Genomic DNA, 72,089 nt, shown 5'->3' on the forward strand with positions numbered 1-72,089 from the left:
GGTAAATGAATAACATGAAAATCTTTTAGAAATTATCTATAATTATTATTACTTTAACTCAATTGCAAACACATAAGAGAAATAACATGAACACATTTGACACCAAGATTTAATGTGGAAACCCACTTTGGTAAAAACCACCAATTGCAACTAGTAAATGATTTTCACTCTTCTGAAGTGAGCCCTATTAGGAGTCAACCTTGTTAAAAGTTACAAAACATACTATTAGGTGTGACCTTGTTAGAGGATTTAATCACCCTGTTAGGAGTGGCCTTGTTAGAGGTGTTTGGACAATTCAATAGAAATGCCATCTTGTTAGAGGATTTACAAATAGCTATTAAGACAACTCTATTAAGAGATTTAGATCACTACTACAATGGTTAGAGAGTAATAATGAGATGACCTGATTCCTGATGCAACTGAATTGCTAATGACAGATCTCAATTTTGGCTTGTATACTTGATCCTTCTTGATCAAATGTATCTTTGCATCTCAACAAGAATATTTTGCTTATCCTTCCAATTTTCTTCCTCTTAGCATCATTAAATCTTCAATTACCTTCCATGCATTCATCTATCTAATTCTCAACTTGACCTTATATTTATATCTTTCATATTGTCAAGTCAACTAGAATATAACTTAGAATAATTAATATTCATCTTCTCAGTTGGCTAGAACCAATAGATAAATCAATTGAACTCAATATGCCAAGACAAGAAAATCCTTCATTAGCCGACCCTGCTCAGTAGACACTAACTCAAAAATGACTTTCTTGTGTAACTAAGTGAACTTGGTCAACACTACATATTCACAAAGTTCCTATGGTAACTAAGTGAGCTTGGTTAACACTGGTTCCATCCAAAATTTCCTTCATTAACTAAGTGAGCTCAGTTAACATTCAACTTTCACAAACTTTCCTTTGACACTCAGGTGAACTCAGTAAATACTATCTTCTAAACTAGACAAACTCTGGAATGCTTGGTAGACACATAAAATTGTCTTCAATGCCCGAGTGATCTCGGTATATACTGATTGGAAATGATATGGCATTTTATGTAACATCAAAGACAATACACAATTAATCAGTTGTATTCAACAACCATATCTTGTGTCAAAGTGTTATGAATGTTTTATTGCTTTCATTCTTTCATGCATGCAATTAGATCATAATATTATATGAAGGATTAATTGGTGAAGTAAGATAAAAGTTTTATTAGTTCCCTATTCACCCCTTCCCTCTCAGTAACCTTGCCTACCTTATATTTCCAACATAAATTACAAGTTTTATGTGGTGAAGTTGCCAGAAATCAACTCAATACATTGTTACAAGTTAAAATTTCCAATTTCATCATTAATTAGTGTGGCTAGAACACTTAGGTTTTTGTAGATCTGTGATTACAATGAATGTATCATAAAATTATAAATGAAATACTAGATATATCAAAAGGGGATTTTTAAAATATGACATTAATACTTTATTTATGAGTTTACAATAAAGGTATTTAAGTGGAAGGATAAGAGTCTACTTATTGTATTCATAATATATATTTTGGATTAATAATATTTCACTTTTGACTAGAGCTACAAGCCAGTGATGCCACAAAGCTAGGGGACCTCATCCACAAATTCAACACCCAAGAATTGCAAGCATAAAATCCCAGTAGGGACACCAAGCCTAAGGGGTACAACCAACACAGCTAATGTGGGTTTGATATAGGGTCTGCAAGCACTCCTAGCCTAGTGATGATCTTGAGAGTTGACCACTATCATCTCTATATCCATTGGTGATTGGCCTAAAGAAAATAATCTCCATCACCATTACTTCACCATACACATGCACCTAACCACCACTATGCACAATAAACTAAGGTGGGCCCAACCAACATTCACACTATTTAGGCCAAGCTGGGATTTGAACCTTGGTTGCACCATTAACAGTGCAACCACAACCACTATATCTCAAGGTTATCCTGTAATGCCCTGCCAAGGGATCCAAAAGAACTAACCTAAAGTTTTACTCAGTTTGCCAAACATTTATTTTTAAGAACATCATATACAACAATTATAAAATAGCAGAAGCAATAACATACAATCATACATAAGCAACACATAATAGATTACATTCTGTAAGGATCCCAAGACGTTGAATCACATTCAAACTTAAATAATACTAAGTCCAATAAATAACACATCCACATAAAAGAATATCTACAAGTTCAAATCTTTATAAATAATATATATGTGTTTTGAATGCCACTTGGCATTAATTTAGAATGCACAATCATCCACTGTACATCTCACAGGGTATGAAAGGCTAAAAGAATACACATTTACAAAATAGATTACATCATCCCTTTCAGATCCATAAAATAAATACAATACAATAAGTAAAATCATCCATCATATAGATATAACCATCTATCATAATAAACAAAGATAGAATGAAAGGAAATGTAGAACAAGGAACTCTAGCCATGACATCAATGGACGGATCTCAATGGTAAAAGTAAAAAAGCACTACCACCTGACCTTGTGGTAACCCAAAAAGGTCCACTCCCATCATGCTAAGGAGATAGTCTCAAGTCCCAAACAGGATAACAATTCCCAAAATCAAAAGTGATATCTAGGTCAAGGAAAAACCTAAAAGTAATCTAACTCAAAGGTTCCAAGATGAAATGACATCTAATTAAACCTAGAGGCTACAAGTCACGTAGGGAATCTATAATGCTAGTGGGCAAGTGTCATTGCACTAGCCAACTCTAGGGTTACCCAACTAGTCTTTTAATCCATCGCCCCACTAATGACTCTATGTGGCACTAGTATCCTTTCGTACTGACAAGGCATACTAATGATGCATGGTTGCAACCAAGTGTCTTCTCTACTCTCATCCTAGTTTGTACTAGCTCTCGAGGCATGGGTGAGGAAAGAAAAAGATTCTTATTAGGTTCATTTTACTCTCATTTAGTGTACTATTTTCACTTATTAAATACTTACAATGGGTTACCCATCAGCCTCTTTAGGGCCTCAGCCTCCATTGTAAGCCACTTCCCAAATTAACATACATATAACCTACCCTAGGCTCAACAAAGCAAAAATATCTCAAAAGACCAAAACCCATACATTAGTTCTCTAAACAAGCAACTAACAAGTATAGAAATCACTTAGTCAAAGTACAACATCACAAATACGATCATCCTAATAGGACTGATCCAAGAAGGTACACATAAGTCAAAAAATAACATCATATATAATCACCAACATAAAATTTCTCAGCCTTTGGTAAACATCCTAGGACTGGTTAACACTCTAGTCAACCCAAACCCAAAACATAAGACAACATACAGTTAACAATGTAGTTTCATAGTTTTGTTTGATTTTGAAGACACACTGTAATTTCCCCATCTCTTTAGCCTCTCAATAGATTTCTTAGCCTTTCATCCTTCAAAGGCTAAGTGGAAATAATTAAATTGATTTCTTATAAAGTCATTAAATAATTTAAAAATTAAAAAGATGACTTTATATTTAATTAATTTAATATTAGGGAATCGTCGAGAAGCACAACTCATCTATTTTTGGAAAGGAGGAAGCTTCCAGAATAGTGCGATAAGATAACTCTTATGATTCTTCTAGAAGGGGGGGGGGTAGGAATAATATAAATAGAGGAGAGAGCCTCATGGGAAGGCATTTAGATTTGTTATTAACATTTGCATGTGTATTTGTGGAGCCAAGGGTCTGAAGATAATCAATTTGTCTTTGGGAACAAAAACTCCCAATGATAGAAATTTTGAGGGTGTGAAACATCACCTAAATTATTGCCAATTGGAGGTGGTATTGCAATCACTTTATTGTGCCAAATTTGTGGCCAAGGCCTAGGTGTGAAGAGGAAGAATAAGTAGGGCATTTGCGACAGGAGCTTGTTGTAGGAACACTGTATTACCTTTTCATTAGGGCATAATACTTGGAGATATTGATTGCATTGTCAGTGGAGACTCAAAACAACTTCAAGAACCAGGTTTCTCTTGTTTATTCATGCATATTATATGCTACTATTTTAGGTGTTGGTCTTTATCAGAATAAAGCATTTATTTATATATATGATACCAGAGTTTTGGCTTTTATATTAGTTTGTATTCAGATCTTGTAAAGATGTCTTGGTTGTGGATGCATCATATTCTTTTAGTGCATTAATAGATGAAAGAAAGAATTACATTCATTGTGGATCTTGCAACCATTTATTACAAGTAGAAAATTAGGGTAATTTGTGACCAGTTTGAGCAAGGCTCATTACACACATAGTCTAAGTTATTAGTAAGGTTTAAGTTTTTTGTTTCAATGTAAGTTTTCAAGTAGATAAGATTTACATTTTACCCTTACAACTTAACCCACTTCTTGTGTTAGAACAAATTGCACAATTACTCTTAACTTATGAAATTTCAAGGATCACAATTAAATATCATAAGATGACTTTAATTTTTTTATATCTCTAATAAATTATTAAAATAATAATTATTGATCATTAAATAAAATTACTATGATTTTATTAACAATCAAAATTATTAAATAATAATATCAATAAGTAACTTACACATTATTAAATAATATTTATTGTTAATTAAAAACTTAGTTGAACTAAATTGATTAAATTAATTAATAAATACTAAACTATAACAGTAATTATTAATTATTAATATTTAATAATTAATAATTAATAATTAATAAAACTATTATTAAAATGATTAATAAAATTTTAGTTTAATAAAAATCATTAAATTTTTTTTTATTTATAAAACATAAAAATAGAACCTATGATTTAAGGCTCGTCGACTAGCCGTCAAAGGCTGCTGCCATAGTAGCCTGCAACAAAATTACTACTATTGTTGCCGCAGTACCTACTGCGAGTAGCTGCGACTAATATTGCCATCGGGTGGGGAGGTGGGGTGTGGAACTCACCTCCCTCCCAATTTTTAAATTTATTTTAATATAAATTATTTTTAAAACAAGATCCCCCTGTATATATCTTTTTTAAAATGAATATTGCCAATTTAATCTAATAGGGAAACCCAAATAAACCAATCGAATTTTCATTCTAAATTTTGATTTCATTTCAAAACTATTCTTGATTATAATAACAACTATTCAATTTATAGAATGAGGGTTTCCTAATTTTCAATCCTCATATACAGATAGAATTCGATACGAATCTCAATTAAATCCACAATGGAAAAATCATCTTAAAAGAAAATTTGAAAATAGATTTAACACCCACAAAGTAGATAAGAATTTTGAAGAACATAATTCATTATGCGAATAAACACAAGATTCTACCTAAATTTGATGCTAATATGCAACCGCACAAAGAATGTGAGAAACTTCTCTTTCCTCTGAAACCCTTCTTTCTAAAAATCCTTCTCTGAAAATTCTGGTCCCTGCAAAATGAACTTTCAATCTCTTATAAGGAGTTCTCCCCTAAATTTAGGGCACTGATTGTGTGATCATGCAAGAGAACTCATTGATCACAATCTTTTAACTCTTTAATTACTTTTTAGAATATTCATGCTCACTTTTTGCAATTTAAAATATCTTTATTAAATTAATTTCTCTTTCTCTCTTTAATTAATTTTCGAAGAGTCTTTTTTTGATAAAATATTTATTAACTTAAGTAATAATAATATTTAGCATTTATTTAAAAATGATCTCCTAAATATATTATTATTAAATTAAATTATTATTATTATTTTATCGATAAGAGGCCAAAACCAAGATTCATCATTATTATGTGACGTGATTAATTATTATTATTTATTAAGCTTGTGTAGAGTTGAACCCAAGACCTCTCTAGTAAGAGGCTCACAATTTATCATTGTGTTGTAGGCTATTGCCTAAATTAAATAAATATTATTATGCTCTAAAATTAGAACTATAAATTTCTCTTTAAATTCAATTCTTTTATTTAATTAATTTCTCAATTAATTAAACATAATTAAATATTGAAATTATCTTAATGATTTTCTGTTAAATTAAACCATTAAATATTCTTTCAATTTGACTCAATTAAAGAAAAATCACCAAAGACCTACAAGACGAAATATGAAAACCCATCATAAAATACCACATACAAGATCAAACTCAAGGGTTATAATCATGAATTTACGTCATAAGACAAATTCAGAAGGGTAATCATCTTAGATACTTGTCCTATTTTTTTGGACATTTGGTTTTAAGGTTAGGATTTGGGCTCAAGAATTTATCTCCCCTCTCTTACCATTAAGATATTGTGATAGGGTACACTCATCCTGGCAATTTAGGGAAGTCGATACCCGATACCTATAATTTTCATAAAATTTGTGCATGTACAAAACATATATTCTAAACTAAACAGGTAATGGTAGGAAGTGGTGCATCGTGTAGATCTCGACTAGTAGGTTACTACGACTCCCTTTCTTAACCACATCAGAAATGCCACACATAAAGAAAACATACACACACACACCATACACATGCAGTATGGGGTAAGAATCCATAGAAAACATGTATAAATAATCTATTTAACTAACATCATTAAATAACTAAAATCACTGTAAATAATCATCATCAAGGTATAATCATGTATACATGAAGTCACTCGTACCAAGGTAGTCTCATCATATAATCAACTGAGTATGAAAACAATATCCAATAATCTGAAAAATAATGTTACTAATCATCAAGCATAAACATAAAGTGGCCTAAAAGAGTTTGACAATAATAACTAAAAAGTAAATGATCTTGAGAGTTGACCACTATTATCTCTATCTCCATTGGTGATTGGCATAAACACCATAATCTCCATCACCATTACTTCACCATACATGTGCACCTAACCACCACCATGCATGATAAACTAAGGTGGGCCCAACCAACATTCACACTACTTGGGCCAAGCTGGGATTTGAACCTTGGTTGCACCATTAACAATGCAACCACAACACCACTGTATCTCAAGGTTATCCCCTATTGTATTCATAATTTTTATAGTGAACTATGATCTCATAATTTAAATTCCATCTCAGGCTTGATGTAGGGGGATTATATCACACCAACCCACTACGTTTGATTCCTCAAACAAATAAATTAAAATTAAAATTTAATTTCATAGTTTCCTTCAAATCATCTAGCCAACATGCCTTCATTGTATTACTTCATATCTATAACAAGTATGCAGGTTTGGTGGTTATAAAACTTATCTAGAGGTTATTCCTTATGATTAAGGGCATCTACTTTGGCACTCAAATGGAGATTTATCATAATACTTGAATTGAAACCTTGGATATTTTATCCTGGATAACTTTGATGCTTAAAACCAAGGCTTAGCTCACATTTTAAGAAAAGAAGGATAGGAAAAATATGAGTAAGGCATGTGAATAGTATAAGAAAAGGGGAAAAATAAAGAGAGGACAAGATGGAGTTGCACAATAGAGAAATAATAATCAAGGCATATAAGGGTGTTAAGGGAGAAGCATTAGAAATGAAAAGAATGGGACACACCATTTATTTTGACTTCACACTTCAATTATATAGGAAAGCATTGGAGGAGTAATGATGGTCTTTTTTTTGGGATGTGCAAACATGTGAAGTATAGGATAATATTCGTAGCGTTACATGAGGTTGTAAAAGTCTTGAAATCCATCATAAATTGTAATAAGAATAATGAATCAAACATTAATTAGGGAAGGATGAAAATGTATGCATACACATGTTTATTGAGTGTATAATGAATCTACAAACAACGTTGTTAGTTAATGAAGGAAAAAAAGCTTCATTTATGTTGATTGCTCTCATTCCTAATGTGCATGTGATTTTGTTTCAACCCTTGCATGGATTTCTCCAAAAAAAAAAAAAAGTTTCCCTATGAGATATGATATGCATTATATGCTTCTATAGGTATGTGTACACTTTTTAAAGCCCTCGCTGTAATACTACAAGACATATTATTTTTTAGTTTCACCTATAACAAGTGGTATTTGATATTTCATAAGCTTCTATGACTTGCTTTCAACAACATAACTTCTCATATTTTGAAGTTGCAGGTGGTTTTGTGGGTTGGGAGCTTATGAATAGGGCATAAAAGATGGGACATCATCAATTTGAAAGCACAACTTTAAAATTGTAAAAATGAGTCAAATTTCATCTCGATTCATAAATCTAATTCAAATTGATAAAACCCAAATCTATGAAATCTTAAGCAAATACTAAAATAATAAATAAATAATAATATCACGAATTATATTCATTCAAGAATATCCTTCTTGAACTACTCTTTACAATAAAAATACTGAAATTAAAAAAATAAAATTCCCCTACTAGAAAAGCCTCCACTTTTAGAATTCTTATAATAATTCTCATATTAAAGCCATATAAATCGATGTAGTACCATATATGGAGCCCTCACTTGAATATAGTATATATCTACCATGATGTAGCATGATTGATATGGACTTGTTTCCACAATAAATTAATAGTTTGACCTATTATTGTATTCAGTTCTTGGTGTGAGGATGACTAAATGTTCTAACGAAAAGAGCCTCATCATGTTCCATTCATTAATCCACAATTCCTACTTCTTTCCCAAGCATGTCTCGGCATACACATACATTTAAATAAAAGAGAAACTTAATCATATATCTTGAACTCTGATAAATAGAGAGATTTATGGAGTGCACGTAATAGTAAAGCTTCTTTACCCTAAATGGGCATGCAACATACCTTTTAGCTCTCACTTGAGCACTCTAAACATTTATGACTTCAAACTTTAAAAAAAAAATGGACACTACATTTTGTCAACCATATACAAGTTAAATTGTTGGTATCCATGGAATAGAATACAACTTTGTTAAATTGTAGTTTATAATTTTTCAATTGAAAGATTCCACATAGAATAAATAAATAAATAAATGTAGTTTATAAATAAATAAATTGTTGGTATCCATAGAATAGAATACAACCTTGTTAAATTGTAGTTTATAATTTGTCAATTGAAAGATTCCACATTGAATAAATAAATAAATAAATGGGCTTTTCAATGTTAGTGCTTCTCTTGTTGTAGAAAAGGGCAAACCTGGTAGGAAAATGTGCCTTACGAGGAGGATAGTCCATCCATTGGTGATTAAATAATTGTCACCACAAATTACAAGGATTCCCTCAAGCATATAAAACCAAACTTTAGAGAATCCAATAAATGATGAAGTATTATTTTTTATTTTTTATTTTTTAATTAAAAGGAGGGCCAGTCGGCGGCTACGCATTGGCCCCCGCAATCTCCTTTACGCTACTAGAAAATGTTACAAATAATTCCAAGGCAATAGATTAATTTTATTGGGAATACAGAGATGTAAGCATAAAATTTGTCTGCTTGATGTATGCACATGTCTCTCTACACGTTATAAAGATCCTTAAAAATCTTTGATTTTATTGGATTCCCTCAAATTGTGTTTAATTAGTGGTGGCAGATATAAATTTCATAAGGATGATGAATTTGCATTGTAAGTTGCCTCTAACGATATTTTATCATGTTACAAGCATTGTGTATTATGCAAAATGATCAAATTAAAATGGAAAATTTATCTTCTTTACTTAGTGGTCAATTTTGTTTCATTATTTTATTCTAGTTTTTATTCAAAATAACCAAACAATTCTAATTATAAGTATCATTAAAAAAAAAACTAATATATAAATTTGTCAAAATAAATTAATCATTGGTAACATTAACTAAATTTGTTCTGTTATTTTCCTTTAGTTTTTATTCAAAATAACCAAACTTTTCTAATTATAAGTATCATTAGAAAAAAACTAATATACAAATTTGTCAAAATAAATTAATCATTGGTAAGATTTACCAAATTTTAAATTACAACAAAAGTGATTAAGATTGTCTATTTTGAAATAAAACTTTTATTTAGTTAAAAACTATAATTAATGGTAGACAAAAAATGAAAACTATATAAGTGATTATGTTAAGACAAGTAAAATCTAAACAATAATCTTTTTTTCATGTTTTTAGGTGGAATCTAGAAGTGTTTGTATTCTAATTTAGCATGGGAGATGTTATACAAGTTGTTAAATCAAATTATTTTTTTCTTCAAATTGAAAACACATTGATTTTTTTACATTTTTTTTTGCTCTTTTCTAACCTATAGATCATGAAGAACAAATGTTGAAAATTTCAACAAAATTTGTCGTGTTTGTCAAATGTACATTTTGCCTAGAAGATAGCCTCTTGTTTTTTGGGACAACATTTTTATTTGATTTCATGTACTAATTGTAATTTTTATTCCTCTTTCATAAAATTGCTTCTTTATGTAATTTTTGTTTTCTTGTTTTAGAGGTTGTTGTCTTAGGTGAAATTCACTCAATAATACTTCCAATATGTTAATGTTTTGGGAAAAAGTATAATGTTTATAAAAAAGCGAGATTTGCTATCCAAAGATTGAATAATTTTATACCTTACTCAATTTTAACACTACATCAATACTAAAATTAAGAATAACTATGAATATAGTTGTCAATAATCATATATAAAAAAAAGTTGTTTTATCAAACATTTGAATTTGTTAAGATAAATTTTACCTTAGTTTTTTTTATATAAAATGATTTTAAGACAACTTATTCAAATGAGCATCAAATTTGAATGTTTTAGATAATCATATCTCTAAAAATATTTACTATAAATATAATTTGAAATTTGAGAAATAAAGATAAGTTTATATTTTTAATCTTATTTAAAAACTAAAGTTATTACTATTTAATTTAAAATATAAATTAATGAAAAATATATTAAAATAGTTCCAAACAAAATATAAAACTAATAAAATATGCATTGTTTTCCTCTCTAATCCTAAATTTGAATACAATGCGATCCGTTAGTGCCCATATTTTCCAAATAAAGTACCTTTCTTTTTTAATTTGTATGTTTTTAAAATAAAAACTTAAGTTCATCAGAAAACAAGTTAACCATTCTGACAACATTTTTCCGTCACGCGAGAAATACCGAGCAATGTGGGTAGAAGTACCGAGACTTTTTCAATACCGAAGTGTCGGCACGAGCTGCCAACTAGCAAAATGTGAAACACTGTGTGCAGTTGTCAAACACATCTTCTTTACCCGACGGATAAATTTCTGTCAACGATAGATGTTGAGTGGGAGAGAAGGAATGAATTTGACAGCAGAAAAGTGTGAAACAGTAGTTTTTGTCAGTTTCGACTCATGCATTCCTGGTGGGGATGCGCCTCCCTTTTTTTTAATTACTCTCAAATCAATCCAGTTGGCAATGACACTCCCCAAATACTCATTCAATCATTAGATTGTAATCCCAAGATGGCTACTTGACATAGCAATCAAGCTCACCTCTAGGTCAAGCTCTCAATCTTCCAGTTTATATGCTTCCTGTTTTTCTTTGAGGTTGTATCGAGGTTGAGGTGAAGATCCTTGTGGATGTGTGTTTCTCAAGTTGAAATCCAGGAGGCTCAACAATGAAAGACACCGCGCTTCTGGATTCTGCTGTGTTTCAGCTCACTCCTACAAGAACAAGGTAAGCATCCATCATCACATTGTACCCAGATTGTGAATCAAACAGAAATGCGTGAGACCAGATTAGAGTAACAGTAATTTCTGATCTGTGTGAGCTCATTGTCGCCATCGTCAATTACACTAATTGCTTTACAAACTGTAGCTCCTTACAGAATACTGATGCATTCAATTAAGTGGGTTCTGAGTTGCGTAGAGAAGATGGACATAAGAATGACAACGATTGTAGAGAAACTGTGAATTGCTGGCCTAGGAGACTGGCGGGGATAATGGGTGCCTTGCAGAGGATGCCTATATGGTTGTGCTTAAGGATTCATTAATATAAGGGGATCTAATTGTGCAGAGCAAAGATGGGGCACTTAGTTATTTAAAATCAGTTGCAGTGCTAAGTGGACTAGATTGAAACAACATTTACTTCTAGTTTGCCTCTACAATGCTCAGTGAGTTGCCGCAAGGACGGAGCTGTAGATCTAATGCTCTGTATCCAAACCCAAAAAGCCTTGCTGTATAATAGGGAATTGCAAATATTCTGGAGTCTAAACTCAGGCAGGAATGGATGATTAAGCTCACGTAGAGCTGGAAACCAACAGTACCTTCAAACACCTCTTTACTAGAAATACTTATGACTTTATGCACAAGAGGAGAAAAGCCACCGACTGGTGCAGTGCATTTTCCCATCCCTAATTCTAAAGCATAAAGTCCCCTCTATAAATTTAAATGGCAACTATCGTAGTTCCATTCTATTTATGCATGATATCATGGGTGGAAAGTATGCCATAATTTTTCTACTAATTAGCAGTTCTGCTGTTTTTCCTCAAATTCTGAAAATAAAGCTCTAAGATCTCGTGGTCTTGGGCCTTCCATGAGTTCCTTGATTCATCTTTCTACATCATGATTCAAGTAATGGGCTGAGTTAAGGATATAGTAGTAATGGTGGTCACTTGAATGAGATGTTAGTTTGATTTTTAGGATTAAGAATCCATATACATGTAGAGATCTGTTATGGAATAGAGTATAGAAAGTTAAATTATTGAGGATTGCAAAGTTAATCGTTTTAGTAAATTTGTCTTGAATTAGCTGTGTTGTATAATGCGTCTGTATTTAGAGGATTTTTGCAGTGCATGATGTTGGGGCTGATTTTGATAGGTGTGAACTCCTTATATTGAGTGGTGGGGTTACTGAGAAGTTGGCATCTGGACTTCTAAAGCCATTTCTGTTGCATCTCAAGACGGCTGAGGAGCAAATTGAAAAGGGTGGCTATTCCATTGTGTTGGAAGTTGCTAGTGGAGATAAAAAATCATGGTTTACTAAGGGCACACTTCAAAGGTATGTGAGCCTTCCTGTAGTTTCCAGAAACCAATTCTTAATGCTGATTGAAGTGAAGAAAAGAAAGATGCTACTTTAATTATGTTGGTTTGGTGAAGAAATTACAATTATTGCGGATCTGTGCATTTGAGTAATACACAGCTTTCGATGCAACTGAACCAATCAATTTATTGACAATGCCTTCAATTGTAAATTGTAATCTGTAATAGGTTTGTTAGGTTTGTGAGCACCCCAGAGATTCTTGAGAGAATTACAACAATCGAAGTTGAAATTATACAGATTGATGAATCTATTAGTGTCCAATGTAATGAAGCTTTTTTTGGGGTGAGCATTTCAAGTACTTCTATTACTCTCTCTGGTGCACTTCGTCTTTCATGTACAAAAAATAATGCAGCTAATACTAATCTTTCTGCAGGTTGTTGATAAACCACCTAAATCCAATGCAAACAGTTCCACAGAAGGTATGCATGTACTGATAGGTCCAAATGGCAAGTGTGTACATTAGCATAATAAGTGACTTGTAGACCATATTTCTGCAGTTTCCTTTCTGCATTGCCTCTTTGCTGTTGTTTCTTTTCATCTTTGGCCATTTGCTCATTTGAGTTTCCCATTCATTCTGTCTTCAATTCGGAGTTTTGAGGCGATGATGGTTCCATCATAAACTGTTTCCATTTTTTACTAGCCATTTCATTTTTCCGTCCACATTTGGCTGGTCACTAGGATCATTTTAGTAATGCTATGAAATTTAACAGAGGCTTACCTTGATTGATTTGTTCACTTTGCCCTTAACAGAGGCAGTAGACTGTTGTTGTAATTTGTTATGAGTTGTAATTTAATATAAAATCCAGGGTCTGTTTTCCATTTGAAAGATTAATTGTGTCAGAAGGAATTGATGTTATGAACATTGTGTGGTAGACATACCATGCCCTTGTGATGAATTTCTATCACAGATTACTTAGAGATCATTATCTAAAACCACTTACTATTGGGTTACTTTCTAAAGTTATTTCTAATAGTCAGTTATGGATACCGTGTCATTGTCACTTACCAAACTGAGAACTTGTATAAGAATTCACTTTTTATTCCCTGATGTGTTATACCGGCTTTTGTTTGCATTCGACCCTTTTAATTTGGAAGCCAAGAAAATCATGCTTTTCATTTTGTGGGGCTAGGAAATGTAGGCTTTTTGATATTTTATTTTCATAATTCAGGTCTAGACATTTAATGAGGGAGTCACATATTACTTCTTTAAACAGTAATTAAGAAGTCACCGAAGAGCTCAATTGTCAGTCCATTAGCCTAAAGCTTCTGGCAGCTTTAACTCCTCAGCAGCATAAAAATTATGTAAGAGCTTGTGTGCTTTTTGGAATAAAACTTAGGTAGTCAATATTATAGAAACGGAGAATGAACATGAATAAATGCATAAATATCAATTCCTTGATGTAAGATTGATGAACCTTGTAGATGTCATGTAGCTCAGATATCTAACTTTAGGATGGTTTGGAAAGTAGCCTTCACAATCATAGGTCACTTGAATTTGATATGCATTAGAGTGTAGAGATGTTTATTCTCGAGTCAAAGCTTCATGAAGTTGTCAGGATGTATAGTTCAATCACTTCTGGTTTCAAATGCAAGTGACTGAACTCCAATCCATAGTAATTGGTGATAAACTTCAAACTTTTTTATTTACAAGAGAAACATATAATAAGGTGTACATAGAAGGATTTTGATGGCTTATGCTACTAAGTTTGTTCTACATTGTTGAATATGAATATGTTGACAATGTCAAGATGTGCTAGCACTCTGTCCGCACTTTTGTCAACATGAACAGGAAAGTCATGGCTAAAGAGTATGTATGAAACAAATAGCAGTCCAGGATGAATAACCCAAACAAATTAAAAAATAACTAATCCATTTCCTTGCAAGCAATAGCTAAACTTAAGCTACCACTTGCAAGATATAATATAGACTTTTTCAGACAGTTGGCATATGAATGACTCATTTTTATTTGGATAACAATTAAAAATTCTCAACAATTCACTTCTTTGCTTTTACCTACCAACATGGAAAAATCTCTCCTGAGCACCAGTTTTTCATGCCATCTAGTTGTCAGCTTCTTTATCAATAATTTTGTATTTTTTTACTGAACTTGTCTTTCTGGATGCAATCAGCATATTCCTCTAATGCTACTACTTTTTATTGATGATGGAATCGGCATCTTGTTCTTCATTCTGTTCAAGTCTAATAAATCATATATTAATCTTTTCAGGTATTGCTATCTCCAGGTGTTTAGTCTAGGTTTTAAACTAGTTATCTGTGAATTGGAGATTGTAATAGGTTCTTCCATGCCTTTGGTCTACTAAAATGTGACTCTTATAATTTTTTGTTTCTGGATTGACAAACTTAAAAATTTCACAATCACAATATTTGATTCATAACAACATATTATACAATTAATGTACATTGTCAAATACAGGGATTTTTTCAGAGTATATCTGCTTGCCACTATTGTATGCTCTGAAAAACAATCGTTCTCTCTAATTGTAAATGTTGTTGTGCAGATCAAGTTCCAAGTTGATAAGATTGGCTTGATGACTGTGCATTTGTTCATTGCCCATGAAAGTGCCTTAGCACAGCTTTCCAGGTCCTAACTGATAGCACTAGTTCACAGCACCATTAGTGATAGCTTGGTTGACCCAACTTGCTTGCATTGCTGTGAATGAGTAGCATTTTCAGCATTAGGTAATGACTAGTTTAAAAATAGAACTGCTGTAATCTCCAAGGAGTGATTCCAATCTCACATTAGAGATAATGAGCATCAGCAATGCTGGCACAATCTACTTTGGGAGACATGCATAATAATGAAATGACCTGCCAGCCCCCAGCAGTTTAATCCCTACATCTGAATGCGACTCCATGTGAATTCCAACTTTTGATTTTGCCTAGCTATCTTGATAACCCCTTTTGGCGGAATTATTTTGATGGTTATGCTTCTAGTGGTCTTTTGGGAGTTTGAGCATATTCTTGATTATGGCTATGTTATGATAGTGTCTTCATTGGAAGGGAATTGTTTCTAGGTTTCTTGATATCTATTTCTTGATGTGACAATTATTCGTAAGCATGAACTTTGTTCATTTCTTTCTCATAGTTACTACTTATGTCTCATTATGTTGTTATAAATTCTTCCTTTTCACTACATCTAATAAGCGATGCTCTGCCAAGTTTCTGGAATAGAAACGAGGGGACAGTGGGATGCATTTTAGTTGTGGATTTTTTGAGGCCATTTTTGGGTGCGGCAGGGAACACTGAAAGGGGTTGGCTGTACAAAAATAGGAGAATATTCTATCAACCTTGAACATCCAAATAACTTGTGTAAGCAATGAGCTTATGTCACTTCTCTCAAAATTGTTGTAGTTGACACAAGCAACAAGTTCTTGACTTTGTATTGAGTTTGGAAAGGAGGCTGCCTCAACAATGCTGAAATGCTTACCGTTATATGCTGCAAACCTGCACTTCTGTGACTGAAAAATCAACATAAAATTGTTGTTTTCAGTGAAAGTAAATCAGGGATAGGTTCAAATGGAGTTTGAAATCCTAGGCATGATTTTGCCTATTTTTTGTCTCCTGTTATTCTACCAATTGGAATGGCTGACAACTTCTTTCAAATCATGCAAAGTTAACCTTAACAATATGCGACTGTCATAAACCATTAGAGAGCTTGAAAATCTGTTGTTTTGCTAATTAGGATCTCTTATTTGGTGCCGAGGGTGGTGTAGTGACCCACAAAAGAACAGAAAAATATTTTTAAATATATTTTTTGGTCCCCTTTGTATCAAAAAAATTGAATGCAGTTGGAAGGGGATGACTAGTTGTCCCTGGGACAGTCAGGGGACATCATTGACATTTCCAACTGTCTTCGGGATGGTTCCAAGAAGTCCATATACTCACAGGATGTTAAGGCCAAAACATTTTGTTTGGGGATGGTGGGGAAAAGTTTCCAAGGCATTCCTAAGTACCCCAAACATCCCTGCCACAGGGAAGTGTCTAAAGTTGCCAGGGATGAATCCCTTGTGAACATAGCTAATAGGTTGTAATCTTGCTTGTACTGTACCAACAGCGCTGTATGTGATAATATTTGATGTATCTAGATATAAGTGTAGAAGGTATTTGTACTTCTTGCTGTTAGTTTCTTGGTTATCCATCATATGTCTTGTTCCATCATTAGCATTTAGTAATTTTAGTAAAGATACTAAAGAGCTTCATAAGGGTTTAATATTGGGAGTTGTTACTACCATCTTCAGAGCCATGTTATTGAATTGGAGATGTTGCATTCACCTCAATCTTATTGAATTGGAGATTTTATCCTATATTCTACATTTATCAATCATATTTCAGTGATTTCAGCAAGTATGTCAATATTGCTGTCATTGATTTGTCAAGTTCTTTACGTCTATATGTAGGCAATGTGTGTGATAATTATTGTCGAAACATGTCACTAATTTATGAGCTGTTGTAATAAATTGATATAAACTTTCAACCAGTTACAGAAATACCTCTCTTTGAAACTTTTCTGTTAATCTCTTATTTGATATGATGGTTTGTGTGAACTTGGACAGGCAAAAATATTACGGTTGATCTAAACCTCGAGAGATCAATTGTTCCTTTTAAGGTATGTTCAATGTACATGATGATTTTATAATTTGCATGAAAGTCTGTATCTACATGTTCTATTACCAATGCATAAGTAGCCAATCCAGTATAACACATACGTGGTTAAGGATTATACACAAGTTTGAGATATGATCAGCTTGTAGCCAATCCAGTTTAACACATGTGGTTAAGGATTATACGCAAGTTTGAGATATGATCAGCTTATAATGTGGGTGTAATCTTATGTCAGCCAAGAAGAGAATTGGCTAATGATACCCAACCTGTTTCAGGAGAAAATTCAAAGTAAGAACTTCAATTCTTTTGCAGATACTATGTAATTTAATGCAAATGCACTTCCCTGCTGATTTTGCTATGATACAATTTTGGGATATGTAACTAATACCATATACACACTTCTTTTTGTCAGAATTCAGCTTTTAAAGATACTGGAGAATCGCAAAATAGTTTTACAGAAGGAACAAGGAATGGCCTATGCACAAGCAACAGCTGCTGGCTTTGATAATGAACACATGGCTGATCTAGTGTCATTTGCAGAGTACTTTGGAGCTCTTCGTTTGAGGTACTGTTAAATGAATATCGATGAATTCTATTGCAAAGATAGGAAAATTTTTTAAAACTACGAGGGGTAAAAATTTGTTCAATCAGAGAAAGAGAAACAAAGCTAGAAGGGCCACACTCCCAACATAGAAATGAACATAACACAACCCCATCAATTTCCACTAATTGATCCAACAAATGGGACATCTTTGGAGATAACTGCCCCCTATCTACTATATTCCAACCGTGCACATGATGAGAAGCTCATTTGGCCAAGCAATCTACAACTTGATTCCACTCTCTAGGAATGTGACTAAAAGTAAAAATTCCAAGGAGCCACACAACCCAATAATCTGTCTGACTACAACTGCTAAGTGCCAACTAACACCATCCAACTTCCACTCGTTCAGCAAAGTCATCACCATGTGAAAGTCTGACTCACAAATAATCCTTGTCCAACCAAGAACGCAACTATGCATTAAGTCAAGAGAAAAGTGTACCATGCACCATTTGTGCGATTTTTTTTTGACTAAAAGAGGGGTAAAAACTTATTAAAACAAAATGAGATACAAGGGGGAGAGCTCAGCTGTGAGCTCTATCCCTACTAACAAGATCATTGAATTCAGTAGTTAATTGATGGGGTAATTGCCCCATATCCATAATATTTCAAGCTTGCACATGATCAGAAGCCCATTTAGCCAAACAATCAGCAACTCCATTCCATTCCCAAGGAATGTAAGTAAAATGAATAGACTCCAGAGATCTACTCAAGAGGAGAATCTGATTCAGAACTGAAGCCAGGTGCCAACTAACATGCACGAGTGCCTTCGAAGTAAGAAGGTTCACAACCACTTGGGAGTCAGACTCACAAATAATCCCGCGCCATTCTCTCATGCAACATTGTTCCACAGCATGTAAAATTGCTAGAGCCTCCATAAGATTGTTAGTATGACTACCCTTATGCACCGAAAAAAGAAATTGGACTCACTAGAGCCGCATGTGTGCAATTTTTTAATTGTTTATTACAATACATTATATATTATGAATTCACAACTATTCTGATTGGAAGCAAATATTTTTCCTGTGGGCGTTGTAAATGCATCTTGAAATTGAGAAATTCACTGGTTGCATTTGCAACAGAAAATCATGTTTGAATATCATGGAGATGTACAAGAGAAAACATGAGGCTGGACTTTGGTTGGAGGAAATGGAAATGTCAGCCATGGAGGATAATTCTGCTTTATCTGAGGTATCCTTTGCGGGAGCTTCAGAGTTTATGCTGAGCAGTAACTCTGTTGGTCAGACTAAAATTCATGCTGCCAGTGATGACCCAAGTTATATAAATGAATTGAAACAAACAGCAGCCATGCAAGGTCCAAATGGAAACTACATAAACTCAAGTCAAAATAGAGGTATGTGGCTTGCCCTTTTTATGCATTGTGAATGAGATCCTTTTAGCTAATCACTCATTAATCACAATGGTTTTTTAACAAGCAGATAATGGAATATCCACATCAGCACAGGTTCCTATGAGGATAGCTGGAGGGAATGAAAATATTCAACAGCCTGTAATGCCTGTATGGTCGGGTCAGCCTCCTCAATATGTCCAGAATTTCCAATCTCATATGGTTGGGTCTGGACCTTCAGTGCAAGGTTTTCATGGGCTTCCAGTTCAAGGAATTCAAATTGGTTCTCCATATTATCAAAGTTATTCTGGAAATTCATACTGGCCACAATACAATCCTCTATTCCATCCAACCCAAAGGTCAGAATCTAGTGGCATGTCTACTGATGTGGGAAGCCCAGGAAGTCCGAGATCTGCCCTACAATCTCAAGGCTTGACAGACCAAGGCAGACATTCTGAGCTTGATGAAGAATGTGAAATTCGGCCTCCAAAGACCTCAAACAGAAGATCCTCTAATCGGTCAGGTAATAAGCACTCTGGCATGGTTGTTATTCGAAATATCAACTATATTACATCAAAGGAACATGATGGGATATCAGAAAAATCAGAGCCTGAGAGTGATAGTGATGATGAAATTGTAATTGATCTTTCTGAGATCAAACAGAAGAATGATGGAGGATTTTCAAGGAAAAAGGGGTCTCATAACAAATTTTCTGAAAGCAATAATTCTAGTGATAAAAATGGGAATTGTGAAGAGAACACAGACAATGGAGGTGAAGATGACAATTTGAGCTGGCAAGTCTTCCAGACATGCTTACTAAAAGACAGTGAATCATCACAAGATAAACCAAAGATTGACAGCAGAAGTGCTATTCATGCAAATCAACAAGCTTCAGTTGAACCTGAAATGGATGTGGAAATCAAAGAACATATAATCACAGATAACTCTGATATGCAAGCCATTTTTGAACTAGAAGCTAAACATGGTGAGTCAGGAATCCGGAGTAGTATGTCAAAGGAACCATGGCTGCTACCGCAAAGGGGTTATGCAACCTGGGATGAAAAGCATGCTGTAATAGGTGCCGAGAGAGAAAAATCACCAATTCAAAAGAAACCAGCTATAGATGACTCATTTATAATTTCTGAACAACACAGTGAAATAAAATTAGATCAAACAGTTCGACAATGGGATACAGGTGACAATATTGAGCACACAATTAGCAGGAAAGATGATCGTTTGCACCAAGGGATACAACATGGACAATATTTAGTGGATGATTCTTTCATGGTTTCAGCCAGATCTGTACCACAAGAGCAGGCTAATATTCAATGGAAGACGGAGATAAATATGGACTCTGAGCTTCCACCCATTGTTAAAGGAGATGGTTCTTCCAATGATGTCCCCAAAATCAAGTCTGAAACTGCAGTTAGCTGGGAACCAGCTGATTTGTTAATGGTGCCAGAGAGAAATACTGAAAGAGATTCTTTAGGTCAATCATGGCATCCTGCCATTAATAATGATATCCAGGAACTAGTCAACATTGTTGATCAAAAGTATCCCAACGCAGACCTGAATGGCAATGTGGGCGACAAAATTATTCTCAAAGAACTTCCTGAAACAAAAAGCAAGGAAGAACAGTCGAAAGAAGCTGAAGAAGCTTTAGCAAAGAGGAAAGGTAGCACAACTACACGGAGTGGAAAGAAAACAAGACCAAGTCCATTGGCTGAAGCACAATTACGCGCTGAAAAGTTACGCGCCTTTAAAGCTACCTTACTAAAGACCAAAAAAGAGAAGGTATCTTTTTATTTCCATCTCATAATTTCCTTCTGTAAAATATGTAGTGCAATTGAAGGTCAACAGCCAGTTTGTTCTAGCTATGTTTTGTTGTTCATTTTCTTTCAATATCGTTTTCCTTATGAAGGCATTGGAATGTATATTGCTAACAAGCTCTGTGTTGGATGGTTAAATGTATTCAGGAAGAGGAGGATAGGAAACGGATTGAAGATCTAAAGATGCAGAGGCAGAAAAGAATTGCTGGAAGAACAAATTCAATTGGAAGTAAATCAACACCTAACAGTCAAAACTCAAAGCAGCAAGTAGGAAAGCCTAAGACAACAGGGAAGTTATCATCAAGTATGCAAAAAGACAGAGGTTCTAATAATCTTAGTACTGTACATTCTCTCCCTCGTCCAGTCAAAAAGATTTCCACTGAAGCAATCAATAGATTGAGTTCACATAAATCAAAGGCATCTGGGGACAGTCTTCGTCGGTCTGTTTCTGCTCGGGTGGTGCTCAGAAAAGAAAGTTCTAATGTCTCCAAACAAGTACGATCAGTTGTTCAAACAAAACAGATTCCACCCAACATCAAGAGTAATAGTAACCAACTTGTTCAAAATAAAAAAGAAAACAAAGAAAATGGCAGTATGTCTAATTTCAAGAAGAGCAACAACCAAGGTTTGAATCTTCAGCAAGGCACAGAAGCTGGCGACTGTAAAACCAATGGGACCTTGTCGAGTTCAACTCCTTCAGATAACCCTGATTTGAAGAAAAAGTCAGTTGTAGCAAGAAAAAGTACACAATCAACAGATACAACAGAGGGTTCCCAAGAGCATCATCAAGATTTGAATAAGAAGGTAGGAAAGCAAGCCCTTCCCGGCAGAGGAGAAATTACTATGGATAATGGTGTTGAGAATCCTAAGTCCATAAAAAGCATGGATGGCCATGCTTCAAGTATAAATAATAACAATTTTGGATTACAAACTCAAGGAAATCCTCAGGTTATGAAATCAGACTCCTCCAAGGTGACAGAAATAAAATACCATGAAAAAATTTCTGTACAGGATCATGATTCCAGAGTGAAAGAAGATAAAACAAGCAATTCAGGGCATTTTGCCACTCAAAAATCTACCTTTACTGATGTTAAACATCCAGGAGGGAATAAACAGTTGACACCAGAAGGTCTAGTAGATGATGGTTTTGAAATTATTAAAGTCTCTGAAGCTTATACAAATTCACTGACCGAGGTGGCTAAATCAGTTTCCCCCAATTCCAAGCAATTAAATCAACAAGGAAGCTTCAAAATTTTATCTTTTGCACTGGAAAGACATAATCCCAAGGAAGATGTTAAAGTGCCAAATGCCCCCATCTCTAATGATTCACCTTCCGAAAGTTTCAAGTTCTGTACTTCCAATGTACCTGCCACACCTGAGAATGATATTCTTACTGAAGAATTGTTTACTCCAAGATTAAATACTTTTGGATCTAACGAGCCTTCTGTCATTTCTTCTACTCCTCCAAGTGCAAGTCCAGATTTACAGAGCATACACAAGTCTTCATCAGAAAAAACTCCTGTAGCTGATGATGGTAAATCAGATCCATTGAATTCACGTAAAAGATGGGGGAACTCAGAGAACAGTGCCAAAGGTTTGAAAAGATTTCTGATGTTTGGCCGAAAGCCACGAAATTCTATGTCCCCATCTCCAGATGTAGTATCATCCATGGCAACAACACAAGTATAAAAGAAGAGTAGCTATATTATAAATGAAATGTCAGGAAATGAGGTGGAGAATGAAGGTATAATTCTACCCTTTTTAGACAATCAAGCAAGTGGAACATTTCATAGTATATCTACTGGTGCTTGCTTAATCTTAATTTAGGATTTTCTCAGGATCGATAAATTGTTACTTAACTACATTTTCATGTGCTATTTTATTTGAAACAAGAAAGAAATAGGAGGAAATTGAATTGAATTTTGTTGACAATTGAGGCAATTAGGAATGAAAAACAAGGGTAACAACTATCCTCAACCTAGACCTGCAATAGTAGTTGCAACTTTATACTATTTTTCCCAACTCATCAATGAGATGAGAAAATTGGTTCACTATCCTTAGTAAAACGAGGAAGAAGAAAATCAGAAATGCTCTGACTGCAATTACAGATTCTTGTTAATCACAATAGCCAAAGAAACTAGAAACCGTCATTTTAAAATAATAGCTGCATTTTCTCCAATATAGCCCCTACCAAGTTACCAATTGAATGCAGCTTCATTATAAATATTTGTAATACTGTAAATTACCGTAATGTGTTCATCTAATCAGCACTTTTACAACTCTAAAATGCTAGAAGATCTGTGCATGGGTAGTTTGATTGTCCTGTTACAAGTTGGTTTTTCTTCAAAAACTTTTGAGTTACTAGCAGTGTAACACTAGTACTGGGGGATGTCCGGACGGTGGGACACTAGGACAGGTTTGCAGGGGGAATAGACCTCAATTTTGGAATGGTGCGGGATGACCAAGGGATCGCGGTGAGGGGATGGTCGGGCAAGGAGGGGTGTTCTATACTATACATATAGAACTTGAAATGCTAGTAATGAAATGATGTTTAACGTACGAAACTGAAACATTTGAACATAGCAAAATCGTAACATGAACTAGAACCATTGAAAATTTAATACAGCAACATAGTACATACTCAATAGTAACATTCAAAAATAAAAAATAAAATAGAAATTCCAGTACTTGTCCTAGTCGTGACATTGTTGCAGATTGGAAGAGGTGGAGGTACTTGGGTACTCGAAGTACCTGATGCGGGAAGCTCTTGGGGATGGGTACTTCAAGGTTTGGAGTTTCACTAGTTACTAGCCAAGTATGTAGAGTTTGTGTGTATAGCAGCCATTTGTATGCCCTAAAGAAGTTGACATAATATTTAACCGAGTCCATATATATGCCTTCTATGCATATATATATATATATATATATATATATATATATATATATATATATATATCTGTGTGTGTGTGTGTTTGACTGTGACGTATCAGACATCTCTAACAATCCACTTTTTCTTTTGAAATTCCTAAACAATTAAGCTTACTTTGTGTCTCCACTTATGGTCGTCTCTCTCTCACAACTGCTTGACCTTCAAAAAGATTATAATCATCATCTTAAACCAATATGCAGGAACTATGTCCCATAATTACAAGAGCCCTTGATATACAAGAATGGAGTGCATAATCTGAAACAGCATGCTGAATAATGTTGGTTTCCAAAGATTTCACCTTAGCATTCATTTCTGCCTGCATTTGCAACTTATCTTCCACCTTCTTTCAAGAGTCCTTTTGTTTGAATTGTTTGCTTCTAGGCATTGAAAACCTTCCATTTTATTTCAAACCCTTTTCTGCTTTCATGGATGTCATTACTTACACCTTAGCAATAGAGACCCAAGAGGATGGGGTGCTTGATGTATCTGATTGGCCTTTTGTAAGTAGAGGAGTTGCATAGAAGAGCGAGAGATTCCTAGGGGGTGTTTTTGTTAACATGAATGCTGATGATATTCCTATGGGGGAGTATCCTAGCATTATTGGAGCATTAGGGAGATTGTTAGCATGACTGTGTGTTGCATTTATGACTATGTTTGTCATTGATGTCAACATACTAATGATTCCGTGAAGATTGATAGAGAAACAAATACAGATAGAGACTGTACGACTCGAGTATTGAAGATGAGATCAAGTGAAGTTGAGGACATGTTCAACAGAGTGTCCTGATAACATGGCTAAGAGTGCATGTAGCAAGTCGAATATTGGTAGCAGTTATTCGAGATTTACTGAAGACATTTTGCATACAAAGTTCTTGAGAAGTGGTTTCTAGTAATCATCTCCTAACAAGGATAGAATTTGGTTAACCGCAGTTAGACGAAAGTAGAAGATATCCTGATGATGACGTTAGTGAGTGCACAAAGTCTGAAGTAGCATGTGTGAAAGATTTGTAAAGACTGTGAGCCTACAGTACTATGTAATTATGAAAGGATGTATTGTAGCATGTATTGTTTTATCTCAATGATGTCCCTATTGTAATTGTAATTGGGAAAGCCTCAAGACCAACTCAATGAATTAATTTGAGGACTTGGTATAAACGAAAGTTATTTTCCTTGTGATAAAGTGTGAATTGAAGTATGAGATGCTTTTGAAATAGAAAGTGACTATAAGTGCGAGTTACATGTGAGTAAGCGATTGAAGGGATTATTGTGATGCGAGTTTGTGGATCTGGTATTGAGATCTGAGAAGTATTTGGTGCAGCGGAGACACAATGAATAAGCACAGTGACTATATTTGGCAAAGAGTGCTAGTGAACAATTGATCAAATGCTATTGTTATGAAAGGAATAATACAAAGGCCAGTTGGACAATGAGTTCGGTGGTCTTGCCCCTGAAGCTATTTGGACAACGGGTCCTTTTACCTTCCATAACTCCTAACAAGGTTGGAATCTTCTCATAGTGATTTAGAGTCTCCTAACAGGGACTAATATGTATTGAATGTTTTTGAAATAACCCCGACAGGATTATTGCTTCTTAGACACCAAAATACTAAAACTTCAAACACTTGGCTTGCAGTAGAAACTTTGGGTAGTGTCTCCAAGTTATAACAACAGTTCCAGTATGTAGAGAGATATATTTAACAACAGCAATGTTCAGTAAATCTGATTACAATCTGCTACTTATGTCTTCGACTGTTTCATTCATGCTAATTGCAGATTACAATACAGGGCTAACTGTAACTGTATCGATCCGTAGACTCTTCTTTGCACTAAGGGTTTTAGCAAAACTGAGCATGCAGCTGGTAATTGCTATTCCTGTTGCATGAAATGATCATTGATACAATCCCTTCCCTTAATCAGCCCGCTTCATTATATAATCGATGCCATGTACCCTTTTTAATCTGCCGAATGGTGCAAATAAGAGTTGGTAACCTTCCCTGTTCACAAAGTGAGTATAAATAATGATGTCCAAACTACTGCGCGGATCCGTGCAGTCGACTATCACCACGACTTTGCTGTTGAATCCCAACTTTTCGGGCCCGTCCTCCTCCTGGCTTCAGCGGAAGTAATTGTTGATCAATCTTGATTAAACTTGACCCGAAATAAATGTCCGATCTAAGCTCGTTGCTGGTCGGATGGTCTGGAGGAGCAAGAGCAGAATGAAAGTTGGTATGATGACTCTGTCCAGAATGAACGCAGACTTCTCCACAAGCAAAACCCACCTTGAAAATGTTCAAACGCTACCATAGAATGAATCGGTAGACTCTTAAATGCATACAAATTCAGATATATTTAGTGCAATGAGATTGGACCCTTGGCAACAGCTAATAAATTCTTCAATCAACTCCGAATTTCCCACAATTCACATTAACTTTAGAGTTACCACCCATTTCATTCGTTCTGCCGATAACAAATCCAGACTGCGTCCTTTTGCTGTCGCCGTAGATGCAGGATTATACACTGGAAAAAGTCCGTTGATATTCCAGGGCTGTTGGGAGAAACCCGAATCAAAAGCGTGGGACTCGACCTCCGTTTTTCGGCTGAGGGTGTGCGGACAGGAGGACGGGTTTTCTTAAAAAGTTTCGCTGATTGTCTCCGATCTGTGCCTACACTTCTCTCGGCTCGTACTGCGTTTTTTAATTCCTTAATATCCGCTCACTAATGCTATTCTGGCCCGAGTGCAATCACCAGTTCCGCAGGCGTCTTAGGTGCCCTTGATGACAGTAATCTCCATAAACAGGGAACCCGTAATGCTAGGTTGCAAAGGAGTTTTCAAGATAGCCGTCGGGCCATTCAATGCCGCATTCAGCCTTGCGTAGCAAACCCTCCTCTTGGAGCGGAAAATACCAAGCTGGGAGAAAGATCTTCAATAATCTTCAAGACTCTTTGTACGAATTGAAATTGATATCAGTCTCTAGAAGCATTAAATCTGAACCACAGAAATTGGCCTTAAGCCACATATAATCGCTCTGAGGAAATGACTGAATGTCACCTCCAATCTGCAATAATTCGGATGATATTTCACACCCTCAAAATTGCGTACCAATTGAGAGTTATCGTTCTCAATGGCCAGTTGTGACAATTGTAGAAACCCTAGGTTCCACAATGCACCCGTGATTGAATCACAATTTGAAATCGAAAGAGAGATAAACAACTGCCTGATTCGAATGGAGCCCTGGGGTGCCTATTTATTCTTTTCTCTCCACCTTCTCCAGAGACTTCTAGAACAATTTTGATCTTATCTCTTAAGTGACTTTATTAAATATTTTATAATCCAAGTCATTTTATTAAATTAATTAAATATAAAGTTATCTTTTAATATTTATTTATTTGATAACTTTATAAGTAATTAACTTAATATCATTTATTTATTTAATTAAAATGATTAATTAGTCGTCCTCATAAAATATTCATTATTTTGGACAACCAAGTTAATCAAATTAATTAATCAGACTGCCACCAAAAATTGGGGACATGACAGTCCGCCCTTCCTGAAATTGCTTGTCCCCAAGCAATGGCTGAACCATGAACCAATCAGTCTGCCTGGATCCCAAATGTAAATCTGAGTATCATCCCAATCCTCACCATACTCCCGTGGAGAAATCATCAATATCAACAACTGAGAAACTGTACTCAATACCAAACGACTTGACAACTCTGATGAAATCATCTGAAAACCAACTGTAGATGTTGGTAGAAGAAAACATTCTGCGGAACTCAAGCCAACTGAAACATCAACTTTATCAAAACTCAAGCCCCTGTCAAAATGACACCTGCACCCAACTGCTCTGTAGATATGGCAACAGCCATAGGTACCTGAATCATTGCTAGCAAATCCAATCTCTGAAAAACTGCTCCGGGTGTGTCGATGCTGCAGGCTGAGTAACTTGCTACTACCAATTTTATTTTCAAAAGATGGTGCCAATCTATCCCCTAATGGATGGTAAGAAACTGGAGCCAATCTACATCTGCGTGAAATAAAATCTTCTATCTCTGTGTCAAAAGAAAAATGATGAGCATACCCTACCGCATAATGCCGATAAGAACCTCCAAACTCTGCTGCTGGCTCATCATCACTGAACTGGGAATCAACAGATGGCTCCAATTTCTGACTCCGAGTGACTGTAGGTTGGATAGGATCCTTGTGAGGTAGCATAGTAGCAAGGACCTCTATAATCTTCTCAACCATTCTGCAAATAACACTAGTATCTTGGATGAGAACACCTTCTGTCACTTTATGCGAGTCCAAATGAACACATGCACTATCCAGCAAATACTTCATGAACGGTTCAGTGCAGTAAAACTTATATGAGGAATCATTAACATACTCCCCTTTACACCACAACTGGTCCTCCTGTAAGGGTGGCATACTCAACTGTACCACACTATCAACTATCTGAGAAGAATCAATTGGGAAACTTGACTCTACCAGTATCCCGAGCTCATTAGAACCAGCTACTACCAAATCCTGAATATGTGTGTCAGCCTCAACAATATGCCCCTTAGTAGCAACTGGGGAAGTGTACTCACCATCATCCACCTCAATAGTCAAATGAACTGGGTCTGGGGCTGGTTTTGACCGCAAATGCTCCAACTCCACGGTCACCTCTTTTAACTGAAGTTGCGACTTTTGTAGATCTCGCTGTGTGTCCTCTAACGCCTCAGTAGTCGCTATGAGCTCCTGGGAAAGCTCACTCACCTCCTCTTCACGATCCAAGAGTGCCTCATATGCTGTACTCCCCCACTCAACCAAGTGATCACGGTCGGCTACCAATCGTAAATAATCTTGCTTCAAAATTCATATAGCTTTACGCAAGGCATGAATCTCTACCAAAGAAAGGTAACCACCACTGGTCTCATCTACCATAGAAGTACCCCAACCAGTAACAACCAACAATTGTCGAGCAGTATCAAAATGCTCACAAGCGATAGCAATGTCTTGCTCACTAACTTTCAACTGGCTAGTCACATGATGGCTCTGGCTAAATTGTCTCCTACAAGCTTCTTCTGGAGCTCTGTCTAAGGGAGTATCCTCAATATTAACATCCATTTCTCGCGAATCATCTCCAAGGTCCATATCAATATCCAAATTGTCAAAAGCTGTATTACTGCTGCCAAGCTCTTCTGTACCCAAAGAAACTGTCAAAGAAGCTGTGTCTTCAAAACTGTTCACTTCATTCTCCCGGATGTCATCAAGGCCAAAATGATCCTGGGACTCATCTGTACATGCTTCCAAATATGAAAAATCTTCAACACCTTCTAGCAAGAACGGTCATCTGCATATATAAACCAAACCCAATACCGGTGTATAAAAACCAATACCAACATCGGACAAGCTACTGGCACCAGGAAAGACAACACCGTGTATTCTGCCAATCAAATCCATGATAACACTCAAACAATCATTGCTACCATTAAGTGTTAAAGACCTCCAGTTAACTGAATCCCAAATGCTGCTGGAACGTTCTCGAGTCCATATCCGTAAACAAGAAACAGCTGGTAACTCAAGCAAACTCCTTACCTGAGTAATGTGACCAATACCAACTAACTTCACATACCTGTCTGCCATTGTCCTTGTATCCTGAATGTGAATGCAAGATGATCTCGTAACATTATCAGCTACCATATATGATCCGTCTGCTGCAGGGAGCTGAATGTCAGGCATGTAAGATGAAACTAAGCCCAACTCCATGCCATGCTCATTTCCATGTCTCTCCCAGTCCGGTAATGCCAATGGAGTATTTACCCGAGAAACTTGAGTGTCTTCAGGCTTGCAAGAAACCTTGTCAATTTCCTCCTTCCTTCTCAAGGCATCTGAGTAATTTCTAACAAGTCTAAGAAGATGGTCCCGATCTGATAGAAGATGTAGATAACTCAACTTCATTGTTCCCATTCCCTCACTAATTGACTGTAAATCAAAGCAAGAAGATGTTGCCTGAACTCCCTTATGTCTTCCTTGTAACTGAATCATTCGGATGTGATCTTCTATCATCTCCCGCATCCTGTCATGATGAGATAAAGAAGTCACAACACTATCTTCGCTCACCTTCAGCTGGCTGGACCAATCATGTGAAGTACTACCTGTTTCATCCTTATGTGACGAAGCATCTAACTGAGTCTGGTACTCTCTCTCATCAAAATCATGAATACGTAGTGTTTGCTCATCTCTACCTGGTATCTCACCATCAACATCCTTATCATCATCTGAACTCACTTCACTGTAATCATTGACTGTCGGAACCAAACCACCTTTAGTATCTGAGACATCACCCTTGGGAAACCTGTATACAACTGTCTCAATTGAAGTATCAAGTTGACATTTACTATCCATCAGCGTAATATCCTTCACCACTTCTTCCTGTGACCGAACTGAAGCCTCTGACCGGTTGCACACTTGTTTCTCGAATTCCTCATTAAGGTTCCTAGTAACATCTCTCATTGTATCAGTCAACGCTTTGTGAGAAGATTTGACAAAACGAAATCCAGTTGATTTATTCACCTTAGCTGGGTCGGACAACCTGTCAATCATACGGTGGTGCTTAACCAACAGTTCAGACATGTTATGTCTGATTTTTCTGAGCTCATCCTGAATGCCTGAATAGTCCTCCTTTCCACAATTCCGACTCTGAATACTATATCTATTACTTGTCCAAGATTGTGTCCTCGGAGACTTTGTGCTGTACCTGTCCATCTTGGTTGAAGTAGAGTGCTGATCACTCATGTAATTCGGTTCTCCCCCCACAGGATGGCAAGAAAACCGCTCTGATACCACTGAAATAACCCCGACAGGATTATTGCTTCTTAGACACCAAAATACTAAAACTTCAAACACTTGGCTTGCAGTAGAAACTTTGGGTAGTGTCTCCAAGTTATAACAACAGTTCCAGTATGTAGAGAGATATATTTAACAACAGCAATGTTCAGTAAATCTGATTACAATCTGCTACTTATGACTTCGACTGTTTCATTCATGCTAATTGCAGATTACAATACAAGGCTGAACTGTAACTGTATCGATCCGTAGACTCTTCTTTGCACTAAGGGTTTTAGCAAAACTGAGCATGCAGCTGGTAATTGCTATTACTGTTGCATGAAATGATCATTGATACAATCCCTTCCCTTAATCAGCCCGCTTCATTATATAATCGATGCCATGTACCCTTTTTAATCTGCCGAATGGTGCAAATAAGAGTTGGTAACCTTCCCTGTTCACAAAGTGAGTATAAATAATGATGTCCAAACTGCTGCGCGGATCCGTGCAGTCGACTATCACCACGACTCTGCTGTTGAATCCCAACTTTTCGGGCCCGTCCTCCTCCTGGCCTCAGTGGAAGTAATTGTTGATCAATCTTGATTAAACTTGACCCGAAATAAATGTCCGATCTAAGCTCGTTGCTGGTCGGATGGTCTGGAGGAGCAAGAGCAGAATGAAAGTTGGTATGATGACTCTGTCCAGAATGAACACAGACTTCTCCACAAGCAAAACCCACCTTGAAAATGTTCAAACGCTACCATAGAATGAATCGGCAGACTCTTAAATGCATACAAATTCAGATATATTTAGTGCAATGAGATTGGACCCTTGGCAACAGCTAATAAATTCTTCAATCAACTCCGAATTTCCCACAATTCACATTAACTTTAGAGTTACCACCCATTTCATTCGTTCTGCCGATAACAAATCCAGACTGCGTCCTTTTGCTGTCGCCGTAGATGCAGGATTATACACTGGAAAAAGTCCGTTGATATTCCAGGGCCGTTGGGAGAAACCCGAATCAAAAGCGTGGGACTCGACCTCCGTTTTTCGGTTGAGGGTGTGCGGATAGGAGGACGGGTTTTCTTAAAAAGTTTCGCTGATTGTCTCCGATCTGTGCCTACACTTCTCTCGGCTCGTACTGCGTTTTTTAATTCCTTAATATCCGCTCACTAATGCTATTCTGGCCCGAGTGCAATCACCAGTTCTGCAGGTGTCTTAGGTGCCCTTGATGATAGTAATCTCCATAAACAGGGAACCCGTAATGCTAGGTTGCAAAGGAGTTTTCAAGATAGCCGTCGGGCCATTCAATGCCGCATTCAGCCTTGTGTAGCAAACTCTCCTCTTGGAGCGGAAAATACCAAGCTGGGAGAAAGATCTTCAATAATCTTCAAGACTCTTTGTACGAATTGAAATTGATATCAGTCTCTAGAAGCATTAAATCTGAACCACAGAAATTGGCCTTAAGCCACATATAATCGCTCTGAGGAAATGACTGAATGTCACCTCCAATCTGTAATAATTCGGATGATATTTCACACCCTCAAAATTGTGTACCAATTGAGAGTTATCGTTCTCAATGGCCAGTTGTGACAATTGTAGAAACCCTAGGTTCCACAATGCACCCGTGATTGAATCACAATCTGAAATCGAAAGAGAGATAAACAGCTGCATGATTCGAATGGAGCCCCGGGGTGCCTATTTATTCTTTTCTCTCCACCTTCTCCAGAGACTTCTAGAACAATTTTGATCTTATCTCTTAAGTGACTTTATTAAATATTTTATAATCCAAGTCACTTTATTAAATTAATTAAATATAAAGTTATCTTTTAATATTTATTTATTTGATAACTTTATAAGTAATTAACTTAATATCATTTATTTATTTAATTAAAATGATTAATTAGTCATCCTCATAAAATATTCATTATTTTGGACAACCAAGTTAATCAAATTAATTAATCAGACTGCCACCGAAAATTGGGGACATGACAGTTTTCATTGGCTCCTAACAGAGCCCATCCTCTTACAAGGAACTATTTATATTAGTACATCATTTTGTGGATACCATCCCCATTAAGTTTTTCCCTCTGATCAAGGGTTTCCCTAGTTAACATATCTAGTGTTATTGAATATGATTATCTTCTTATGGTTTCTGTTTATGTTGATCACATGTTCAAGAACTAATAAGGTTAATAAAAGTTGTATTACTTAGATAACCGGTCTCCCCTTTCCCCCTAGTTATCTTGGTTGACTTTACTTTCTAACAATTGGTATTAGAGCATTAGGTCCTTGAAGGAAAAGCTTAACAACTTAAGGAGATCAATGGTGGGTCATTTCAAAAAAGAATGTCCTAAGCTTGATATAGTTAACTATGACAATTGGAAAGAGAAGATAAAGACACATCTGCTATGCCTGGGCCCAAGATATTAATTGATGACTAAGAATGGGAAGACCGTAGTTGAAGAAAGCAAACTTGAAGAATGTACTGAAGCTGAAAGAGATTTGTTCATGTGTAATATGCTTTCTAGAGAAGCACTTTTGTTAGCTCTTCTTGAAAATGAGTATGGTCAGAATATCAGAAATTGTTGCAGGAATCAAGGTGTGTGAAGGAACTAAAGAAGAAGATGAGATCATATGGAAATTCTTGAAAACTTTGACACCATTATTTAGTAGGATGCATATTCTGGATTCGATTGTGTGCCATGTTTTTCCATCAACGTTTCGAATCACACTCAGTGATCCATGTTTTTGCTCTAACTCTTCTCATCCTGATGATGGATCATTGAGTGTGATCCGAAACGTTGATGCAAAAACATGGCACACAATCGAATCCAGAATATGCATCCTACTATGAATGATTGTGGAAATTTGTTCAAGATAACCACTATTTAAGCAGACATCACAGATGATTGAGCAAGTGATACCTTGTACTGAGAAGTTCTCTAGAGAGACTCTTTTTGGAAGATTGGAAGCAACAGAAATAAGTTTGAAACAATCTGGAGATTTGCTTAGAGTGGAGACATTCTTTAGCACACTAAGTGTTTGACCTACCCTATCTAAGAGTACAAGCACTAGTGGAGATTATGCTCATACTAGTAGATCAAGATCCGAGGAAGACAGAAAGATTGAAGGAATTACCCTACTTGTGAGAAGAGAACCAGATGGTAAGAAAATATTTAAATGTTGGATTTGTGATGAATTTGGTTATTATGCTTCTGAATGTCCTAAAAGAGTAAAGAAGTACAAAAAGAATTTCAAGTTTAGAAAGCCTGGAGAATGTTTGTATGTAACTGATGATGATGAACTAGATGAAAGAGTTTTGAGCGGAAGTGATGACGAGTTAGGATTTGTTGCTATAAAAGAAGAAAGTCTTGAAAAAGAAGTTAGAGGAGAAAGAGCCCTAGTGTCACAAGTTGAGAAGAAAGCTGATTCGATCATAGATAATGGTTTTTCACATCATATGACTAGTGATATGAATAAATTTGTTGAGTTCAACAGTTGTAATGGAGGAATTGTTAGAGTTGGTAACAATGCGGCTTGTCATTTTAAAGGAATAGGATCTATTACTCTTGATGGTAAATCTAACACAGATGATGTTTATTTTGTTGATGAACTGAAACATAATCTTCTAAGTGTTCGATAGTTGGTTGGCAAGGGATATCAATTATAGTTCACAAAGAAGACATGTATCATCAAGGATAAGAATGGTAAGATGATTGGTATTGGCACAAGATCAAGAGGTAATGTTTTTTAGCTGATTCCTACAGAGATGACATGCTTGGTTGCTGAAGTTAACAACCCCTGGTTGTGGCATAAAAGGTTTTCTCATATAAATTTTGATAATATTGTAAAAGTGAGTAGTACACTTTCTGTTAGGGATTTGCTTAGAATTGTGAAGCCTACTAATGTTGTATGCAAGAAATGTGTTATGGCTAAATAGAAGAAAAGATATTTTCCTAGCAAGTTCACTACAACATCAAAGTTGGAGATTGTTCACATAGATTTGAGTGGTTCTACAAAGACATGAGGATTCTATGGTGAAAGGTATTTTATAATTCTTGATGATTTTACTAGGATGATGTGGATAATGAAGCATTTAAGAAGTTTAAGGTGTTCAAGAACAGAGTTGAAAATGAGCTTGGATTAAAGATTAAGTGTTTAAGATTAACAGATGTGGAGAGTTTACATTGAATGAGTTTGTGAAGTGAATGATATGAAGAGACAACTTTCAGCTCCTAAAATGCCAGAGCAAAATGATAGAGCTGAGAGAAGAAACAAGTCCATAACAGAAGCAACAAGAACTATGATGTTTGAAAATGATGTATCAAAGACATTTTGGAGAGAATTAGTTTATAATACAACAGTGTATACAATGAGTAGGGCACATATTAGAAAAGGTACAAACAAGACTCATTAATTATGGTTTGGACATGCACATCAATGAAGTTTTTTAGAATTTTGGGAAGCGAATGTTACATCAAGAGAGATGATGATATTGGTAAGTTGATTCAATAAGTGATGAAGGTATGCTCCTTGGTTATTCATTGAGAAACAAAGCTTATAGATGTTTTAATCAAAGGACTAAGACTATTGTTGAAAGCGCAAATGTGAAAGTGGATGAGAAGTTTGGATTTTATGAAAGGATACTCAATTATGCTTCTAATGATGAAGCTAATCTGAAGGCTAACCAAGAAAATATTGAATTGTTTTATGAAACAGACAATGATTTGCGGAATGAGATCCAAATTGCGGAAAAAAGAGAGGAACCAAGATTTGAGCCTAGAGCAGAAGTAAGAGTTGAGACAGTGACACCAAATAAGAACTTGACAAAGAATCACCCTACTGATTAGATTATTGGAAGCAAAAATAGAAGAGTTATGACATGAAACAGTGTACATGAAGAGTTATTTTTGATTTCTCAAGTAGAGCCTAACAGTACAGATGAAGCTAGCAAAGATGACTTCTAGATTCAAGCTATGAGAGAGGAGTTAGATCATACTGAGAAGAATGATACATGGAAATTAGTTCCTAGACCTAAGGACAAGAACATTATAGGAACTAAATGGGTTTTCATAAATAAAATGAATGAACAAGGTGAGGTTGTGAGAAACAAAGCAAGACTGGTATGTAAAAGATATTCACAACAAGAAGGTATAAATTACGTCGTATGAGGAGACATTTGTGCCTGTTGCCAGAATTGAATCAATAAGAATGTTTTTGGCTTATGCGGCTAACAAGAAATTCAAAGTATATTAGATGGATGTGAGATCAACATTTCTGAATGGAGAACTTGAAGAAGAAGTTTATATTGAGCAAGCTGAAGGATTTCCTTTGACAAAATGAGATATGGTTTGCAAGTTGATAAATACACTGTATGGCTTAAAGAAAGCACCTAGAGCTTGGTGTACAAGGTTGGATAAATATTTGGAAAAATTGAGATTTCCTAAAGCTACTGCAAATAGTAACTTGTATTTGAAAGTAATTGAGAATAGTTTTTTGATTATTGAAGTATTTGTGGATGATATAGTCTTTGGAAGAAATGATGAAGCAAGTGAAGCATTTGCTAATGAGATGAAGAATGAATTTGAAATGAGCATGATTGGTAAGATGAAGTATTTCTTAGGTTTGCAGATTGTGCAAAATAGTGAAGGTATTTTTATTTCTCAAACTAAGTATTTGAAAGACTTATTGAAGAGATTTGGTTTAGAGAGTTGTAAGCCTGTTGGTACACTTATGGTAATTGGTTATAAGTTATCTTGCAAAGATGAGACACCTACTGTTGAGCAGAAGAAGTACAGATCCATGATTGGAGGTTTGCAATATTTGACTCATGCAAGACTAGATATAGCTAATGCAGTTAGCATTGTTGTAAGATTTCAAGCTGATCCTAAGGAAGCACATTATGCGGCAGTAAAGAGGATTTTCAGATATTTGAAGGGTACACTTGATTTGAGTTGTGGTATGACAAATCAAATGACTTAACTCTATGTGCATATACTGATGCGGATTGGGTAGGTAGTATGGATGACAGAAAGAGTAAAAGTGGTGGAGCATTTTTCTTAGAAGGAAGATTAGTTTCTTGACTAAGTAAGAAACAAGATTGTATCTCATAGAGCACAACAGAAGCATAATATGTAGTAACAAAAAACAATTGCAAATCAAATCATGTGGATGAAACAAATGTTGAAGGATATTGGAGTTGAGTTTATTGAACTTGTTGTCATACATTGTGATAACACAAGTACAATATGTCCAAGAGTCCTATATTACATTCTAAGACAAAGCACATATCTATTAAGTATCATGTGTTGATAGAGAAGGTTGCAGAGAAAGAGATCAGAGTGGAATATGTTAGTACAAAGGGAGCTGATTGCAGATATATTTACAAAGCTTTTACATAAGGATACATTTGAGTATTTGCGAGGTATGTTTGGGGTTATGCCCCTACCTACTTCAGTGCAGATGATGTAGAGATTGCATCAATCCAGTGGTACATAGCACTATTGTTTATTTGGACTGAATGTTGATGCTTCCTCTGTGGGGGAGTATATGTGATTGAGTTGAGTCATGAAGGACTCTAGCTATTTGGTATTTCAACAGTGTCTTTGGACACTTGAGTTGGTTGAAGATATTGAACATCAGATTGACATAATGATGCCTTTGTCATTGATGTCAATGGGGAAGAGAATACATGGAAAACATCTCCCAAGAATGGGGAGAGAAGTATCTCCTGAGAATGGGGGAGAGTTGTACATGAAAAACATTCAATGAAGAAGAGTTTTGATGTTAATGAGGGAAGTAAATCAATGGGGACTAGCAACACTAATGAAGAGCTCTTGAGAGATTCAGATTTGATTGATGAAGAGGATTTGAAAAGATGAGAGCAATTGCAACATAGTTGTATTTGGTATTCATGGAACTTAGAGCATTTTCATCTATGTTGCCATCAATGCCAAAGGAGGAGATTGTTAGCATGAATGCTGATGATATTCCTATGGGGAGTATCTTAGCATTGTTGGAGCATTGGGGAGATTGTTAGCATGTTTGAGTGTTGTATTCATGACTGTTTGTCATCGATGTCAATATACTAGTGATTCTGTGAAGACTGACAGAGATAGAGACCATAGGATTTGAGTATTGAAGATGAGAACAAGCGGAGTTGACAACATGTTCAACAGAGTGTCTTTGGTTAACGTGGCTAAGAGCGCATGTAGCAAGTCGAAGACTGGTAGCAGTTATTCGAGATTTCAGAATACAATTTACAAAGTTCTTGAGAAGTGGTTTCTGGTAATTGGATTATATCTCCTAACATGGATAGGATCTAGTTGACCGCTGTTAGACATAAGTAGAAGACATCTTGATGATAATGTCACCGAGTGCACAAAGTCCGAGGTTGCATGTGTGAAAGATTTGTAAAGATTGTGAGCCGACAATGTTATGTAATTATGAAAAGATGTATTGTAGTGTGTATTGTTTTATCTTAATGAGGTCCTATTGTAATTGTAATTGGGAAGGCCTCAAGGCTGACTCAATCAATTATTTTGAGGACTTGGTATAAATGAAAGTTATTTTCCTTGTGATGAAGTGTGAATTGAAGTATGAGATGGGTTTGACATAGAAAACGAACTATAAATGCGAGTTACATGCAAGTAAGTGATCGAAGGGATTATTTTGATACGAGTTTGCGGATCTGGTATTGAGATCTGAGAAGTATTTGGTGCAGCAGAGACACAATGAATGAGTGCAGTGACTATATTTGGCAAAGAATGCTAGTGGACAGTTGATCGAATGCTGTTGTTCTGAAAGGAATAATACAGAGGCCAGTTAGACAATGAGTTCGGTGGTCTTGCCCCTGAAGCTGTTTGGATAGTGGGTCCTTCTTGCTTTCCACAACTCCTAACAAGGATTTAAAGTCTTCTAACATGGATGGATATATACTGAATGTATTTTCATTAGCTCCTAATAGAGTCCATCCTCTTACATGGAATTTATATATTAGTACATCATTTTGTGGGTACCATCCCCACCGAGACTCTCCCTCTGATCAAGGGTTTGCCTAGTTAACATATTTGGTGTTATTGTGTATGATTATCACTTAGGATTGCTGTTTATGTTGATCACATGTTTGAGAACTTATAAGGTTAATAAAAGTCGTATTAGTTAGATAACTGATAACCCCCTGCCAGCTTCCCCCCCTCCGCCCCCACCACCTTTCACCATCTTGGTGGACTTTACTAACAGTTTCTAGATCATCCCTCACCAAAGAAAAAAAGTCACACCAATCCTCTATGTTATCCTATAAGTAAAAGATTTCGGTTTGGGTGATATCTACTGCACTGTTGACCTTTACTTCAACAGCCTTTCTTACCTCATGGTGATACTGTGTGAAACCTATCCATTTGAAAAGAAGGGTCCCTTTTGGAGACTTCTCTTCTCAACACCAACTTGCACATCAGAGTTATTTGATCTTGTAAACCTTATAATGTTCTATGGATTGCTTTCTACTTTGGCAATGGTGCAGTTCTTCTTTAATGCAAATCTGAGAGCTTCCACCAAGGTGATACATTCTGGCATGATGTCTCTAGTGGGCAAAGTGGACAGATGAGGAGTTTCCCATTATATCTCGAGTCTCATATCCCTGTCATGAAGCCTTTCTGTAATTTGAAGGAATTGCAGTGTTGAATGTTTACGCAAAAACTATCTTGAAACAAGAATTATACTGCTCCTACAATTTATGTTTTTCTCAAAAGGTCCTTTTGCATTCCTGAACATCTTTCAGAATACCTTTGCTACAACTGACCTATATTGAGCTTTTCAATTATCTAAATATGTCCTTACTGATTTATTTTATGGAAATGTATTGAAAAGTTAAATGGGAAAAAAAATTAATTAGTCACATTCAATTGATGCTTTATAGTCGGGGTGTATCGTGTCAAATTGGCACACCTTTGATCAAGTCAAACCGGGTATATTTGTTTTTGGGAAAAACGTAAAATTCAGGGTTTATTGATATTCAATAAAACCCGTTATTTAAAATACGGTTTATAGAATAGCTTACGCTTTCTTCAGAAAAGTTCTGTTGCAGTTTAGGGGCTACCATTTAGGAATCAATTTGCCAGGTTCTTCCTTATTTTAAACATGTGTAATTGGAATCCATTTGCATTTATAGTTTTCCGTGTCAATATCATTTAAATGTAAAGCTACTAAGGGGAAAACCAAACTCAGTTCTTCCAAGCAAAGGGGCAATGAAGGAGAATATGTCCAGGGCTTTCCTCGGTGCACATGCAATAAATCATTTAGAGGGTTTGAAGAATTCGATAATCAATAGCGTATATTGACTCTAGAGGCATCTTTCAAAGTCCCGTAATGTCCTATTCTAGAACTTTTCCTACTTTTGCGATAGAATACTATTTTGAATTTTAAAATGATAATTGCATATATATTTATAAATATTACTTAAACTAAAACCATAAATTTTATTATAATATTCAAATAATTCTGAAAACAATCTCATTTTGTTTTCTGCTATGTTTCTTCTTCCAATTTGGAGCTGTTTTCTTAAATAATGTCTCTTTTATGACTAGACAAGTAATATGTCTACTTTTCATCCGTTAATTATGGATAGGGGGCAACTTTTCTTTGAGATGGTGCAAGAATTTGATGAGCTTGTTGCTCAGGATTGAGCTCATTGTTGAGCTCTCCTTGTTGTATTTCTTTCTGTCTTAATAAAATTTTACCTCTTTTTTCAAAAATACTTGATGGGAGAAATTAAGGTTTTGTCTCCCAAAATCTTTCGATTTTGCCTTAAAAGGTTTTTGTCCTTAAATCTCACAATTTTGACTTGAGGGTTTTCATCCCCTTTGGCTGTAATGATTTACTTGCAAAGTCACTTCATTTTTTCTTCCGGTTGATTGATTGATCTCTTGTTCTCATGGAATGATCCCCAATATATATGTCAGTGTTTACCATTAAGAAAACAGAATTGATAAGATAAACAATCATTAGAGTTTCCTATTTAGAACCCCAGAGCCTGTATTCTTGGTCAAGTCTGGTTCAAAGAAAGATGCCTTTGTTAGTGAATTAGCTCCATGTACACCTATAACGATAACTATATCTTTGCACACCGTAATGCCTACAACTTGATCAACCTAGAATATGTGAGAAAAAAAATGGAAATTCCAATTTAAACTTATACATTTTGTGGAACATAACTTGGACACTTAACTAATTGAATGATCTTGCAAACTTAGGTTGAATGCTGAAAAATAAGCCATAAACTCTTCTCTTCAGTCAATTATGATCCTAATGGGCAAGAAAAAATGATAATAGATACTCTAGAACCAAGATCCAGTATCCTAAAGCATTACTGTTTCAGTACAGATTTTTTGCTGCAATCTTTTGAAAGCTTAAAATCCATGATTATTGTATTAATTGATAATTTTGTCAACAGATATTGAGCTTTTGGGATGAACTCGCCTACATAGCAAAGAGTGGTGATCTGGATTACTTGCGATGACTTTGTACCATTTAGTTTATTGCTTTCTCTTTCAGCTGAGCTCTATAGTCCTGATGATACATGATGACTAGACTGGTGATTCTTTTGATCAAATGGGAAGCTGCCAAGGCCTTCAAGAATATATTTATTTTATTGTAAAATAAGCACATTATGCAGAAAGGAATTGTTGTATGCATCATTGCTACTGTGTGTGTAAGTACTGTAGTCTATAGACATTTTTTTATATTGTTATTAATGGTGGTTGCCACTGTGATGTTTCATGGTCCTTTCCTGTCACGGAGAAGATCATTGAAACATACAAGGGCCTTTTGTCACAGTATTCCATTCAGCAATATCTTATTTCTTCTCAATTTGGAGGTTAAATCCTTTCTGTGAAATGAATTTTGTTGCACTTGTTTTCCCCATTGGATATGTACATACAAATATATTCTTATAATAACAAGCTCCCGGTTGAGACTACTTTGGGGTTTGCATTTTGAAGTATAGGATTCAAAGCTTTCTGTGGGCTATTTAATGAAAAATAAGTTGTCAATAGATTATAACAAAGGTTTTTAAACTTATGGGTTTTAAAGTTTTAAATCAAACACATAAAGTTCCGAAATTCCTCATTAAAGTGATCATCTATAAATCTTGTTTCACATATGCACATGCTATTAAACAAGTAAAGTGCTATTGTGGTCAACATTTATTTGCACTGATTGAGAGTCAAAATTCTTACTATTACTTTGTTAAGCACTCACTCTCACCAACTTCATTATGAAAATGGCTGTTCAAAAAAATAAAAAAGAGTTTGGGAAGAAAGTATTTTTTGCATTTCAAGAGGAAAGTTATGTTAATAATTTGAGAGGTAATTCTTGGGTAGATTTTGTCAATGAAGGAATAGTCAAGCTCTTGGGTATAGTGATCAAGTTTTATAAGAAAAGGGCTAAATGAAGAAGAGCCCATAGGTCATCTTTAGCATAGTGGACATTAGTATAAACATTAGTATAATCTCTCTTTTGATGCTAGAACTTAAAAGTGTAAAGCTTTAAAGAACATAGTGGTCAAGTTTCTAGGTTTACAAGAAATCTTAACACATGGAGAAATCTACATTAATATCCATTCCTATAAATATTTGCATATGCTTTCTTTTTTCTTTTGAAAACACATTTGCATCCTTTTGGCTTGAATCCAAGTCTTGATAGATCAAATCAATTAATATGTTTGTGTGCATTTTTAAAGATATAAATATAAAATTCAAGGTCATATCTCCATCATTTTAAATTTAATAGAGGTAAAAATATATTTATCACGAAGAGTTACAAAGCAAGAAGGACCAACTACGCAATAGAGAAATACATTGAACAAACTTGTCTTTATCTTCCAAGTGCTTGTACATGTGAGATAGTTCTAAAGATAATTGTTCCCTATCCATAATATTCTAACCCCACAATTGATTAGAAGTCCATTTGGTTAAACAATCTACTACTCTTTTTGACTCCATATGAATGTGAATAAAAGCAATAGATTTGAAAGAGCTACATACCCATATAATATGTCTAATAATCAAAGCTAAATGTTGACTGAAATCATCTTGCCACTATTCATTTAGAAAAGTCACCACCATGTGAGAATCAAATTCACAAATGACCAATTTCAACAATTGGCACAACTACATTCAATAATTTGTATGAAGGCCCTTATATATTGAAAAAATAAACTAAAAATCTTCAGAGCTATCACACCCTACTTTGCCAATTTCAACATAATCAAGATCCCCTCGAGAAGAGCCTTTAATGTTAATTTTCAAATCTCCTTGAGGAGAAGGAAACCAACGACCCTCCCAATTTATCTTCTGCAAAGGTTGTCTAAATCTATTCCTCATGACTTGCCTACCAATCAACCCAGAGAAAGATCATCCACATTAAAGAGAAAATTGAACCAATTGTAGATATCAACATCTTCAAGATCCACACATTTAACAAAGTCACTTTGTCAAGGCAATATCTCAAAGAGAACGAATCATTTTCTAAAAGTACAAACAACAATTCTACCATCATGAAACATTCTATAATTCATCGCCAACAAAAAATGTTAGATAGGGAAAGTGGATTCAAGAACCAACACAACCTTAAGAAAAGAAGTCATAATTATAGGTTTACTGCAATAGGCCCAAAACTTAACTAAGAGGATACATGCTAACAACGAGATTCCAAACTCCCCTCAAGGGATGCCAAATCTCTCTATAAAAAGAACATTGAAATGAAAGATGAGAAACACATTCCTTACTATTGCAACACAAAAGGTCCCTTAGAAGCCCTTCTTACACAATTTATCCCAAGAAAACATTGGCTTTACACTATTGGCCACATGAAAAGCTACATTTGGGCCAAGAAAATTTGTTCCACACTTTTTACCACCAAAGCACCCATATACCTTGAAACAACTATTTATCAAGCTCCAAATGCACTGCAACAACAATGTATTTACTAGATAAACCCCTACCTCAGCCTAAGTATCATACACTGCCAAAGAGTTGGACTCACAAGAAGCAAGAATGCGAGACAACTCTTTTTAAGCCTCCTTGGGTCCACCTGGTGGCCATTGTAGGAATAATTCCAAAGTAAACAACACAAGCCCCTTACATTCTAAATAGTCTTACAACTTGCAATGTATTCCAAATAATCATAGTAAAGTTATCACAAAGGAGTTGTAGGTGCAAATACATGGAAAGAATAAGAGGGTCACCATCCCAAGAATCAAGACCTTCTAAGCCCTTATTGTAGGTCCAATAAACCCATTTTTAACAAGACAAGACCCAATTTTTAGCGTATGCCAAATCATTGAGCCTCTTCCCTCCAAATGACAATGAGGAACATTCATAATGGTGTCTCCTTTAAATACTTATGCATGAGAATGTGAGCCCAAAATTGATCCTCCCTGGTACGCCATCACCAATAACTTGATCCTTGCTTTTATAATTTGGAGGTTTGGTCACATCCTTGTTTATGATTTCACTTTTCTTGAGTGTGGGGATGTTAGTACATCACCTTGGTGTGGTAAAGTGGGCTCAGGGTTCCATGTGGCTAGGTGGTTATGGTTTTCCTCCATTGAGGTTTGGTGGATTGTTTGCGATGCATAGATGGATCCTATTTTTATTTCATTTATTCATGATGTTTAGATGTCTTCATTTATATATTGTTATCATCTAGTATTTTATGATACATGAGATGATCTAATATACAAATGAGGATATCTAAACAACATGAATAATGTACTAAAAAAAGATCCATCCACACATCATGAATAATCCACAAAACCTTAATGGAGGAAGATTATGACCACCCAACCACATATAACTCTGAGGCTCACCCTATTGTACAAAGGAGATAGATACAAGGCCCCATACACAAGAAGGCCAAACCATAAACACAGATGTAACCAAACCTCAAAAACAAAAAGGAAGAAAAAAATCATCAAGCAAAATAGGGCTTCATGAGTGAGGCAAAACCAAAATTAATGAAAGAGACTCTAGAATACAATTAGGAAGAGTGTCATCACATATCCCTCCATCTCGGATTACCCTCGTAGCCTCTACGAACCCTAAAACCTAAGTGAGAAATCATGTGGAATCAAACAATCCTTTTGTGAGGATAATGAAGTTTAACGATGTTATCCTCCAAATGTATCATCCCAATCCCATTTGTAGCCTATGTGAGTGCTCAAGGAATGGACGAGGCATCATTTTTATCTTGCTTAATGTGTTTCCCTTGGTTCATTTATTAGGTTATAAGTTGATTAAAATTTTGCAATAGGTTATCATGGTAACCACTCACCCCCACAATGCATATAGACACTCCTTTTCTAATACTCTAACAACATGCATGTATGTATCTATGTGAAATACAATAAAGATTGTTAGCTTGTGGTGACTGATCAATTAAGTACTATACACTCGCAATGTATCCTCGTTGGGAGTTGACATGTTGTAATAATTCTAGCCCTAATTTTGTAAGTGGGAAAATGCTCGTATAAAATGGCTCAGGTTTAGGGATATTGTGTGTGTGATGGTGATTTAGTACCTTCTTGTAGCAGTATTGAGCTATAAGGGATTGTAGATTGTAATGTTGGATAATAAGAATATTGGACTCATTGTTTGGTGGATGTAGCCCAAGGATTGGGTGATCCACATCAAACCTTTGTGTCTTGCATTCTCTTATGTGTGCTTTATTCTTTTTTATTATTGGTTATATTTACATGTAAATTTTATTTCTGCCCCTTTAGTCCTAACAATTGGTATCAGAGAGAGATTATTTTAGTTATCCTCTACAAGAAAGTATCACAGTTGAGTGGGAGTCTCTTGGTTGAATGGGAGCAATGCCAGATGATGGTAAGTTGAAAGTTGAGAAGTTTGATGGATAAAACATTCAGTTATGGAAAATGCAAATGGAGGACCATCTTTATTAGAAGGATTTATGGTGGCCATTGGAAGGAAAATCCAAGAAAGAGGCAAATATAATGAATGAGGATTGAGATATTTTGGACAGATTCACACTTGGAAGTATTTGTTTATGCCTAGTGTAATCGGTGGCATTTAATATTACAAAAACAAAGATGATAGAAGAGTTGATGTGTAGTGCCTACCCTAGTTTACATTTCTATTATGATTGCCAAACTCTTTTAGGCCAATTTTATGCTTGATGTTTAGTAGCATTACTTTCAGATTATTAGATATTGTTTTAGACTTAGTTGATTTATGATGAGATTTCTTGGTATTCTATACTTCATGTATGCATGATGATTATTACAGTGCTTTTAGTTGATGATGATGATTAGTTAGATGGTTTATTATCATGTGTTTTCTTATGGATACTTACCCCATACTGCATGTGTATGGTGTGCGTGTTTGTTTTCTTTATGTATGGCATTTCTGATATGGTTAAGGAAGGGAGTCATAGTCACCTGCTAGTCAAGATCTTCACGATGCATCACTTCCTACCATCACCTGTTTTGCTTAGAATATTGTGTCTGTACATGCGTGAATTTTATGCAGGTTGTAGGTATTGGGTATTGACTTCCCTGAATTGCCAAGATGAGCGTACCCTATTGCATTATCTCAATGGTAAGAGAGGGGAGATAAATTCTTAAGTCCAAATCCCAAACTTTTAAGCCATTTGTCCTAGATAATTAGGACAAGTATCTGAGTTGAATACCCTCTGAATGTGTTGAATGATGTTAATTCGTGATTATAACCCTTTAGTTTGATTCTGAATGTGTTTTGCTATGATGGGTTTTCATTTTTTTTTTCAGTCTTCGGTGAATTTTCTATTAATTAAGTCTAATTAAAAGATTGAATTAATGATTTAATTTAATGGAAAAATAATTATGATATTTTAATATTTAGTTATATTTAATTAATTGGGGAATTAATTAAATAATAAGAATTAAATTTGAAGATAAAAGTTATAAGAATAATTTTAGAACGTGATAATATTTATTTAATTTAATAATTTTTTAAATAAATGCTAAATATTATTATTATTTAAGTTAATAAATATTTTATCGATTAAGTTTCGAAAATAAATTTAAAAGTGAAAATATATTAATTTATTAAAAGTTTTAAGTTCGCATGATGTATGCATGAGATTAAGATATAAGAAATTAATAAAACAAGTGAATTTAATAAAGATATTTTAATTGCATAAAGTGTGCATGAGATTAAAAAAATGATAAATTAATTAAAAGAGAAGTCAAGTAAAAATTAAATAAAGTTATTTAATAATTCAATAAACATCCATGAAAAAGATAAAGCAAAGATTAAGAAAAGTTAATAGGAGTTAAAGTCTGGTGAGCAAGGAATCCTCTTGGTGAACCCACAATTAGTGCCCTGATTTTAGGAGAGAATTCCTTATCACCAATTGAGGGTTCATTTTCAAAGGATGGAAGTTTTTGGAAAGGGACTGAAATTTTGTAGAAGGAAGGAATTTTTGAAAAGGAGAGGGTTCTGAGAGGAGGAGATTCTCTACAAGCTTCTTGAGCATAGCGATTAGCATCAGTGTCTAGGTAGACGCTTGTGTTTATTTGCTGAATTTATTATGTTCTTCTTTACCTGTCTTCGTCGTGTCTATGGATTGATTGTCTATGTTTTACTATTACAAATCTTTCAATCTTTTAATCTGAATTTTTTTTATATGCATGCTGTTTTCGTCTGTATATGAGAAGATTAAAACATTAGTGCAATCCACCATCCATAGAATTAAAATTGAAAAATTAAATCTGGGTAGGGTTTCAAAGGAAAGGAAAATTTAATTTAGAAATTTGAATGTTAATCGAATCTTCCTATCAGATAATTTGGGAAAGATTTGAATTTGAAGATTGGAAATTCTAGATTAGATATTCAAATGGTTGAAAGTAATTCTTCCAACATACTATATTTGCAAATGGCATTAAAAATAAATTAAAAATAAATAAATAAATAAATATAAATATAAATAAATAAATAAATAAATAAATATATATATATATATATATATATAATTTTATAAGGGGGGGTTATTGTTTTATAAAGTTTATAAAATAAATAAATAAATAAAATTTAATGGGGAGGCAGGGTTGTGACACCCCCCACCCCTTTTTCTAAGGCCAATGATCTGCAGCTTGACAGATCGTGTCTGCTCAAGCAGACCGCAGCTACCAAGGGTAGTTTGCAACTACCTTGATGCAGTCCACAGCTGCCTTCCTCAACCTGTGGTAGCACTTAAAAAAATTAATTTAGTTATTATTTTTATAATATGTTTATTATTAATAATAATTAATAATATTGATTTTTTTATATATATTATTTAATATATTAAACATTAATAAATTTAGTATATTAAATGATAATAATAATATTATATTATTATTGAATATTATTAATAAATTAGTAATTATTTAGTAATAAATTTAATATAAATTATTATTTTAATAAACTATTATTATTATTAATGATTAAGTGATCTAATAATCATTTAATTATTAGGTTATTATAAAAATGACTTAGAATCATGAATTGTGAATATTTTATTAACTTAATTAATAAATATTAATTAAGATTAATTAATAATGGAAGGTGCTCAATCAAGCTTTAAATTTATTTAATTATTATAATACTAATTTTGATAAAATCATAGATTATCTTATTTGAAAATCAATAAGGGTTAATTATAATAATTTTTTAAAAAAATTACCTTTGGAATATTTAGAAAATTGACCTAAAATCGAAATAGGGTAATTGTACATTTTATTCGAATATAAAAATAAGATAAATTGTAAGGGTTAAATGGTAAATCGTAGGTATTTGAAATCTTACATTGAATGAAAACTTTACCTTACAGTTTAACTCAACTGTGAGTTTACAAATCAACCAAACTATGAGCCCACTCTGTTTTCTATATGTTGACTATGCTTTGGGGTTGACTAGAGTGTTGACCAGTTTAGGATGTTTACCAGAGGCTTGGGAGTTATGTGGATGTGATGTTATGATGTTTTAATCTCGATCTTTTTAAACCCAACCATGGTAATGTGTTTGGTATGCTCTATGATGTGTGTTGATCTATTGATTCTTATTGCTTTCCAGTGTTCTTGTGTGACACTGAGGTGGATGTATGACCTACTTGACTTAACCATTTTTGAGTTCTTGATCAGTTATATTTGGTCACTTTCTAGTCACTTTGATAGGACTGGAGTGTTTGCTTTGTTTTGGTGATGTCATGCTATAACATATTTGGACTTAACCATTTTGAGTCTACGATTAGTATTTTGGGGATGCTTTCCAGTTGTTCGTAGAGAGCTGATGTGATTAGTGTGGATTTTTTTTTGATGCTATCCAGTCACTTGTATATGACTGAGGTGATTTATTTTGTATGATTATTAATTTGTGCTTTTATGAGCCTAGGTTAGGTTATCTACTTGTAATGCCAGGAAGTGGCTTGCAATGAGGGTCGGGGCCCTAAGTGGTTCCCAGGGTAACTCATTGTAAGTTGTTTAGTAAGTGAAAATATTACACTAAATGGGGATAAAATGAACCTAATAAGAGTCTCTGTATGTTCTCGCCCATGCCTCGAGTGCTAGTATAGACTAGGATCCTGGGGTAGAAAGAATGCTTGGTTGCAAACTTGCATTTTGTAGTATGCCTTATCAGTACGAGAGGATACTAGTGGCTGCATAGGGATCACTAGAGGGCTAGGGTCTTGAGAGATTCCTAGGGTAACTCTAGCATGATTTGTGTGATAACACTTGCTCACTTACATAGTAGCTTTCCTATGTGTCTTTGTGTGCCTTTGGGAATTAGATGTCGATCTGTCTTGGAACCTTGAGTTAGAATGCTTTTAGGATTTCCTAGACTTAGAAAGTATTTTGATATTTGGTTTGATATCCTATTTTGGACTTGAGACTATCTCCTCAGTGCAGTGGTAGTGGGCCATTTAGGTTCCACACGGTCGGGTGGTAGTGCATTTTTCACTCCTACCATTGAGATCCGTTCATAGTCACCATGGCTGTAGCTTCTTTCTCTGCATTTTCTTTCATTCTATCTATGCCTCATTATTATGGATGGTTATATTTTATGATGGATGCTTATATCTTTTATGATGGATGGTTGTATCATGTATGGTGGATGGGTTCATTTATTGTATTGTACTTTGTATCATGGTTCCGAGGAGGAGGATGTATTTCTATTTCTACACACACACACACACACACACACATATTCTTTTAGCCTTTCATACCCTGTGACATGTATAATAGATGATTGAGTATTCCGAATTTCATTTGCCAAAAGGCATTTAGGACAAATGTATATTATTTAAATGGACATTGGACTTTTAATTATTCTTTCATATGGACGAGGCATTTATTAGACTTAGTATTAGTTAAATTAAATGTGATTCAACATCATGGGATCCTTATGGAATGTAACTTGTTATGTATGCTTTTAGTTGATTGTATGTTATTGCTTCCGCTACTATGTGTTTGATGTGTATGTATTATCTTTCTTGTTTCAAAATAAAAGTTTGGCAAACTTAGTAAAACTTTAGGTTATTTCTTTTGGATCCCTTGGCAGGGCATTACATGATGCAAACCTAGCAAAGCTTTACGAAAAGCCTTCTACTTCAAACAAGGTATTTCTCATGAAGTGTTTATTTAATATGAAGATGGTTGAAGGGGGATTTGTTGCTGATCATTTGAATGAGTTTAATATTGTTATTGGTTAGTAATCTTTTGAAATGTCAATTTTGATGAAGAAATTAGGGCCATCTTGATTCTATGTTCTTTGCCAAAAAGATGGAATGGCTTGGTAATGGCTAAGTAATTTTGTTTTTGGTTCTAAAACCCTAAAATTTGATGATGTGGTTGGTGTCATTTTGAGAGGAAATTTGTAGGAAATGATCATGTGGATCTACATCAGGAAGTGGCTTGAACACACATAGAGGAGGCAAAGTGAATGAGACATTAAATAATTTTGAAAATCATGGGAAATCAAAAAGAAAATCCATGCAAAAGAGGTTTCAATCTAGAGGACCAAGAGATAGCTAGTACTATGAGAAAACATGTCATAAGAAGAAAGATTGTTGGTCTCAAAAGAACAATGAAGGAGACAAAAAGAAAAATGTGGTAAGTAAGAAATATGAAGAGGATGCTTTTCTTCTTTCTTTAGAAAATGTTGATGACTCATGGGTTTTAGATTTAGGAGCTTCATTTCATGCTACACCCCATAAAGGTTATTTTATTGATTATGTCCAAGGGGATTTTGAGCTAGTTCATTTGAGAGATAATAAGCCCTATCAGGTTGATGCAAATGGGATAGTTAACTAAGTTGTAGAATGTCAATCATTGGCTACTACAAGAGGTAAGACATGTTCCAAGGTTGAGTTGGAATTTAATTCTAGTTGGACAATTGGTTGATGACGGTTGCATAGTTACTTTTAATGACCAAAATTGGAAAGTTTTAAAAGGTTTCTTAGCAGTAGAAAAATGTGTGAAAGTAGGCATCTTATATCTTTGAGCATGTCATATTGTTCCTTCTACTTTAATTATTTTAGAGAAAAATCAATGTTCAAAAATAGTTTGTGTATTTGAGCGGGAAGAATATAAAATATATGCTAGAGATTCTAAAACAATACTATGGCACAACACACTTGGGCACATGAGTGAAAATGATATGGAATTACTTCATTCAAAGAAAGTTTTACTTGGTCTGAAATTTGTCAATATGAACTTCTATGAAAGTTGTGTATATGAAAAACAAAAGAGAGTTACCTTTGTGAAGAGTGGAAAGGAAAATAATAATGAGAAATTAGAGCTTATGCATATAGATGTATGGGGACCAACATAGGTATCTTCCCTTCGTAACTCTTATTATTATGTTACATTCATTCATGATGCAACTAGGAAAGTATGAGTTTATTTTCTTAGACATATATATGATATATTTCAAACTTTTAAGAAATGAAAATGCTTGGTTCAGAATGAGATTCATAAAAGATTAAATGTCTTAGATTTGATAATGGTGGTGAGTATTGCAGTAAAGATTTTGAAGATTATTATTCCACTAATGGTAAATTTGTAGGCAGAGAATTGTTCCAAGGACTCCACAAGAAAATAGAATGGCTGAATACATGAACACGACAATAATGGAGCGTGCAAGGAGTATGAGGTTGCATGTTGGGCTTCCCTTAAACATGTGGGAAGAGACTGTCAATGCTATTCAATATTTGATCAATATAGACCCCTCTCCTCCTTTAAGTTGTGGCATTTCAAAGGAAGCTTGGATGTGTAAGAAGTTGAGTTATTCTTTTCTCATAACACTTGATTGTAAAGAATTTGCACATAGATTTTCGAAATAGAACCAAGTTGGAAACCAAGTCAAAGAATTGTGTATTTGTTGGATATGGCATCATGAATTTTTCTATAGGCTTTGAGATTTTTAAAATCATAAAATTGTAATAAGTAGGGATGTCATATTCAATGAGAAAGTGTTGTACAAAGATTTGTTGTAGTAGTATGAGAGGAAATAAAATGATTATGTAGTACTAGATGATACTCCAAAAGATGATGTTCCAGTAGTTCCTTATGCTCCACAACAACAACAACAACAACAACAACAACAACAACAACAACAAATACCACAAATCCCAAAGAATATTAGATAGTCAACAAGGGTAGGCAGACCTCAAAATATTTTTTTCCCTCTTTGTACTATTTTCTATTAACAAAAGATGGTGAACCAAAATGTTATGATAAATCTATGCAAGTGGATACATAGATTTAGTCAGAGTCTGCAATGACAAAAGAAAGGGACTCTTTGCTGAAAATTTAGACTTTGGATTTCTACAAGTTGCCTTCAGGTAAAAGGGCTTTACAAAATAAATGGGTTTATATGATGAAAGGAGATGATGGAGGTAAGAAAAGGTTTCAAGCCAATTTAGTTGTAAAAGGATATATATGGAAAATGACATTGATTTTGTAAGATTGGATGAAAAAATCTTCTAAGCCCAAGAAACCTACATGCAAAAACATATCACTGAGAAGTATACCGAGAAGAAAAAATACAAGGGTCTTTCTATGACAATATCCAAGATTGTATTATCAACCAAAAGGAATGAATGAAAAAGTAAAAAAGATCAATCCTTATAGAAGGAGAAAAAAAAACTAATAGAAAACCCAAATAGGTAAAAAGACAATTAATAATTAATTTAATGATTAAATAACTAATACAAGTGCATGTGTTGCAAATATAAGAGGAGCAATTGAGAGGGGAGGGCTGAATTAGTTACTACTAAAATAAATCCCAGATCCCTTAGATGTCAAGACAGAAATGCAAACTGAAAATTGAATATTGTTGAAGCTTGATAAACACACATAAAATGATGTAACTTGGTAATAACTGAATTAGCTTGGTAAATGCTTAACATATAAACTTATAGATGTTGTATGTGATTACCATTACTTTAATTGAGTTTCAAACATATAAAAGATAATAACATGAACACATTTGACACTAGTATTTAACATGGAAACCCAATTTGGGAAAAACCACCAATTGCAACTAGTTACTATTTTTCACTCTTCTGAAGTGAGCCTTGTTAGGAGTCAACCTTGTTAAAGGTTACAAAACACACTGTTAGTGTGACCCTATTAGAGGATTTAATCACCCTATTAGGAGTGGCCTTGTTAGAGGTCTTGAGACAATTCAATAGAATTGCCACCTTGTTAGAGGATTTGAAAATAGCTATTAAGCCAACTCTATTAAGAGATTTAGATCATTGCTACAATGGTTAGAGAGTAACAATGAGATGACCTAATTTGAATACAACTAATTTTTTGATTATAGATCTTTGTTTTGGTTGTACTTGATCCTTCTTGATCAAATATAACTTTGCTACTCCACAAGGATATTCTACTTATCCTTCAAATTCGCTTCCTTTTCTCATCATTAAATCTTCAATAACATCTTCATGAATTACAAACCCTTTGAAATCACAACGTGAACTTATATCTTCCACTTTGTCAGGTTGACTCAAATACAACTTAGAATAATCAATATTCATCACCACAGTTGGCTAGAATCAATAGATAAATCAATTAAGCTTAATAGAACAAAATAAGAAAATCCTTCATTAGCCAACCTAGCTCGGTAGAAACTGACTTAGAAGTGATTTCCTTTGTTAACCAATAGAAGCTTGGTTAACACTGTAAACTCACAAAAATCCTTTGGCAACCGAGTGAACTCAGTAAATACTACCTTCTGAACTAGGCAAACACAAGAACGCTCAATAGATACTAAGAACTATCTTCACTATCTGTATGAGCTCAACATATATTGATTAATAATGACATGACATTTGTGTAACATCAAAGACAATACACAATTAATCAATTGTATCCAACAATCTCCTTCTTTGGCATTGATGGTAACACAACATGTCATAACAAAATGAAATTTTAGATTTAGACTTGAGAACTCCCTCTGTCAATATGAGCTCTTCCTTTTATTGGATTCTGTCTGCAACAACTACTACCAAGTTCATTAAGAAATTTCTTCCTCTTTGGAAAACTTCTCCCTCTTTGGTTCCTTACTTTATTCTAGTTCCAAAAATTTCTCAGAGATATGATAGTAAACGTCTCCTATTTGACAACACATGCCAAAGACAATAATTCTATAAATAACAATGTACCTTAAGTACTGATTCATTTACAATATACCCTTTGATAATTCTGCACCAACTGATTGATCTTCAATAGGTTCTGGTTGATGTATTCACTAAACTTCATTTAGTGAATTTCAGATAGGGGAATGACCCCTAGCATACCTCTTAGATACAAAAATGCATCCTTAGGTAATGGTTTGGTGAATATGTCTACAATCTGTTCCTTTATATTAATGTATTCCAATCTAATTTCTTTTTCTTGCACCAACTCTCTTAAGAAGTGATGTTTTATTGCAATGTGCTTTATTTTAGTATGCATCACTAGATTCTTTGATATGTTGATTGCATTGGTGTTATCACAATATATGACTATTGGATCTTTGGTCTCTACCTTCATTCCTTCCAACAATTGTTTGAACCAAACAATGTTAGAACAATTGACTATTGTTGCCACATGTTCTGCCTCTGCTGTAGATTGAGATGTACAATTTTGCTTCTTACTTGTCCAAGATACTTGTAAGGCCCACAACTAGTACCCTATCATAGATCTTGATGAAATAAATATGATTATGAGTTAATTACGTTATTGTTACTAATAATGAGTTATGAGAACCTATTGGAGACTAAAGCAGATTTTGGTTATTATAAGTGTAATACCTGTTCAATAACATTAGGACGATACCACATGTAAATGAGACTTAATATGTTCAAGTTGAGAACTTGGTCACAAGATTCAAGGTATGATCTACAAGGTAGAAAGGAAAGATAAATTAACATTTACTCTAGTGAGGACACCAATGAATGTAGGTTATAATGACAACAAGACAAATGATTACAATTAAAAATTGGTTTTGAATTATGACGACATCATTATGGAAATATTTTAACAATTTGAGGAATCAACCTTAGAAACTTACACACAAACCCCCGTAATGTGATAAGGGATATTGCTAGGAATGTCAATATGTTTAACTTGATTGAAAGGATACTAGTTAACAAATCTGCACATTAGCGATTTTCACTTAGGACATATATATTGAGATCCATTTTATACGTTTTAATGATTTAGTAGATATGAATTCAATGTTTCATGATTATAAGTACGATGGTAGAGTTTAGAATGGAAATTTCACTATGTTAAGAAAGATAAATGTTGATACACATATTTTGATTTTTGCAATGTTTTGAATATTTTATGGAAAAAATTAGATGAAAATTAATTTTATATGTTAATGCGAGTCATGTGATATTAAATCATGCCACACTTATCTATATGTATTTCTATAATATTTCATTTGGGTTACTGATGGTTAAGTTGAGTGTGTAGGAAAGATGAACCATGGAAATTATTCAGAGAAACAAGGTTCAAACCTATGTGAACACGATAAAGCCAAGGTGAATCTTTGGAAGATTCAAAACCTCATTGTAATGTGTTTATTTTGTAATGTGATTGTACATGGGTGTTATAAGTTTAAAGATCATGATCAATTAGTGACATGTCATTGTGATGTGTAAAGTATTCAATGTGTGTGTGTGTGTGTGTGTGTGTGTGTGTGTGATTTGACACTTGTGTTGTCTATGTATAAATGACATGTCATGTAAGATTTTGGACATGAAGTCACTTAACCTAAACTTAATCCCATTATGAAATTTAGTTAGCCTACCTGGGAGAGTGTTAGGATGAGTCACCTTCATTATGGAATTCAAATTAAATTTGATAAGAACTTTAGAGAGCCTAAAAGTGGTTCCCAAGTGTTATTTTAGTTAAAAAAAAAGTCACCCACATGGTAGTAGTATGGGTTGGGGGTCTAAGTATACCCACAAGTTGGTCTAAGGGACTTAGGAGACCCTCTAAACTAGTCATTTTCAAGCCAATTCGAAAATTAGAGTGTCACATGACTTCTTTCCTCATCCCACCACTTGGTCAAATTCCTATTGGTAGAAAGGTACAAGGGTGTAAGAGAGGTAGGTGAGGATGGAAGTGGAGGTCCTTTTAGGGAGCTTGTGCCAAACTTAGTGGTTGTTCTCCCACTCTCTAATTGTAGAGACACTTAAGGTTTGAAGGGAAAAACTTGGAAGAGAAGAAGGGAAGCTCTCCATCACCATTTTCCATAACCTTAGCTTGGAAAGAGGTTAGTGCTTCATGCCATGTTCTCTCTCATCTCATGAAGTTGAAAGAAGGTAATTGGAAGAATGTTCTTGTAAGATGTATGTGTTTGTATTTGGTATGTAGCAATTGTTGTGTATGTAAATGAGCATGTTGGATTCACTTGCATTTGATTTTGTTTCTTGATTTTGTTGTGGTGGATTGTGTGTTGTGTTGGGTGTGAAGGCTTCACTCACCCTTGAGAGGGAAGAGAAGCCTTGGGGTGAAGGGGTTAGTTGGCTTTTCGTTGGAGTTGAGAAATCCTTCTCTTGGAGAGGGGATAGTTTTCATGGAGTATGGGCTCCATTGAAGCCATATGCCTTTCTATTGTTCTATGTGAGGTAGAAGTGAGGAAATGCGAAGAGGAGTAGGTCTTGATAGCCTTGTTGAGGCATGTGTTATTTAAAGCCTTGTTGTGGCATGTTTCTTGGAAGCATTATTGAAATATTGCAATTGCAAGATGTGTTGTTTCACAAGGATATGGCATTCTCCTCCTTGAAGAGCCCACCTTCACCCGATGTTTATGATTCCATCTGTGAATTATTGTGCAAGCCTTGGTTGGGGATTGTAAATGTGTTGTTAAACTGTGGTATTCATGTTGGTTCATGTTATTGTGATGTTGTTTGAATGTACCCCAGATTGAGCCTTGTTTCCCCTAGCGCAGGGGTGGTCTCCTTGAGGCCTAGGTTGGGAGGTGAGCCTCCATGGTTCATCATTTTTATCTCTCATCTGCAGGTCCTTATTAGATGGTCTTGAAAACTTAGAGCTCTTATTTTCCTTCCATGTGCATAGGAGATGAAGACATTCTTTGTTGTATTCGAGTTGAGGTTGTGAGCAAACTCCATCTTGTTGTGGCCATTTAAATGCATTGCAAGAGTAGTGTTAATGTTTCTCATTGACAAGGATATTTGTTGAAACATCTATGTTTAATGAATAGCATTTCCATTGTGTTGTCATACTATGAAGATTTCACCACCTTTTGTGCATTGTAAGGATTATTGATGGAAGCATGTATTGTGTGTAGAAAGATAAGTTATTTTGGTTCTCAAAGTTATTGAGATCCTTTACTTCTATGCAGATTGCAAGATTGAATTTGATTATCACAAAAGATTAGCCATATTAGGAGAATTAGTTTCATGGAATGATATTGAATAATAAGTGTATATGCATCATTGAAGTGGATCTTTGCACGTGGATACAATGTTAGTTTAGATCTTGAGCAGATGGTTTACCAAATTTCATTATTCGCAACCAAATTTCATTATTCGCAAGATAAGAATAATCATTTTATTCATATAAGACTTCTGTCATGTTTTCTATATGGACTTTTAGTATTGAGATGTTGTCTAAAAGAATCAATAAGTTCATCAGTCTAGACTATATATGACATAATAAGTAACTCCTAAATTATCATTACAACAACAAATTATGAATACCTTGAAACATGGAAATAGGACAATATATGGTTGACATGAATGCACAAATAAGAACTTGCTGTAGGTGCCTATTAAACTCTCTGAAAAATGTAAATGTATGAGGAAAACCAAAATATGAGGATGTCTATTATAGTCTAATATTTAATTCATAGAGAATATTCTTGTATACTTGAGCATAAAGAAATATATTAATCAATGCCTTGATTATAGGTTAGGACTCAAAAAATAAATAAATGTATATATAAAAGCAGAAATGTCAAGTCAAAAAATAATAATCCTTCACACCCTATACCAACTAGGAAAGTACGCTATGAAAGCCCATACCATATTAAATGTTTTTTTTTAAAAGAAAAAAGAAAAGAAAATGCAAAATAAACCATTCATAGCTCCATATATATTTAGGTGGCCTTAAAGGAGTAAAGTAGGTTTGACTTAAGGAGAAATGATGTCTACTCTGACAAAAGTCAGAATTCCCTTCCTAACCGCCTTACATTCCTTTTTGAAAGTAAACCTACACAAATTTCCATACCATTAGCATTAATTCGACAATGCTTTTTGGGATCTAAAAATGCATTCATTTATGACAAGGACATGGCCGACCATCCATCACCTCATAACGTACCCCTCCCATGTATTTTTTTTAAAAAATTTGCAAATTTTGTGGTTAGAAGGCTAGGTTAGGTAGAGTTTGTACATAGGAAGGTAAAAGTTAGTTATTTAGGCTAGATGTGTAGTTGTTGGAATAAGAATAATGATAGCATAGTTATTATAAAATATGTATATATATACTTACAATGAATTGCATAGTAAAAGAATATATATATATATATGTCAATTGTTATTTATCACATAGATTAAGTAAAATAAAACAAATAAATGTATATATATGATAATTTAATAAATAATGGTATGTTGCTAATATATATAAACATTTTATGGCTAATAGAACATAGGTTAAATTTGTGGATGGAAGGGATAAAGGTTACGAGATATATGTAAGCTTTCTTTAATACTCTTGTAAGATTACTAGATACAATATTAATTATCACTTAAAAATAGTTGAATAAATAATAATAATGAATTATTTTTGAATGAGTTCTTAAATGCGTATTCATCTTATGTAGTGCATAAGACACGCAAATTAAATTATACAACTTAAGGAGCTACATTAACAAGTATATGAAACTTAGCTTTTAAATAATCATTTTACTAATAATAATGACCAAAAGATAATAATAATGTAATAATAGTTAAATAAATAATTGAAAATAGATAAATTTAAGTAGATATGTATATATATGTTTATCACGAACAATTTAGTTAAATGACCCATCAGAGAGGATAAGGATGGGATGAAGGTACAATTTAGAAAGTGAGGTTAATCAGATAAAATTTACTTGGTAGAAAAATAGTCAGTGGATGTATTGTGTAGAAGGAATTCAAAACATAATTGTTAGCGACCAAGCTAGCAAATATAAAAAGTCTAGAAAAAGATGAGTATTTAAAATTTGAAGTGGTCAAGAACTAAGGATTCGTATAAGTTATATCTTTTATAATATGAAGTAAGAGTGGTAGACTACTAATGGTGGTTAAGGATACATTATAAAGTTGATAGATGAATATCATGAAGTAATCTTAGGAATTAGCAATAGATTGTAGAACGAAATTGATTGAAGGGTAGTTAATAATAATCCTAGAAGCAGAGATAGTTAGAATAAGGTATATTATGATACGTGTATAAAGTCTACACTTAGGTGGACCCTAGTCGTTCTATCCAAAAGTCGTACTTAAGCTCCTTGTATTGATATGTGAATGCAAGAAGATTGCTATGTATAAACATCTGAGGTAAATGTGCATATGTCTAGGGGTCATGTTCGCACATGTATAGTTAGAAATTATGTTGATAAAATACTTGATTAAGGCTTTAGATATGTATCTAGATAAAATCCTTCTTAGGTCAAAAAAACTTAGTCATCTACAATGATTCACAGCTAGAATTATACTGTACGATCTTAAGCAGATTAGGACTAAGAACTTCATTTTGTGAAGCATTAGAAATAGATGATAAATAGACTATTACCTAGTTGAAGCTGGCGAAATTAATAAGTTAGTAAAGTGATTGTTAATGTATGAACTTATCCTCTCTAGAAATAGATTCAAAGGTACCATACGAGACTTACCCCATTGGTATGATTGTATTCAATGTAAGAATCAAATTGTTCAGTGATGTATTGACTAGTTCCTTGCCATCTTGATTGATATACATATATGATGATTGTGAAACTTGGAAGGTGATCAATCAATGGCCGACGAGACTTTGAAACTCATTATCTGCACTCTTAGTTGTAACAGTTAGACTTATAAGGAAAACTTGACTTATGCTAGTATGAACTCCTTAACTCATTATCAATGTGAATGAAAAAAAAAAAACGATGTATAATTTAAATGTTGAAAATAAAAATAAAAATTGTAGATGTGTTTTTGCCTTGTACAATACTAGTCTTTTACCAAGAAAGAATGCTCCACCACTAGTGTTGTTTTTGTCATCAATACTTTCTGCCCAATCATCCTCAGTAAATACATTCAAGTCTAAATTGCCTCCAAGTTTATACCATAAACCATAGTCTTCAGTATCTTTCAGACATCTCATGATTCTTTTAATTGCCATCATGTGATTTTTCTTAGGATTTACTAAGAATCTTGCCACTATTCCAACTGCTAGAGCAATATCAGGCCTTGTATGTACCACATATTATAATTTTCTAATCAATTATCTGTATCTATTCTAATCTACTTCTTTGGAACCATCAATTTTGGAGAGCTTATGTCCAGTAGACATAGGGGTTCCAACTGGTCTTGAATCTTCCATTCCAAATTTCTTTAGTATCTCCTTGATATTCTTAGATTGAGTGATGTAGATACCATTTTTGTTCCACTGCATCTGCAATCCAACAAAGAATTTTATTTCACCAAACATGGACATCTCAAATTCTTTACTCATTTCTTCTAAAAATGCTTTCCATAAGTCATCATTTCCTATAAATAGAGTATCATCAACAAATATTTCTGTCAATACAATCTTCTTGTCTTCTCCTTCCTTGATATACAGACTACTTTTATCATTTGTCCTTTGAAAGCCAATCTATACCAAGTAATTATGAAGTCTTTCATTCCAAGCTTTTGGAGCTTGCTTGAGACCATATAATGCTTTGTGTAACTTGCAAACCATGTCTCTTTTGCTAAAATCTACAAAACCTTCTAGTTGTTCAATGTAGACTTCCTCATCAAGAATGCATAGCTGGCATCCATTTGATATACTTTAAATCCTCTTTGTGCTGCATATGCTAGTAAGGTTCTAACACCTTCTAGTCTTGCTATAGAAGCAAAAGTCTCACCATAGTCAATACCTTCTTCTTGAAAATAACCTTTGCACACCAATCTTACTTTATTTCTTGAGACTTTTCCATCTTCATTCAGCTTATTTCTATATACCCACTTCATACCAATTACATTCTTATCCTTGGGTCTAGGAACAAGAGTCCAAGTTTTGTTCTTTTCTATTTGTTCTATGTCTTCATTCATTTCTTTAATCCAACATTCATTTTCCAGAGCATCTTTAACACTTCTAGGTTCAAATTCAGCAAGTAAACATATACCTTTAAATTTTTCTCTTATCATTGTTCCATTTGATTTATCTCCAATGATTTGATTAGGTGCATGATGCCTTTTGACATATCTAGCTAACACAGGCTCATTGGTCTTTGAATGAGTTCCACCATCTTCATCTTGAATTTCAATTTCAAGCTTGGGTCCTTCTATTTGTGACTTGGGTCCATCAGGCTCAGTTTGAACTAGCTCAGTAACCTCTGATTGTGACTTAGGTCCTTTAGACTGTAGGTTGGGTTGTACTATCTGAAACTTGGTAACTATTGGGGTTTTTGGGGACTCGACAGATGAAGCTTCTTTTCTCTCAGATAGATTAGGTAGGGTATCAATTTCATAGTAAACAAATCTTCTGTAATCTTTTAGTTCCTTGTTGCTTTCTTCTTCACTCTTTTCTACAAACTCATCAATTCTAACATGTGCACTTTCTATGATTTTGTGAGTAGACAAATTCAAACATGTGTATGCTTTACTTCTATAGGAGTATCCTAGAAATATGCCTTCATCACCTTTTACATCAAATTTTCCTTTTCAAGATTCTTTCAATATATAACATTTGTTGCCAAATACTTTCAAGTAGCTTATATTAGGTTTGTAGCCATACCATAGCTGATAATGTGTTTTTTTTGAGTCTTTCTTCAATTGTAATCTATTCAAGGTATGAATTGCAATGCTGATAGCTTCCTTCCAATATTTGAGATCAACCTTCTTTTCAATCATCAGGGTTCTTGCACAATCCATGATAGATTTGTTTCTTCTTTCAACTATACCATTTTGCTGTAGTGTACTAGGGGCTGATACTTATTTTTTGATTCCTCTTTCAATGCAAAAATTATTGAATTTATTGGAGATGAATTCACCATCTCTATTTGATCTTAAGCATTTCAACCTCTTTCCAGTTTCCTTTTCTACTCTTGCCATATACCACTTGAATTTTTGAAAGGCTTGTGATTTTTCTTTTAGATACATTACTATCATCATTCTAGAATAGTCATCAACAAAAAAGAATGAAAAAATTCTCTCCACTATAGCTTTCTATTCCAATAGGTCCACATAAATTTGTATGAACAATTTCCAAGACTTCTTTTGACTGATAACTTTTTCTTTTGAGGTAAAGGTTTAATGCTTTGGAAACAATCTAAAGCCATATGGATTCCCAAGTCTCTTTTGAAAGACTTGAATATTGAAAATACTTCAAAGCTACATTTTTGGAAAGGTCTCTAATTTCTAAATAGGGTTGGTTCTTTGTATTTTAATTTTAGAGATCATATTAGGGCTCAATAATTCGATTTGCAAAAACTGGTCTGTTTTGACAAAATTGCTCTCTAGAGCACAAATGAAAAAATCTCTTTAAAATTCTAACATTTTTGGAAAGCTCCCTGATTTTTGATAGGGTTTTTTTTTTTTGCATTTAGGATTTTGGGTCTGAATGCATATCGTATTGGTCCAATCTTGTTGACTACATTAAAAATCATGATTAACTTGCACTTTATTTGCACAAACTTCAATGTATGATATGAGTTGTCATTTTTCATGGAATCAAATAGTTCAATATATTTTCATATGAATTTTCCTATTTCTTTATAATTTCATGCACTTGATTGAGGTTTGTTAAGGTAACTTGGAGCTCTAAAGAACAAAAAATGAAAAAAATTTGGAAAGTGTGAAATCAAGGTATGCATGTATGAACCTGAGGTAAAATCTTATTGGTGGAGAGATGATCACTATTGCAGATACCATACATGCAATAAAATCTTCAGTTTTATGACCTTTGCATGTATGGTATCTGTAATAGTGATCATCTCTCCACCAATAAGATTTTACCTCAAGTTCATAAGGTGTACAAAAAATTTGTATGGTATAGTAATTATCTCTTTTGCAACTAAGGTCTCAAGCACCATGTCATATGAAAAACCCAAAGGAGTGAAATATCCCCGGCAGGATTATTGCTTCTTAGACACCAAAATACTAAAACTTCAATGATTAGGCATTTTGTCAAACAGTTAGCATACAAGCTCTTACACCACTGTAATGATCCTTACTATAAAGGTTGCTACAAACCAATGCTGAACTTGCTAGATGGTAAGGATGTAATGTTTCAAGCAGTGTCATCAAATAAGATGGAAATTATAATTCCAAGGATAATAACATGTCTTTTAATAGTAATCCAATGGAAAATAACAACGTCAGGACTGTAAGAGCCAGTTGTATTCAATTAAAGCAATATCAAAACCTGGAATAGTCGATTCCCATTGGTTGTCATGGTCATGCACACCAAAATCGCACTTTTTTTGTCACCTCATTGTTTAATAACTTGATCATGGGTTTTGTCAAGAACAGCGAATCTATTCCTTTCAACAAACACAGAATCTCCTGTTCTGCTCTTTGCCTCCTGTACTGTATGACTATCCCTGGCCACAACATGAAGTTCATAAGCACCATCATCAACATCTGAACTTATTACAACATTCTTTGTACGACTGTATGACAAATATGATCTTGGCCCTTGAAACAGGCTCGTAGATTGGTATTAATGGAATGTCTTTTCGAGTTGACTGCAGTTCCTGCTGGTTGTGATTGATGAGAACAAATGAGGATTCAAGACAAGGCGATTCGTAGCCTGCCTTCCACAAGTCTTTCAAGCATCACGAGTAATTGTTCCCCCTCGTAGGCTAGAGCAGCCTGATTATGAGACACCAATAATGGATCTCAGACCAGTGTTAACCAATAAGGTGCCAGGAGTAATGCGTAGCTTATTATGGAGGGGAAACCACACCTGCAGAGATGCCCTATCAAGATTATTCAGTAATTGTTCACACATTAGTCAATATGGAGATCGCAGGTACATGGTGCAAGACGTTTAGCCAAACTTGCACACAAAACTCCACCAGGTCTCTAACTTTCACTCTCCCTTTGTTTGGTGATTTCGACCTTTAGGGATCCAACACACCAGCATTACGTGGGTGCATGATGATACTCCGCTAATGGATGCGGCCCTGCGATTTGGAAATTCTTATTTTTTTGCCTTCTGGAATTGACGCCTGCTTGTGCTGTCTATCATTTCAGCTTAGTCTTCACAATCTGTCGGGTCTACTACTTGAATATTCCGAGCTGATGGATCTTAGTTTTATCTGCCCTCATTCAGTTTATCGCTGCCACCAGATATTATGTGCAAATTAATATGATTCGCAACTTGCGAATGGAGCCCGATAGTTAAGATTCGATCCACCTGTTATTAGAACCTATGCCCTGAGTCGTGTGTAAATAAGCACGTGTTTGAAACATGCTTCCCATCAACTTCGGAAGTTCACGAGTTGTCCCACAGGATTCAAAAAACTTTGCTGCTTCCCTTACCTTGATGGTCACCTAGTTAAGTGATATCAAAACCTTCCTCCTTTAATCAGTAATCGAACTTCTTCTGAAACTCGCTCGATACCAGACTCCTCAATTTTGCTATTAACCTGATAATCTGTACCAAATCCTTCCAAAGGTAGTGCTGCACGAACCACAAATTTGCCTTAAGCCACAAATAGATGCCCTGATGAAATGACTGAATGTCACCTCCAATCTGCAATGATTCGGATGATATTTCACACCCTCAAAATTGCGTACCAATTGAGAGTTATCGTTCTCAATGGCCAGTTGTGACAATTGTAGAAACCCTAGGTTCCACAATGCACCGGTGATTAAATCACAATCTGAAAACAGAGATAAAACAACTGCTTGATTCGAATGGAGCCCCGAGGTGCCTATTTATTCTTTTCTCTCCATCCTCTCCAGAGACTTCTAGAACATTTTTGATCTTATCCCTCAAGTGACTTTATTAAATATTTTTATAATCCAAGTCACTTTATTAAATATTTTTATAATCCAAGTCACTTTATTAAATATAAAGTTATCTTTTAATATTTATTTATTTAATTAAAATAATTAATTAGTCGTCCTTAAAATATTCATTATTTTAGACAACCAGATTAATTAAATTAATTAAATCGAACTGTCACCAAAAATGGGGACATGACAAGGAGTAAAAGATCCTTCAAAAGTATATTTAGGACCATTTTTGTCATTCTCATCTCGATCAAAGATAGGCCCATCATGAAATATTGGCATATTCCCAAAGGAGTTATTACTCACTTTCTCTCTCAAGAGGTCTTTGGACTTATAAGATGAAAACAATTGATGTCTTGGAGTAGAAGATGTAGGTCTTGAAAAAGAGAAACTAGTAGGTAAGTCTAGATACTTATTAATGGAAAAGGATAACTCATAATCATCTACACTTGATTGAGGTTTGGTAGGTAACTCTAAACACTTTTTAATGGCACAGGAGAACTCATAATCAACTAGACTTGACTAAGTTTTGGGAACACAGAGTTTGAAGCCCATAGTTATCTTGAAAGCATATAGAAGGAAAGAATCCTTACAACTTAGTTTGATGGATGTGTCCCCTTTTGTTCAAAGTGAGGAAGGTTCTAACTATTCAAGCACATCAAACACACCAACAACCTATTTAGGTTTCTATAAGGATGCACAAGCTCAACTAAGGGATGTCCTCGATATACACAAGGTATGTGAGGCCCAAATTTGTAAATGAAAGAGAATACTACTAAATAGTTGAGAGGAAATGGTAACCCAATCTCCACCTTCACTTCCCAAGGTACGTAAGGCCCAAATCCATAAATGAAAGAGAATACTGCCAAACAACCGAGAGGAAGTAGTAACACAATCTCCACCTTCACTTCCCAAAGGTATAAAGCTCTTTTGGGCTTAGCCAAGATTGAAAATATTTTTACTTCCAAGAGACCTATCTTTAGATTCAAGTCACGTTATTTATACTCCACTAGAATACGGGAGTTGAGTTCGTCCCCTAGAGTGATAACTTCTCTAGGTAGGTCCCCCAAGAAAAACAAAAATCAAGATCCCTTATTTAGTTTCCCCTCAAACTCCTTAACAAGGATGCAAGAAGAAAACATCAATAAAAATATCTTGGGAATTAAAAGACAAAAGGGATCTTTTATTTTAAGCTTAAATCCAAATGTGAATGATTCATTTTAACCCCTTTTTCAATCTTGGGAAGACACACCAAACAATTGAAAAAAGAAAGAAAATTATTTTACAACGAAAAAGAACACAATGATAACTTTTTTATAATTCAAATAAGAGGGTTTGGAATGTGTGCACCTTGATTTCACGCTTTCCAATTGTTTCCATTTTTTGCTCTTTAGACGTCAAAGTTACCTTCACAAACTTCAATCAATTGCATGAAATCATGAATAAATAGGAAAATTCATATGAAAATATATTAAACTATTTGATTCCATAAAAAATGGCAACTCATAACATGCATTGAATTTTGTGCAAACAAGGTGAAATTTAATCATATGATTTTAAACCTAATCAACAAGATTGGACCTATATGATATGAATTCGAATCCAAAACCCTAAATAAAGAAAAGGAACCCCTATAAAAAATCAGAGAGATTTCTAAAATGCCAGAATTTTAAAAAGATCTTTTCATTTGTGCCCTAGAGAGCCATTTTATCAAAATAGACCAGTTTTTGAAAATCAAATTATTGAGCCTTAATATGATCTCTAAATTCAAAATGCAAAGAAGCAACCCTATTTATAATTTAGAGAGCTTTTGAAAAATGTAAACCTTTCAATTTTGTTTTCTAATTTGTGCCCTATAATGATTTTTTATGAAATATCATTAAAAAATTATAAAAAATTGAAAATACCTTGAAAAAATTTGAAAGTTTCATTGAAGCTTCTCTGATAGGTTGCCACACTACAACAAAAAATTTAGACCAAAAGATCAAGCTATTTGGGAGGTATGATCAAATCTTTAACTACTAATATTTTTTGTCTCCAGATTAATCCGCATAAGGGGGTTAGCTCCAAAAAATATCTAAAACCACCAGGTAGAGGTGGGTTGCCCCAAGGTGGGTGCCAAAAATGCATGCCTAAAATGTGAGCAGACTTCTATGAGTCATTATATCCAAGATTTCTCAAGAATGAGGTCTTAAATGGCGGCTCATAGCTCTCTATTCATGGAATGCAAGGGTTTGTGATGGAGGCCCTCAGTTTCACCTAGTTTATGCCCATGCAAGTACACCATAAAATAAGAGATTTAAAGACCAAAAATATGAATGCAAATGAAGATGCAAGCTAATCTAAATGATGACAATGCAAAGCAATGCAAGAAAGGAAATCTAATCTATGAAAGGAAATAACAATGCAATATTAATCTATGAAAACAAATATGGATCTAAGCTAATATGAAAATGCAAGGATTGACCATGATGATGGAAGCCATGGATGCATGAGAGAAGAAGACAACAAGATAGAAGTTCTCCACAAAAATCTTTAATGTTCAAACTCGTCCATAAATTGCTCTCCAAACCTGCAATGTAACAATAGCATAATCGTGGATGTCAAAAATAAGGAGAGGGCTCTCCCTTATAAAGAAAAATGGATGATTAAGATTAAGAGGCAATAAGATTTAATCAAGGGTGGAGAAAGAATGATCCATGTGAGACAAAATTTCACCAATGAGAAAAGAGAAGGAAAATTAAATGGAATCCCACTTAGAAATATGTGCATTTAAGTGTAGAAAAAATTAAAAAAAAGATTTATTGAATTTTTATTTAATTTATTTCCCTTTTTTTAAAGTGGGATATTATTTATTTAATTAAAAGAGGGATCTTCTTTTAATTAAAAGGGGATTTTATTTAATTAAAAGGGAGCAAGTTCTTTTAATAGAATCAATGAAATACTTAATTAAATTAAAAGGGGGTTTTTCCCTTAATTATTTAATTAGAAGAGAGGTTTTCTTTTAGTTAAATAAGACTTAGGATAAGATAATCAAACCCTTAGGAAATATTGAAATAATTGAATTAATTACAATTTGATCGAAGAAATTGATTTGAATTGATTTAATAAAATATTGCGAAGCATTGATTCAGGAAATTTGATAAATTGAATGTTGGGGTCCATAGTCTAGGCAAACATTTTAGGGTGCATGTAGTACCCACTAGAAAATGTTCCTTTCTCAAATGAACCATGAATTCATCTCTAATCTAAAATTTCTTATATCTCCTTTTCACATCTGCCTTAGCCTTATACTATGTATTCATCTTTATGATGTGCTTCTTCACCTCCTCATGGATGTTCTTCAAATGTTCAACAAAATGTTTTTCTTCAACACTACTTATCTCTCCTTTATCCAACTACCTTAATGTAGAAGCATTTCTAGTACTACTCTCATATTTGGAATGGTGATTTACCAATACTCCCATTGATAGAATTAATAAATGCAAATTCCACCTACATGGTAAAATTAGATCCCAACCTTTTGGCTTGTCTCCAACCAAACATCTCAACAAGTTTCTCATACTATGATTCAGAAATTCTATATGTCCATCAGTCTATGGATGATGCGATGAACTAAACTTCAAATCTATCTTCAACTTCTTCCACCATATACACCATAAATGCCCAACAAATTTTGTATCTCGATCTGAAACTATATGCTTTGGCAGAGCATGTAGTCTCACCACTTCTATGAAAAATAACTCTACCACATAAACAACATCACTAGTTTTCTTGCAATGAATGAAATATGTCATCTTTGAAAACTTGTCAAACATTGCAAAAATAGAATCATGCCCTCTTTGTGTCATCGATAATCCAAGAACCAAATCCATGTTGGCATCCTCCCATAGCTTCTCTAGTATAGGTAATGGTTGATACAACCCTATATTCTGCTTCACTCCTTTCACCATTTGACATACTCTGCAACTTTTTACAAACTTCTTCACATCTTTCTACAACTATGGCCAGTAATAATTCTCAGCAACCAAAGTAATGGTCTTATCACTTCAAAAATGTCCAACCAATCCTCCACTATGCTTCTCCTTGATGAGATTCTCTATCATTGAACTTATGGGAATGCAAAATTGGCTTCCTTTGAACAACATACTATCCTAGATCATAAAATCCAACCACTTTTTCCTCTCAAGTGTAAGAGGTTTTGTACAAGCCTTCCACGCTTCACCAAAATCAAGATCATTTGGATATAAAGTAATGAGTTCCTTGAACCCAACCACCTCTATCTTAATTTTTGTCAACAAAAGTTATCTTCTACTAAGAGAATCTACAACTATGTTAGACTTCCCACTCTTGTATTTCAAAACAAATGTATAACTTTGCAAAAACTCAACCCATTTCGAATGCCTTTGATTCAACTTTCCTTGACTATTTAAATATTGCAAAGCTTGATGATTAGTATACAAAACAAACTCTTTAGGAAGAAGATAGTGTCTCCACTTCTTCAATTCTTGAGCTATAGAATAAAATTCTTGATCATAAATAGAATATTTTCTTTTTCCATAATTCAAATTCTTTCTAAAATAAACAATAGGTCTTCCTTCTTGGCTCAAAATAGCTTCTATTGTAGTACCATTAACATCATAGTCTACTTGAAACACCTTGTTAAAATTAGGAAGTGCTATATAGGCTACTCGATAACTTTTTGTTTCAAAAGATTAAATCTATTATCTTCCCCTATAGTCCACTTAAATTCTTTCTTATCCCCTCTCATTTTTTCAGTCAAGGGTCCACAAATACTACTGAAACCTCTTATGAACTTTCTATAAAAACTAGCTAGTCCATGAAAAGATTTTACCTTTGTCACACTCTTTGGAGTAGTCCATTCAAGGATAGCCTTTACTTTCTCTAGGTCCATTTTTAGACCTTCTGTTGAGACTACAAATCCTGGGTACACCAACTCCTCCTTAACAAAACTACACTTCTTCAAGTTTATCAACAACTTTTCTTCCCTCAACTTATCAAATAGCTTGCGAATATGGTTCAAATCATCCTCCACTGTCTTACTAAAGATCAAAATATCATCTAGGTAAACAATAAAAAAACTTATGCAAAAACTCTTTCAGTCCCTCATTCATGAGCCACATGAAAGTGTTTGGTGCATTGGTTAGCCCAAAAGGCATGACTAACCATTCGTACAATCCTTTTTTTTTTAATCTTGAAAGCAATCTTCCACTCATCACTTTCTTTGATATGAATATGATTGTACCCACTTTTCAGATCCATTTTTTATTTTGTTGAGAGCATAAGAATTTGTGCACATCCTCCATCCTCCATTCTTCTTTGGTGCTAATATTGCTGGTACACCACATGGAATCAAACTCTCTTGAATCAACCCCTTATACAACAACTCATGAACTTGTCTATTCAAATCTTCACTTTTTGTTGGTCTCAATCTGTATGCTACCTTGTTTGGCATACTAGCTTCTAGAACCAAATCCATCTTGTGATTGATCTTCCTCATTGGAGCCAATCCATTAGGTACATTATCTGATACAATATCAAAAAAGTCTCTCAACATATCTACAACTTTTGAAGGTACCTTCTCTACTTCTTCTTTACTATCTTTTGAAATTATAAAAAAACACATATGCTCAACACTTGATACCTTTGAGAAACTCTTTTCTATCAACAAAATATATTTTGGTAGCACTACATACCTTTTCTTCTTTCTCCTTCAATGGCTTCAACTTATGTTTCACTCCATCCTTGGTTAGAGTGTATGTATTTGCTCAACCATCATGTATAGCATGCCTATCATACTACCATGACCAACCCAACAACATATGACATATGTCCATAGGTATGATATCACAAAGTGCCTCATCCTGGTAACTTCCAATCTTGAACTTCAATGAGCACTGCTCATTGACCATGATCTTGTGGTCATCTTGCACCCAAGAAATATGACATGGACACAAGTGTTTCTATCTCTTGAGCTTCAAATTTGTGACCATCATTTCTGGCACTAGATTTTCAATACTTCTACCATCAATGATCACATCACAACATTTATCTTCACATGTGCACCTTGTGTGAAACAAACTCCTTCTTTGATTAGGCTCATTCTCACCACTTAGTAGGAATCTTTTCTTAACTAGGACTTTTCCTCTTTCAACATCTTCAGAATATGATGATTTGGAATCTTCATCAACATGTGCAACTCTAGCCTAGTCTTTAGTTTTTTAATCTATCATTCCT

The 72,089-nt window shown here is 34.4% G+C and overlaps 1 protein-coding gene across 1 annotated transcript; it reads left to right on the forward strand.

Annotated features, from left to right (window-relative positions):
• Positions 1-11,069: 11,069 nt before the first annotated feature.
• LOC149547719 (COP1-interacting protein 7-like) lies at positions 11,070-42,045 on the forward strand. Its single transcript, XM_089791790.1, has 11 exons — positions 11,070-11,563; positions 12,706-12,885; positions 13,095-13,209; positions 13,301-13,346; positions 17,502-17,554; positions 17,786-17,838; positions 17,963-18,115; positions 19,234-19,505; positions 19,591-21,293; positions 21,476-23,072; positions 41,521-42,045. Exons 1-10 carry the CDS (start codon positions 11,505-11,507, stop codon positions 23,015-23,017), a joined length of 4,176 nt encoding a protein of 1,391 aa, XP_089647916.1. The 5' UTR covers positions 11,070-11,504; the 3' UTR covers positions 23,018-23,072; positions 41,521-42,045.
• Positions 42,046-72,089: the final 30,044 nt, after the last annotated feature.

This window comes from Cupressus sempervirens, chromosome 7 (assembly GCF_028749045.1).
Source record: "Cupressus sempervirens isolate cs-2001-9-10 chromosome 7, ASM2874904v1, whole genome shotgun sequence".
NCBI classification, from domain to species: domain Eukaryota; kingdom Viridiplantae; phylum Streptophyta; class Pinopsida; order Cupressales; family Cupressaceae; genus Cupressus; species Cupressus sempervirens.

What these genes read in the sequence shown, in the direction of transcription:
- LOC149547719 (XM_089791790.1), top strand. Translation starts at nt 11,505, where the DNA reads ATGAAAGACACCGCGCTTCTGGATTCTGCTGTGTTTCAGCTCACTCCT. An exon ending in GATCAATTGTTCCTTTTAAG is followed by an intron (nt 17,555 to 17,785) that starts GTATGTTCAATG and finishes ATCTTATGTCAG; the next exon opens with CCAAGAAGAGAATTGGCTAA. An exon ending in TAAAGACCAAAAAAGAGAAG is followed by an intron (nt 21,294 to 21,475) that starts GTATCTTTTTAT and finishes AAATGTATTCAG; the next exon opens with GAAGAGGAGGATAGGAAACG.